This window comes from Telmatherina bonti, assembly GCF_933228915.1.
Source record: "Telmatherina bonti genome assembly, chromosome: 1".
NCBI lineage: Eukaryota > Metazoa > Chordata > Actinopteri > Atheriniformes > Telmatherinidae > Telmatherina > Telmatherina bonti.
Window position 1 is genome coordinate 25,642,338 of NC_136619.1, and position 72,089 is coordinate 25,714,426.

The 72,089-nt window shown below is 37.0% G+C and overlaps 2 protein-coding genes across 3 annotated transcripts; one reads left to right on the forward strand and one right to left on the reverse strand.

The window, feature by feature from the left end:
• Positions 1–1,074: 1,074 nt before the first annotated feature.
• rassf10b (Ras association domain family member 10b) lies at positions 1,075–2,367 on the forward strand (the record flags this gene model as incomplete). Its single annotated transcript, XM_079244924.1, has 1 exon — positions 1,075–2,367. One exon carries the CDS (start codon positions 1,075–1,077, stop codon positions 2,365–2,367), a length of 1,293 nt encoding a protein of 430 aa, XP_079101050.1.
• A 16,424-nt stretch (positions 2,368–18,791) lies between these two features.
• On the reverse strand, positions 18,792–26,033 carry btbd10b (BTB (POZ) domain containing 10b). 2 transcript variants are annotated; one of them, XM_079246282.1, is made up of 9 exons: positions 25,862–26,033; positions 25,229–25,376; positions 22,941–23,134; positions 22,234–22,549; positions 21,926–22,028; positions 21,425–21,545; positions 20,720–20,917; positions 20,498–20,608; positions 18,792–19,834 (listed from the first exon to the last, which is right to left on the reverse strand). In XM_079246282.1, the coding sequence occupies exons 2-9, from the start codon at positions 25,327–25,329 to the stop codon at positions 19,503–19,505; spliced, it is 1,476 nt and encodes a 491-aa protein (XP_079102408.1). In that variant the 5' UTR covers positions 25,330–25,376; positions 25,862–26,033; the 3' UTR covers positions 18,792–19,502. The 2 variants fall into 2 exon arrangements, with proteins under 2 accessions (XP_079102408.1, XP_079102407.1); XM_079246281.1 differs by lacking the exon at positions 25,862–26,033 and adding an exon at positions 25,743–25,855.
• Positions 26,034–72,089: the final 46,056 nt, after the last annotated feature.

Genomic DNA, 72,089 nt, shown 5'->3' on the forward strand with positions numbered 1-72,089 from the left:
AAACCTGTGCTGCTTTTGGATTTCAGGCAATATATATATATATATATATATATATATATATATATATATATATATATATATATATATATATATATATATATATATATATATATATATATATATATATATACATATATATATATATACTTATTTGAATCTTTTAGAATTTGAATGAGATTAAAAGCTTTTAAATAGGATAAAAACTGGAATATATATATATATATATATATATATATATATATATATATATATATATATATATATATATATATATATATATATATATATATATATATATATATTGCCTGAAATCCAAAAGCAGCACAGGTTTGCTGTTGCTTACATAAATATGTAAAAATGTAATTACTGTATTTCATAACTTTTATAGAATTAAGTAATTCAGTTATCAGTTTTTGTCAAGGTAATTAGGCCCAGAAATACCAAACCATTCCCAAAACAATGGGGATGCTCCCTCTTTTGGTGGGTTGTGCCTTAAATTTGTTCTTTAATTTCACAAAGGAAAAAGATGTGCAAAAAGAAGGGAAAACGTGCATGTCATAATGTGCAGATGCTGCCTTTAAAAACAACAAAAACATGTGCTTAAACAGTTACTGCATGCTCTATATATATATATATATATATATATATATATATATATATATATATATATATATATATATATATACTTATTTGAATCTTTTAGAATTTGAATGAGATTAAAAGCCTTTAAATAGGATAAAAACTGGAAACCAAAAGAAAAATCGTGTCTGCATTTGTTACATCATCAGCACAAATCGCACAGCCACCTAGAAATCACTTCTACTTCAGCTCTTGTAGGTCATGTGATCCCAGTGAAGGCCGTCAGGACGCAGCATAAACACACGTTTTTCTTTGGGCCTGGGAAGCGTTAACAGGACTTATGGAGGACCAATCCTCCATCTCTGTCGGACTTGTCAGATGCGCCGGAGGACACTGATGCTCTGTCTCTCCAACACTCGCGGATTTAATTCTATGTTAAAATGACTTTTTTCAACACTTGTTTTTGAGAAGAGTTTCAGCCTACCTAAGTGAACCATGGAGTCGGAAGTTAGTAAGATTGCGGTGTGGGTCTGTAGGGAGGAGAAGCTGGTGCTGGGGTTGTCCAAGCGCACAACCTGCGCTGATGTTGTTCAGGTTCTTCTGGAGGACCAGAACTCCCAACACGGCCTTTCCGCGGAGCAGTCTTATTGCATCGTGGAGAAATGGAGGGGGTTCGAGAGGATTCTTCCCAACAAGACAAAGATTTTAAGACTTTGGGTGGCGTGGGGAGAAGAGCAGAGGAATGTGAAGTTTGTGTTGGTCAAAAGCGAAGCGTCTTTGGCGAAACATGGAGCTCGGAGCGCAGAGGCGCGAGTGGTGCCAAGTAAGCAGAGCCCCTGTGTTACCAAGGCCACCGCACGGTCAACCATGGGCTGCATCTCACCCGAAAAACAGCGTCGGGTTGTCCGGAAAGCTTTCAGAAAGTTGGAAAAGATCAACAAAAAGAGGACGCGCGCAGCGCAGAGAGACGCGCACTGCGCGGAGAAAATGGAAACTTTGGTTCATCTTGTGGTTTCTCAGGACCACACAATCCGCCAGCAGATTCAGAGGATTACAGAACTGGATGGAGAAATTGAAATATGTGAGGCCAAAGTGCACTATGACAGAATTAAAAGGCATGGGATTAATTATGTGCAAAACACGTATATGGTGGATGCAGCTCCAGCCTCAAGCCAAGACGGACAGACTTCCAGGGAGACTTTTGCCAAGTATGAACAGTACGTCCAGCAGTGTGAGGAGGTGATTAGGTTGCAGGAGAAGCTGTGGGAACAGGAGGCTCTTGTTGATACCATCACAGCTGAGATCCAGGAGGAGTTGAACCACCGCTGGATGCAGCGGAGAAAAGACTCAGAACCAGGCAGAGGTTCACCATCTCTCCCCAGCACTGAGGCTGACACGTCAAAACACGAGCTGTTTATGGAAGAGGAGAGGATCAAAACGCAACTAGATGCGAGTTTGTACATTGGTCTGCGCCTCAACGCGGATTTAGAGGCTATTAGGAACGATTTAGAGCTGTCCCAGCAGATTTGCACGGCGAGGGAGAAGGAAATGAGGGATTTGCTGGAGAAAGTGAGCAGTTTGGACATGGAGGGGGGGGTGGGGAGTGAGGAGAGATGCAGCCACGGGACGAAGATGGTGATCACTTTGGAGAGGAAAAGTGGATGGGTGGAGCAAGCCAGGGGTCTGTCCAAAGCTCATAGCGTCAATGACGACGACTCAGACACTGGATTAAGTTCTCTGCACAGTCAGGATTCAGACAGCCTCCCAGTCTGGGAGTCACTGGTTTAGGATTTAACCAGGAAAATGACTTTTTGATCATTTTGATTAAAAAAAAAAAAAAAAAAAAAAAAGGTGTAAAATGTTATAGAAGAAGTCTCAGGGATGATTATGATTGCACTGATAAAACATTGTAACCACAGTAACCTTTGCATGGCATAATACCGATTCTTTATAGGAATTATAGTTGTATTATTTGTAAATCTCAGCAAGTTGTTTTGACATGAAAATAAAAACGGATTGACTTCAGCTGCATGTTGCCTCTCTTTGCAGTGACCCAAACAGACCAAAAGGAAACAGCATGTTATAAGTGATAACAAGAGAAGAAGTAAAATAAATCTGTCGTGTTTGCATTAGATTTTCACAACTTCTGCGACTGAGACAGCAAGTCATTGTAGCCAAAACACAAAGACAAGTGGGTGGAGGTTGTGTTCTTAGCTTTCTCTGAGACCCAGACACCAAAAGTCAAGAAACAAACAAAAAAAAAAAACAAAAAAAAAAACTTTTTTTCTGTGAATCATAAAGTTATAAAAACATCTGAAGTCAAAACAGAGTCACAAAAGCTCAAACAGGGGGTCTTCGCATTCTGACAACTCACTCAGCACAGATGAGCTTTTCCTTTACAGTGTGGACATTTTGCACTCAGGCAGGAAAAGTGTGAGGACTTTATCTTCCGAGACTGTTTGCATCTGTCGTTGCTGGACCTGAATTACATCACAACTGAGAGGATTCAAACCCATGGAAAAAAAAACTGATTGGGTTTTATCTAGTAGCTGTAGTAAAAAAGAACATCTATGCAGAAAATTAACATTATTAACCTAAAATGAAGACACACCAGAGTTTTCCACTGAAGGTCCAGAGGCTTTAAATCACTACATAAGCTGGCTGCTTGTTACTAAACACTCACACTGTCAATCTTTTTAAAAGGGGATAAGACTTATGTAAGATCAGTTTGTTTAGCAAGGCAAGGGGTTGGTTATAAGCAGTCAGATCACTTGATTAATACTCAAATTGAGAAATATAGTGTTTTACAATTTGATAACACATGCATTCTGTAAACAGTCATTTTGATAATAAGAAACAGATTTTATCAAATATTTTTTAATCAATTAATTCATTGTTTTGTATTTTGACAGTCAGAGTCAAGGGAATGGCCACAACACACAAACATTTGTGAAGTCATAAATATGTGTGTGTTCCAAATTGTACTTGTAAAGAACTGAAAATGGCTGTCATATATTTTGCATTTTGTATCACTTTAATAATTCTCATCCATCAAACTTGTATGTTCATGGACAGCTTATGCCTGTCTCAAAATCACTTCCACTGATTCTCAGCCTTGCCATCCACTTTTCCCTCACTCAAATCTTTTTAACTCCTGTGCCATCATATTTCCTCTTTATTTATTATAGAGGATTGGTATTAGGTCTCAGTTTGCTGTATCTAAGTTGTTGTCTGCAAGACAATATCAGTTCATGTCTGTAAGAGAAAAAAGATCAATATGGTATTGTGTACTGGTGGAATATAGGCCTCAACACAAGCTGTAGGAGAATTTCTTCAAGATCAAATTATCTTTATAAAGGGAACTTTTATAATAGGATGAAATTACACAGACATTTATTTATTGTAAGAAGAAGTAGCTGGCTCCAGCTCAGAGGATAAAAAACATGAGAGCTGTATTAGGTTTCCTCCCTTAATAAAGCCACCCATGTGCTGCTTTATGACTGAATACACAGTGATACATAAGACAGCACAAAAGTATACATTACTTCCTGCGTCCCCAGAGTGGTATACTTGGAGTACCTAACAGGTGTATTGAAAAACCCTAAACCACAGGGATAGTACAATATGCTTTCTCAGCATATACAGTGACTGAATCATAGAGGAAATAATGTTATGAAACTTTAAAATGTCTCAGTACTGGAGGAGCATCTGGTATGAAACCGTATGTTAGGATGCCAGCTCAGTACTGTATTACATGCAGCAGTATTTTTTCCAAGCAGTAGATGCTGAGAGGATTGGACTGCCGCACCACAGGAAAAACATAAAAGAAATCACAGTAAAAAGTTATTACATATATGCAAACATTTACAAAGTATTTGATGGTTCTGCACTGTTTGCACTGATTGTACCCTCTTGGGTTTTGTCTGTTTGTCTCTGGAGTTCTTGTTCTTCCAGAATCATTTGTGCAAAACGGGTTACAAAATTTAGTAGCAGGCATAATGAGACAAACTAAAGCATCAATTTTGGTGTGCGCCACACTTGTATTTCTCAAAGATGGCATTAGCTTTTACTTTCTATCACAGTTGCTTAAATGAAACAGGTAAAGTCCAAGGGCTGAACCACAAAACAACTCTACAGGAGAGAAAACAAAAAAATTAAGCTCTCTTTGCCTAAATATTATCAATGGAAAATGTTCCTTATAAAAGAAATAGAAGAAGATGACCACACAAGCCTATTTAAGTGTCTTTATTCTTTGAATTTAGGGCAACATCACCGTCAAACAAGGGAGGTGCTGTATTACAAGCTGGTTGAATGGCAGCCTTCCTGTCTTCCTGACAAACAGTAGCAGTTTTTTCTGAGTTCAGCTTTCTTTTCATTGACCACTTTGTTGCTCTGAAGCCATAAATTAGTCTGACCTGATAGGAAAAAAACTGTTATCTCACAATTGAGGGTGTGTTAGCACATGCAATCTACTGTACTCAGAAGATAAAAGATGAACACCTCTTTTCTTTTGTTTCAGGGGCTAAGTCTCTGCTGTGTCTCTGCCTGGCGGTATGAACGTGGAGATTCAACGAAGCTGAGTGTCCCCAGAGCACTGAAACTATTTCAGATTAAATTCGGGAAGCTGAAACCTTGAAGCTTTTCAGTAAATTGGCCAAAGTAGAGGGAGAAAAAAGACAGAGGAATGTCAGTCAGAAGTTGGAGTACTTTTAATTGTGCTACTCAAACAGAACCTGCTGTCTTCTGGTTCTGAGATCATTCAGTCATATCAGATATGTGATCTTATATGACTCTGGAACATGAACATAAACGTCTACGTGTCACAATCTTATGCACAAAAACTAACCATTTTAGACCTGCAGAAAGAGAATGCCACAGGTCACAGATCATATTATCAGAGGTTAAAGTCACTGAGGCTGTTCTGTCAACTAACTCTTTCCTCTGAGGGTCATGAAGACAAACAGTGGGGATACTGAAGCAAGCAAACTGACACACAGGCTTTTCATGGCTGGAGCAGAGGATTTCTGATAATGGGACACAGGCAACTGGGAAGGTCTCTGCACAACCAGTAAATCATTATTTCACTTTATGTTACCTACCATGACACTGAAATTTAAAACTCGATGGTACTTGATACTCAATAATATTTTTGATACCCTAGAGGAAGAAGAAAGCAACTTTTTTAAAACCAGGGCACAAAAGAAAAACACAACCCAAACCATACAATTACAAAAAGACATTTACGTTGTAAAATAAATGCATTATTTTAAATCTACATTAGCTTGTGCAAGAAAACAGTTTTCTCAGACTGTTTGCTTATTGTAGTGCAAATAACACAAAGCTAAAGGAATCTTGAGCGGCTAGGAAGTGTACTTATTGTATCTTTTTCTTCACAATACTTCAGAACAGCTCAAGTAAACAGAACAAACCCGACTGACGCCTTGTCACATTGGTGAACCAAATCCACCAAAAACACTCAACACACTACGTGTGGGTGCATACCTTGATCAAAAGGGAAAACTGATGATACCATAAACATTAGCCGACAGAAATCAAAGGAACAAATTGTGGTTGTTCCAGTTTAATGAGGTTCACTAGAAGAGCTAAGGTTATTTTTCTCCTCTTCCTCTGCTGATCAGCTACAGGCTGACTGCAGCTGTGAGCTGAACATGAACTTTAACTTTATCATAATTTCTCACACAAACATGTCTGCAAAATTGTAAAAAATCTCAGTATTTTCTAAATATTAATATGTAATACCATAGTTGTATTTTTGTCATTGCAAAGCAGTGTCTAAACTGATGTGATACTGTGCTCAAAACATGATTACAGGAATATTTGAAGGAAAAACTGAGTTATATATCGAGTATCACCATTCTGTCAAAAATGCAAAGGTATAAAATTTTAGGCCCCATCAACCAGATTTGATGGTCACCAATGTTACCATTGTGAGTTTCTATGAAGCAAACTGCATGTATGAAGACAGTGTTTCAGACCTAATTTCAATCCCCACACATAACAGATAAATGCATTTAGTTGTTTAACCAATAAGTGTTTTTGCTGGTAATGTAACTCTGACCAACACTGATACCTTCGTCCACTCGTCTCCAACTGATGGTCAGAATACAAAATTATTGCATTGTAAAAGTGAAAATGTGACACTGCGCAAACTACAAGCAAAGAAAAACACACATTTCTGCTGATTTTCTGTTAAGATTTTCCACTTGTCAGATTGCCACACATCTCAGGCACAGAAATGCGTCTGATATGGTGAAATGTCAACGCTACTTTAAACCGTGTTAAAGTGCAAAGAGGAAAAAGAAATCTCCCTGTCAAATTAATTACAGCGAAATGTTTTATTTTATTCTGTTAAAGCACATTCCTGGCATTCAAGGAAATAAATGAACTTTTAATGGCACAAACCTGCCAGCATTCTCTAATCCCTGGAATGTCACTTTGTGTTCCTGGCAGCCTTTGTTCAGTCTCACAGAGAGGGATCTGCCACTAAGTCACTAATGAAGGTACTGACTTGAGAGTTGGGACTTCAGTACAAGCGTTGAGGTAAAAGCCACTCTGAAAGCACTTGGCCTGGTGGTCGCAGGCTGGGGCAGCCAGTGTGTGCTCATTAGACCTCATTGTGCTGGTGGCAGGTGTGTTAATCCTGTAAGGCTGGGTGGTGACCCCTGGGACCTTGCCTGTGGGATACTGTACAGTCTCTTTTTGAGACACTCAATGCCTGTCACCTCCTGTAGGAGCAGATGTAGCCCAAATCTGTCACCAGCGGGTTCATTACCCCCAAATAACCTGGTAAATTGCAACTACTGCAGGGACTAAAGTAAAAGGCTATATCCTGTTGCTCTTTACTAACTCAGCTTCATAAAATAACAGACATGACTGAGGTCAAGGAGGTCTCAGAGATACATGAATAATTCAAAGTAATTAATAAAAAGATCTGTTGGGTCCGTTGATTCATCTTTATTAAAATCATGAAACAAAACAATAATAATCATATTTTCCACCCATGAAAGGATGCAAATTATGCATATATTTAATAATATTTCACCATTCAAATTTTGGATTTATATAGTGATAATAATATATTGATGATTTTGTCTGCAGCAAAGCGGCGGACTGACCTGCTGACCAACACTGAAACCGCAAGAATATCTTTAAACAAAGCAACCAGGAAAAAAAAGGAAGCCAGACAGCTGTTTGGAGCACATCTGTTTACACTTTCTCCTGGTCAAACTGTTTTTGCGAGACGTCTTTAAGTGGCGCTTGTATTTTTAATGCAACACTTCCACTTTTTTGACGTATTTGTCCAATGATCAGCGGCCTGTATGAAAACCACACCCGTGTGCAGGGAAAGGATAACTTTATGTATTTTACTTCGCGATATCATGAACATTTTCTTCAGCACACACAATATTCTTTTATCAAGCATTACAGAGGATGTAATGGGTGTGCTTGGTGTATCGGTTACAGAAAAAGTTGAAGATGTCTGGGTGTTTCTGAATTTCACTGAATTGTTTTCCACTCTATAAAGTGCACGGCTTCTGCTCTAGGGCAAAAATCACTAGATCTTTTCTCCAGAACAATTGATGCAACCCTCCCTCCTTCTTATCGTCTAATGGGAAAGTTTGCTTTCACATACAATAGGAATGGATTGTGTTGCAGAACTTTTGTGGGTCACGCCATTCCTCCTTGAAAACAAGGATGCAGTTTGGTGGAGAATAAAATAGTGAACTTACTTTAAAGTACAATGGTTTTATCAAAGCTACGTTCAGAGCCTGGCTGAAAAAGACACAAAACATTATATATATGCATATAAAGCTATAATTTTAAGGTCAAATATCTATTAAATTATATTTTCCCAAGGACATATGGTAAAAAAATCTATTTACTCAGTGTTTAAAAGAGTAGCTGAACATTTTTGCACAGGAGCTCCATGATTCAGGAGAGCTGTGGAAGCAATAACAACCAAATGTCAGTGATAAAGTACTTCATGACATTTTTGGATCAGCTTCGTGTCACCTGAAGTTCAAACACGGGTCATCTTGGAAAAAACAAAACAAAACAAAACAAAAAAAAAAAAAGCTTTTCTTTTGCAAAACAGCAAAGTGGATTCACAAAGAAATAAAACCCTTACCAGTGAACAATGTAAACAAGCATTTCAATAATTTGACAAAGTGTGTATCATTTGGCTACTATAGCTGAAGGTACACCTCAGTTATGAATAAAAACTCAGATATTACAGCTCATATTTATAAAAAAAAAAAAAAAAAAAAAAAAAAAAAAGTTTTGTTTTTTCACTTAGGCAAAACAAGCAGAAATCCTGATACTTATAATTGCATCAACATTACTCACATAAATTAAGGCATAGTTCCACGATGGGCTGCCAATTAGTAACTTGCATGCTAATTAACATTTTAGACAAGCTGAAAGGAGCCTGCTGCAGAGTTCAGTCATACAAAAACCTCCATTTCAGGATGAGAGCTTTGGAAGCTTTTCAGCTGCAGTTAGGGTCAGATCTACAATGCATGTCTGGCATGCCAGGGGCCTCTTGTGCTTTATTACTGAGTTTAATTAACACATGTGCAGCTTCTTATTCTTTCCTTAGCTCAGGTGCTCTTCGGAGGACTAGTGTAGAGGGGTATTTTCAGCTTAATAAGAAGGTCCAGTTTCTTTTTTAATTATAGTTACTTACTGATAAATTCATCCAGGCAAACCAAACCAACTTGAATAAAGTCTTATACCATTTTACACCAATATAGCATCCTTTAATATCATTTTATAAGTGTGTAGAACTGTTAAAACAGAAGTAGCAAATGCTTTTCTCCTGCAAGCAGTTACAGCCTTACCCTTACAGGAGGTCTGTACTCTGCTTATTAAACTGAAGTCACATCCCAAAACTGCTAGATATTCCAGTGAAAAGAATCCTTTATGCTGCTACAACATGAGAAGATACACAAAATATTACTAAAATTACTTTAAAAATGCTTATAAATGTGTCAGTCTGACCAAAATTATGCATGGTCAAGAGTTACATAACACACAGAAAATATGACTAGTGTAGCAACAAGTCCTACATGTAAACACTCAGGGTCCAATGGGCCTAGACGGCCTGTGGAAACTCTGAAGTTCTGTGTGTGTCTTTACATCTTTACGTAAAAACCACTGAAGCATGTGAACAAATCTACTGTTATTGATACAATGTTTAGCCTTTCTACTAATATAATGATCAAAAACTAATTGAGAAACAGCACTAAGAACCCTGTGTTGACTCAATCAGGTAAATCTTCATATTGTTGCTTTACCTGAATAAAATGTGTGTGTATTTTCTTTAAACCTTTACCATGTAAAAAAAAAACCAAAAACCTACATTCAAGTGACTTCAAGATTATGTCTGGACTTCAGTTATGCTTACATGTATGATAATCTCCAGCAAACTCCAGCCTTGAACAGTTAAATACATAGTACTTAGTTTTACATTGTCAAGCTGCCTCAGTGAATGACTCGGTTATTTTCTCATACCCAAGGACGACAGGCGAATTGTACGGCCAGGTCAGCATAGCTTAATTCAGCTATGTACAGTATATAACTACAACCAGTGTGAAGGCTGTATTCCCCCACGGCTTCAGATACCCACGACTTTCAGAGACAATAGTTTTATTTCTGTTTATGGGGTAGCAGAAGTCGGTCACACGCTGCAAAATAAAGAGTGAGACAAGAGAACCGTTCTTGTCATTATTGTTTCTGTCCATTTCAGATTAACCATGTCAGGCTTTAGAGTCTCTAAATATATTTTTCTGTACAGAATAATGGAGTACAGCATCATTAAAAAATTGTTGAAATTTCTGCAAAACTCTTATAGTTTTTGTTGTTACTAATTAAAAACGGTTTGTTGATTGATCCTATTTTATAGCAGAAAAATAATATTTAGATGTTTGGCTAAAAAGTGGAATCTGCAAATATAGATCTATACCATTCAAACAATTAGAAGTCATGTTTATTTGTAACCACAGTCTGAAAAACACTCAGAGTACTGGTGTCTGGAGGGAATTTATTGTAATGAATATGATCCTTGAACATCCTCAAACTGTTTAAAAGAAAATTATTTTGGTGAGGGATAAAAATACCTTGTATAAGCCTCTGTAGTTCAAAAATGTCAGATGGCTTCTTAAATTACATGTGGTTGTCAAGAGAGATGGAGCCTGTGTTATGGTAAAAATTCAAAGTGCAATTTCTTTCAAAGCCCTCTTCCTCTGTATCCCAGACACAACGCTCTCAGGCTGGCTTGATGCTTCCTGATGCCTCTGCAAGTAACTTCAAAGATACATAATCACATGTCCAGGCTTTGAAATGAAGAATGCCACCCTGGCCTCATTCAACAACCAAAAACCACAACCGAACGGCTGCAATCTCAGTTTTTAGCTTTTCTTAAAGGAATTTTTATTTCTATTTTCTGGTGTCAATAAATAAAATTACTACCAGATCTTGATGTGTGAGTGTGTGTGTGTTGGGGAAAGGGGGGGGGGGGGGGGGGGGGGGGGGTGCTGCTATGGTTGATTTTTTATTTTTATTTTTATCTATTTAATTGACTTTATCACTCAAATCAGCAAATATAGCAAAGAAAATTCCTCTGTTTATATTTACACAGATTTGCTAAATTTGTTTCATTTTTACCTCATAATTAATTAACAATCAAAGAAAACAAAAATAAAGCCAGGAAAGAATTTGTAGCAAAATAACAAAAAGCGAAAAGAGAATGACTGGAATAAAATAATGTATAATTAAATATTAAATAAATTAATACAAACTACATAAACATAATAAATATATAAATAAATAAATAAATAATCGTATTATAATAATTTTTTTTTTTTTTTTTTAAAGGACCGGAAATGGTTTATTACGTATTTACAACACCATGCATCATTAGATGGGATGGCAGATGAGGCTCCATCTACTCTGATTTGTAAAAAGCATCCAACGGACTATATGCTACAAACTGCATCATATATGAAATATTTCTTGTTTTTCTTTTTGATGTTGGTTTAAAAGAAAATATCAACCAGATGAAAAAACAGATCAATTTTGTGGTATCTTGCTCTAATCAGGTTTGGTCTGGGAGTGCTGTTTCATCCAATAAACCTAAAGAAATGCGTGAAGTCTGCTCCACAACTAGAAAAGAAAGAAAAATGTCTACTCAAATAAGGAATTTCTTCTAGATCAACACATGTAAGGTGGAGAGCACTCATCACTCTCAAGTACAAACCTCCTAGTATTTGTGGAGAGAAAGAGTGTTGTTATGGAAACCAGTCATCTGGGACCAGTTTGTGTGTGGGAACCCAGACGTTGCTTGGAGCCAGACTCAGAAGGTCCTCAATGATGGCAAACTTTAAGGAGAGAATTTACATTAATTTTACCTTTTTGTTTTCTTTCAGCTGGCATCCAAGAGCATCCACCAAGGAACTTCATTTTCCAGACACGCATTCATGTTATTAATTATATGCCACTGGAATGAAAACAAAAGGCTTTGCTCCCAACAGTGAAAGAGTGAAAAGACACTTAAATGTTTCTCAAATCATTCTGAAAGAAAAGCGCTACATTGAAAGGATGCTGTGGCCTATGTATCCATCTTTACAGGCTGAACACTATAATGATACATTGTTGTTTTTTTGTTTTTTGTTTTTTTATAAAGTTCAAATTAGGTGAAAATTAAGCACAGAAAACTAAAAAAAAAAAAAAAGCCCTGCAAGCTTTAAAGTCAATATTCAGCATGACCAACTTTATTCTTCAACACAGTCTAAACTCCTATGAGAAAAAACTTGTCATTTCTTTTAGTAATACCCAACAGTATTCCTTCAGGCTTCTTGGAGGAAATTTAATAGCTCTTCTTTGGATTTTTCAGCATTTTGTTGTGTTCTGACTTCTTGACAGCTACCGTGAACAGCAGATCGATCCGATCCAGCGGCAACTCTTTCTCAACCCTTTTTCATTTTTTTTTCATCTGCTGTGAAAACAGTCACAGTTATTTTTTGTCCTATATTGGTTCAGTTCCCTCAGTTTTTATGGAGACTCTGAGACATGGGAAGTTTTCCACTGATACAGTAGCAAAAACATTATCTTATGTCCATCAAAATATTTAATCTTTGACATTTTTCTATATGTAACAAAAGAAAAGGGAGCACGTTGCAAAGTAGCAAGTGTCTTAAATCATCATTTAAAATTGGATCTTTATTAGTTTGTCGTGTGTAAACACCACATTTATTCATCCCATGAGTTAGAAACCTCTTTCGCTTGTGATAGGTTTATTTGTTAGTGTTAAATGTCTCAAACAAATTAAAAAAAAACAAAACAAAACACTTATCTTTTAAAAATGGTCACACATCAATTGGACTTAAAGGAAATGAAAATGCAGCTGCTGTTCAGAACAAAAACACCTGAATGGACTTTAGTTGGTCTTTCAGTGTCCTGAGATGATCAATGTTCTGAATTGGTGCCATTTAACAAAATGAAATGAACTAAAACTGATTTTTTTCTGGCCTGATAATAAGATATTGTGAAAGTACCATATCTTTTTGAGAACTGAGATAATTACAAGGATTGGAATAAAACCAATGCTTTTAAACAGCACCAGCACAAAACAACTTTAGAGCAGGTATTTTGACAGAAAAAGTAAACCAAGCTTGTGGAATCCAGAAAAGAAAAATAGTAAGAGGTTGATAAGGATAAAACAGCTACATAAATGGTTTGGACAAGTTTTAGATCACATTTCAGCCTTTATTTGACAACATTTCATTTTCATCATCTGAACAAACTACAGAGCCCAAACTGCACCATTGTAACATGGCCATGGATTTAAAACAAATAAACAAAAAAAAAAACACACTTTTGCTTGTTCCTTTGACTCACTGTTCTATTCTACAATCATTTGGCTTTTATCCAAAGCAACATGTGAGAAGTGATCAGCTACTATTAACATATATGTCTTGTTGGTGGGTGGAAGCCAGAGCACCCAGAGAGAATCCACACACACACACACACACACACACACACACACACACACACACACATGCAAACTCCACACAGAAAAGTCTCTAGTCAACCCCTCCAATCTCATGTAATTCAGTTCATAAATCAGTTTTGTATGCCAAAATATTTATAATGACCAAGTCTGTATTTGAGTGGGTGTTGGGCTATGATGGAGTTAACAAAGCTGCCATTAGTATATTACAGCTCAAATTGCTTTTGTGTGACTTCGAGACTTGACCTTTTGTATTGTTTTCCTCCTCTCTGGTTTCACATTGTAACGCCACACTGTTTTTCACTTCGTCTGCTTCTTCACAGTAAAGACAGGACTTGTGATAATGTTTACAATACAGGAAGGGGAGGCAACGTTCACATCCTTATGAACTGCACAATAAAGCAAAATGTGATACAGCTGTTTTTTCATGTAAAGATGAAGCGATGTCTTGCTATATCCTACAAGTACATAAAGCTGGATGCAAAAAGATGAAGCATTTGGAGTCAAAAGTGGTAAAAATGTGGATGAACTCAACTGCAAATTCAGTCGCTTTTCATTTACAGAAACTTTTTTAGGTGTTTTCATCTACAGGGTTCTATATTTGAGTCATCAGAGTCGCTTTGTATCAGTATTAAACACTCCCCCCCCCCGAGTTTTGTTATTGAATTTCACATGCCATTATGGGGTGCACTGACACTTTCCCCTGCAGAAAGAGCAGATGGTTGGACTTAAACAAAGTGTCATGTTCCATGTTCACATCTTCCCGGCTGAATTATATTAAATTAGAAAGACATCTGAACCTATTCGCACCCAGCTGCTGGTATGTTGGATGCTGAACTAATGACATTTGTTTTGTGTCCATTTTCAAAGCTGCACATGCGATTCGAGGGGTTTCAGTAACCTGACTTGGCAAAAATGTAACACCTCTAATCCAAGGTTTTGCTGGAGCTAAGAGACATAAATAAATAATTAAATAAATAAGTAAATAAATAAAAGAAGCAGAAGAAAAAAGAAGTTTAAAGTTGGGCTTAAACATCAGTCCTCTAAACTGAGAAAGTTTTAAGTAATAAGTGTGATGTAGAGCTATGACATGAAACATCTAAGACAAACAAACTGAAGCGTAATGTACCACTTTGAGACTAGCATATGCTTAATTAGACCACACACTCAAGCAGAGTGGAAGAATGAGGTGATGAGCTAGTAAAACACTGAGTGGGTCTGAACTGAATGACTTGTGTAAATGACTGAAGTCTGGTTCTGAAACTCTGTTTAATTCTAAAGAATTTTTTACCTTTAAACAGAGAACACCAAACACAACAGCAAAAGGTATCTAATACACAGACTATCATACTATTTCATTTTATTTAAACCAGATCTCATAGATTCTTATTTATAATGTTAGTCTGGAAAGTACCATAAAACAAATAAATAAAAAGCATTTTAACAGTAAACAATATTAATCAAATGAAATCAGCACTTTTCATGCCACAAGCAACACAGAGTGCTTTACAGGAAAAGTTGATTTAAAAACAATTTTTAAAAAAAACAGACTCAAGTTTTCTTCCTCACACTCATATAACACCTACATTTCAGAATATCATCAGAAATATAAAAGTGATGACAGATTGTGGTCAAACTTTACCTTTAGGGGCCCAGCTCAAGTACCCCAACACAAGCCTCACAAAACAAAAATGAAAAAAAAAGTCTGAAATTTGTGCATTAGGTAAGGGAAATTCCTCCATCCATCCATTTTATTTACCATCTACTCAATCCAATTCAGGGTCACGGGAAGCTGGAGCCTATCCCTGCAATCACTGGGCAAGAGGCAGGGTGCAGCCTGGACAGGTTGCCAGTTTATTGCAGGGCAACCCAGAGAGACAAACAACCGTTTGCACTCACACTAATTCCTAGGGACAATTTAGAGCAACCAATTAACCTAACATGCATGTGTTTGGACGGTGGCAGGAAGCCGGAGAACCCATGCATACACAGGGAGAAGATGCAAACTCCACACAGAAAGGCCACCTGGAGCCTGTCTTTGGGCGAAAGGCGCGGTACACCTTGAACAGCTTGCCAGTCCATTGCAGGGGTCTGCAGGTTAGTGGACCAAAATAAAGATGGGCAGATGAAGCCTTGTAAAGCTTTTGATACATTGATGGATATTACTTGTGGCAGGCAATGTGGAAAAGAGGGTTTAGATGTAAAACGGGCCTGGGACACCAGCTTTATGGATTCACAAAAAGTCTAACATCCAAACAAAATCTGTGAGGACCCTCGAAACCCTCACAGTGAATGGTCAGATGGTCAGTTGAAGTTAGTTAATTTACCAATATTTAGTCATTATGCCTAAATAATGCTCAGGATCAGACACTTCAACTTCCTCTCAGTTGTTTAAAAAAAAGATTTGACGCTTCAAATCCTCAAAAACAGACCATACCACTGAAATCTAGCGGTGAGCTCCAGTTACAGCAGCCATAAACTTTCAAATGGTTCCTGCAATTTATTTGTCTTTCACTTCCAACACATGTGTCCAACAGACACATCGTTTTCTGAAAGTCATGATCATTATAAAAAATGTTACATTTTTAAATGTCAATTTACCAAAACTGATATGCCCCTTAGACCTAGTAGAGGTAGTGGGAGAGAGGCGAAAAAAGCATTCGCTGTCAGTACTGGAGAACAGCTCTCACCCACTCCAGAACACTTGGACAGAATTGCAGAGCTCCTTCAGTGACAGACTCCTTCACCCGAAATATGCGAAGGAGCGCTGTTGCAGATCATTCCTTCCTGCAGGATTTAGGCTGCATAACAAGCTCTGCCCCCAGTAGAAACACAATGCACAATAAAAAAAGAAAAAAAAGTTATTTTACACCTCATAAATAATTTTTAAAAATGAATTTCCTTCTTCTTTTCTGCTGTTGCATCTTATCTTATCTCATCATATCATTGTGCGGAACTTCATAATCTATTGAATCCATTTTATTTAAGTCAGGCATTGAAGCATGAAGATGCACTGAAACCTGCAGGATGCTGCCCTTGTGAAGCTGATTTGAACAGCTCTGTTTTAGTACAGTTCAAATGAACTCACTAACAGCTTCCAACGTTATTTGTGTTAAAACACAACATTTGAAAAAGCTTAAATTATTTTATTCAAGATAACTTGACATTTTAATAGAAGCCAAACTGGTTATTTCTACAAATAAAGAGACCAATACCTGGTGTTAATGGAGAATATTGATTTAGTTGCTTTTTCCATATTGTTGTGCTTTAGTGCCAGCATGTGGTGGGAAGAACTCATAACACCAGTTAAACCTTTATCATTCAAGATAACAACAGTTGCATGTGTATAAATTCCCATTTAATTTATTTCTATTCGAAGCTTTGCATCTTTTGTTAAGGATGCTGTTTCACTTCAGTTCGACATTATAAAACAAAAAATGTTATTAGGTTATTTGAAAAGAAAAAGCTGAAACAAGATCATAGGATTAAAAATAGGAAGCATGGTGTTTATAATATAATGATGTTTTATTGGAAACTACAAAATTATCCTCTTAATGGTAAAATAGGACATAAAACTGACTAATATACAGGTATGTCATAACTTTCACCCTCTATTCACCCTTTCTTAATGTTGCGTCATGGGTGACCATGTACTATTTTTCTATTTATTCATTCATGAGGAACTTGAACATATTACTAGATTTACAGCATCTTGTGCTCCAAGGAAGCAAACACTTTAGAAGTTTGTTACATGATTTGCAGATGTGAACATGGGATTTCAGCTACAAATCAGCAGCTTTATGTCAATTTATGGTTTAATCAGATCCAGTTTATTATCAAATGTGCATCAGATGCGTCATATGAAATTTGAATCATTGGTAACTTGTGTCTCCATTCAAACATATCATACCTTCTGATGTCACGCTTTTGAGCCAATAATCTAATATAAGATGACTAAATCAACATAAATCATCTCATCATGTCTCGATACGGCAGGTGAATGAGATTAGTGGGACCCCACCAGTTCCATGAAATCATCCATATCCGATGACGTTGATGATAATAGTTCAGTTCTTTGTCTCATGTTATTTGTTGTTTGCTTTATTTTTAAAAAGAAAAATTGTAATAATTTCTTTGAACATTTCATAAAATGTGACTGAAACTAATTACAGGATTCACTAGATAAGACATTATTTTGTCTTTTCAGAGCCACTGCCGTCGTGACTTATCTTCCTAGAGATGCTGGGGAGATCATTTTATAAATTTTGTTGTGAAAATGATATTGATCACTTGGCAGAGTGTCACAGGCACGGCATACATCTTTCTGACAGTTTGATATTGCACACCAGTATCTACAACATATGAGGACCGCATGGGGCCGTCAGACCTGTTCCTGCAGAGCGTCAGTACTTCGATTCGACTCCTACAGCGGAATGGAGGAAAGGGAGAAAGCAGTGCTGTAGCTAATTTTAACTGTTGACAGTTCATTTATTATCTGTCCCTGTCCCCCTTTGTTTCTGAAAGAAAAGATCAATACAAACGGCTACAAGTGGAAAATAAAGATGGCCCATTCATCACACTGACAAGCTGCTAGTTCAGTTTTCTGAATTCAACAGCCAGAGAGGTGGTGACGTTGGCGTCTGCAATACAGTAGTTACACTAACAAAAAGTTAAACTAACATCTCTCAGTTAATGATATAAATCCACTTGCATGGGATTTTTCACATAGTATATGTATATAGTTTTAAGTATCAAGACTCTTGATACTTAAAACTGCTGACAGACTGTTTTTAATAAGTAACCCACAGGCTATATTTGATGTGCATGCTTGCATCACCATGTTGTCATGCCAACAGTGAAAAGTTGGTTAAGCACATTTCCTTATAATTATTTGCAAACTAGAACCAACTCCAGGTCCAGCAGAGTTTAAGGATAATTTTACAGCACTTGAGTGAAAAATCCAAGTATAGTACTACAACAAAGAAATGTTTGCATGTCATGAAAATGTAAGAAATCAGTTGCTGTAGATTAAAATGTGCAGAAGATAAACATCTAGAGAAAATAACTTTCTGATTATATATTTCATTGGAAAAGTAAATAGTGGGGACTGCTTCAAAATAATACACCTGCAAGCAGTTTTAGGTCCATGACTCTTTTTGTAATGATACTACAATATACAAAATGCTTTTTAAAAATCTTTATTTCATGATTTCTCCTTTCAATATTAAACAACAATTTTCAGCTTTGCACAAAAAGACTGAAAACAACAGCCCGTGCTCTGCTTAATATCTGGCTGTGGGAGGAGCGTAACATCACATATCAGATCCAGCCAATGAGTATATGACCCACTACAAGATTTAGAGACATCTGTGAGGACTTCAACTGGAGATCATGACACAAAGTGGCAATAACCGATTTCCTCCATGACCAGAAAGTCAGATTTTTTCCTTCTGCGACTTCCATATAATCCCCTTCAAAGCGCATTTAGTGGGCCACCCAAGAGAATAAAAAAAATAACCAGTAAACTAAAACCCTTAGAGAAAACAGTGACATCACAACAGTGCCCAGCCAAACCCATCAAATGAAGGTACAACAACAATGTAAATAATAATGGTAATACTAACTGTTTTAAGGAATAGTTTCCAAACAAAAATAAATTCCTTTGGTCAAGTAAAAAAACAAAATGAAAAGAACAGCAAACTCTTCCTTGTTTCAGTCTTGATTTCCTCATGTATCTCTCTACAGTCATCCAGGTTCTTGAGGCTCTAAGGCTGCAAAGGAGGTGTCAAGGCAATATGGTTATGGTGCCCCTGGCGCTCCATGCTGCAGCATGCTGGGAAAAGGACTAGAAGAATAGGAAAGGGGCAGAGGCATTGATGGAGGACCAGGCTCCTCAGACAGCAGGTGAAGGTGCATCAGGATCAGGCTCATTACTGTAGTTGTTGCTGTAGTGATTTCCACTGGGTGGGTGATTAGGTAGGATGTCCAGTTCGTCTACCTGTGGGCCAGGGTGCATCACCACCAACTGGTCTTGGGGGATGTCTGCAGCAGCTGCAGCCAGGTTGGTAATGGACTTGGACTTAACGCACTGGAAGTCCACATGGCGACTCTTTCCCTCCTCCTTTTCCCAGGACATGCGGATAAAGGGCCTCTGGACATAATTGTAAATAACCTCTGGACGACCTCCCGGCCGTTTCTTTACTTTCTCTTTATACGTGGGGTAACCTGTCAACACAAAACAAAACCATTACAGTACAAACATTATGTTCTCCATCACTTTCTATAGTGAAATACGATGCTTCTTTCATGACTTTGCAGTTGTTTTCTATGCTGCAGTCTAAAGGTCCACTAATGCTGGATGCAGAAGACAGACATGTAGACAGATGGACATTTTCCTACGTCTCCTATGTTGGTTACATACACAGTTTTCAAGGGCTCAGCTATGCATCACTTTTTGCTGAGTTGTATAGCAGACACACAACCAGCTAAAGTACCACCAAATGTAGGCACCACAGGAAAGCGTTGAAGAGAAGACCATTAACTGTAGACATGATGGGACTATCTGTAGAGAGGATGTGTGAGTTTTCTTTACAGCTTAACGTTTTACATGTTACGGTTTATGTTTGTTTCACAGGAGGCTGGTACAAGCTGCACTTACATAATTTCAATTTCATTATCGTTCAACAGCTTTTATGTACATTTTTTTAATAAAGCATAAAATAACTTTTCTATCCTTTCTCATTTAATAAACAGTGATATCTGTGACATATTGAACTAAATATTGATTTAGTTCAATATGTGTATTAAACCCTTCCTGTAGTTTTTTTTTTTTAACAGATTGTCTGAAAATATCTTATAAAAACTTAATAATTTTAACGTTCAGCATACCTTCAATACCCAGTCTTATTTTCTTCAGTCCTCTCTCTTTTAAAACTGATTTGGCAACATCTCGATTTTCAATATACTTGAAAAATCTGTAGAGTTTTGTGCTGTAAATAACTGCAAGGAGAACAAAAACAACAATGCGGACCACAGTTTATAACACATTGCACATTTTATTTTTATACAGTATTTAAAGATGTATTTGTTTCTATGTTAGCAGGTACTCACTCTGTGAATACTCTTCTCCCATTTGTGGTGGATATTCTTCATCCCAATCCACCACATCATCATCAGTAAGGACTACAATATGACATTCCCTCTCGCCACTCTGAGCACTGGCCACCATCAAAGGCAGAACCATTTCTTCGAGGTAAAACTCAAACTGACGCCGAGCTCCATCGTTGGACAGCTCATGCATCAGGGCACCTGTTAACGAAACCAGTGAGAAAATGTGATCCCATTCATAGCAGCACTTTCAACTATCAAGCATGAAGCGTAAGAGGGAAAATACAGACAAAGGGGAACTAATTAAGTTCTCACACTTAAGCAGTAAGCTTTGGCAGGGTAATCAACAGATGTCTGTTGTAACCAAAGTTTCCTTTAGTTGAATAACTTAAATTGATGGTTTTAATGCCTAATATCTTTGACTAAGTCATTTAAACAAACATAAAAAAAAGACTCTTGAAAAGAAATAATTTCTCTTTCCAAGACTGCAGCAAAAGCACACAGCTCAGTCAATAATAGCTTTTTCTGTACCAACTGATAAAAAAAATATAATTCACTAACAACCTACATTCTCTATAAGCGAATGTTGTGCAAAAATGTACAATAACAGGGACAAGACAGTGTTGTTCTCTTGCTCACTTAGACACAAACTGTCATAACACTATTAATGAATAACAAAGACAGTTTAATCATGGACAAAATACTAACTGAGGTCTCTGCATTTAATGGTGCTATAGTCGAAAGAGATGCATAGATAGTCACACGCCTCCCGCAACTCAGGGATGGAGATTCCATCTGGACAACGGATTATCCCAGATTTGTAGTAATCCTGTCAATTAGATAGAAAACACATAGAAGGCAGCGATTTAAAACACTTTTCTTCCATTAAATTATAAAGTGCACATTAAAAATGAAAATAATTCAAAATCAGACTATTAAAGCTTTCGGAAAGCCTCTGCTTTTGGTTACGTACTTTGTCAGAGAAAATACAGAGAATCACAGGTTACAGAGTTAATTCATTACAGCATGTTAAAATGTGACTAGATGGGATCTTCGTTGGCAAATAGTAAATAAGAATCAATGGTTAACCTGTTAAAGAGGTGTTACTTCAGCTTTATGATCACTTTGGAGGCAACAGTTTGTGAGGTGTTATGTCTTACATTTAGTCTACAGTTGTTTAAATAAATGCAGAAACTGTGACACACTAACCAGAATGGCTCGGAAAACTGTTGAACTAATGCCTTCAGCCACTTCATACTCCCCTTTCTCATTGGGCCGTGTGAAATTATGCTCTCGTCCAGATCCAAACATTCTAAAATAATGAGGATGAAGAAAAAAAAGTTACTTTTTTCAGTCAAAGAAACACAAAAAATACTACATGTACAGAAATCTAATAAAAGTTACACAGAATCAAGTAATTGTGTTAAAAAAACCCCACAGTTTTTAAAATAAACTCTAATGAGGTGTAATAATAATAACAATGAAGACACAATAATGTTTAGCATAGTATACTCTACCTTCCCAACATGGTATTGGGTTGTGCAGTGAAGATGGAGGGATCTACTACGAAGCGCGTGTTGTCAACAATTAGAGTCACTCTCTCTGAGGTCCTAATGTTTCGGTTTCCAACAGTGGCACTTGCACCTCCTTCCTTAGGATTCTCGTAAACAAAAACCATTTCTCCAACTCCCAAGCTTTTGAAGGTTCCTTCAGTACTGGACAGGCTACTGTTGCGACTGCTCACCACCCCACTGCTGCTGGAACCACTCGGCGAGACTCTCTGAGGCCTTGGACTACTGGGCCTTGATGATGGGCCACCATCTCGCTCACGGTCTACACACACAAACACAAAGGGGGGGGATGATGAATCACTTAAGTAACTTCAGAAGGACAAGATTTATGGCTTTCTGTCTCTATTAAGAGGTTGTGTGTTAATAAGAAGTTCAGCATTTTATGAACGAACAAAAACAATAAGACCAAAAAGGAGCCCTACTTAGAAAATGTATCTCATACACAGAAAGTCAAATCGCTACCAGTCTTGGTTGAAATCCAAACAGGTGGTCACTATCACTGCCCTGCTTAATTCAAAGCCAAACAGATTAGCGAAATATAACCCATGTTACCAGTTATATGTTGCAGTCAGCTGTTTTAGCTGACAGGAGCTACAGAAGCCCAGCATGACTGTCAAGTAAGCCTGCTATTCTTTGCATGCATGTTCGCTCACCACTGTTGTGTTGGCGAGTAGGTGAAGTGACGTTCCGAATGCAGGGAGTCAGCTGGCCTTCTCTCTCATGTGAGGAGTCCCGAGAGCGATCGCTGGAACGACGGCGGTCACGTGAGCGGTCACAGCCCCCACTGGCACCATGCAGGCTCATCTTCCTCTGTTCTGCCTCCACTCGAGAAGCTCTGGCCTGACTGCTGCTTTCCAAAACAGAAACAAATGTTAAGTGCTCCTTTCTTTCTCAAAGCCAGATTGATATATTGTTATTTCACTGTTTTAAAAATGCAAAGATTATAAAACACAGTGAACATGATGGGGGTTTGAGGTATAAATAATTATATTTGTACTCCAACCAGTTTGTGCAAGAGACCATAAAAACACAATATAACAACCTGACTAACTGGATCAGCCACATTCTGGAGCTTCCAACATTCATGTGACACACAAGCTTTTGTGCAGCCAAGCATTGCAGCTGCTAGCACCAATTCCTAATATTCCACAAAATCTAAAACATGTCTTCTCACAGCTGAATTATCTAATTCATCAACTGCAGGGAACCCATAGAAAAAAATGCCCATCAATAGAAAGGAATGGGTAAGCATGTCCTTATATTAATTAAAAGGGAAAAAAATGTAATGCCACAGGGTGACAATCAATATGATATCATGAAAGAGGAGGAAAGAGACAACAAAATTAAAATAATGGGCTTCTGACTGAGACAGAACTGAATAAACACATTAAACATCTTTGTTTCACTATAATCACAATATACTGCAGGGTTTGGCCAGGATTTTTTTCAAACTGTGGGTAAATGACCGGACAGTTCGGACAAACACGTTGAAGTGCATTAATAACAAGCGGCTTAAAAAAAAAAGTGCAGTGGACAGAGGACACAGACACGGAAAGTGCGGCAGACATGTCCCACACGCACCCTGCATTAGTTTTGCCTGTGCTCCCTCAAATTCTTTTCTCTTCCTTTAAAATTACCGACATCGTTCTGGTTTTCTAAACGTAACTTATGCTGGTTAAATGGAAAGTTTTATTGAACCGCTGACTGAGGTAGAGAGAAAGTATGAAAATACATAACATGTGGTAAATAAAGACATGGACACTACTGCATGCACAAACCCACCCTGCCACGTTGAAAGTTTCACATTAAATATGAAATAACCAGGTCATTTGTTTGTTGGACATGAAGACACAGACAATCATTTACATGTAACGGAAAACATCTAAAATTCTGATTAATACATTCAGGAAATACAGGTCAAATTACTCATACATGTATATTAGAAATTAGAACTAAATGAGACTAGGAGACAATGTCAAGTAAAAAGCAGGTACAAACAAGAAGTTGGTAGACCACATATAATGACGACAATGAACGTCATTTTGGAGAAAAAAAAGAAAGAAAAAAGTAAAGCGTACTTTAAGAAAAAAGGGTACAGGGGTTTAAAACCATCCATTAAGTCATTCAGCATGGCAGATCCAATTTTCTTTTAACTAAATTGCTTGTCAATCGTTTCAAAATGTCTCCTACTACATCCACCCAGTAATAAGCTGAAAGGGCCACAATGCTCTCTATCATACCAAAGCTAGACATACTTCGGTCAATCAATGTACTTCATGCCTTCCTAATCCACATCATTTACATTACTAGACTACATTACTGTTGCTCTAGTTAATATTCCCTGATACTGAACAGATTGTATTGAAGTAGTCAACAACACATTGCTATCTCTAAATTTGTAGAACAACTGCATTGCTCTAATAGAAAAACCTATAGAAGCAGGGCAAAGGAACCTGAGAGACAGACGGCAGACAGTCTCACCAGGTAAAATAACTAATATCTGTATCTGTTACTGTAATATAGAATCACAACATTATCAATCCAATGTGACCATGTAGCGTAACCATCAGGTTAACTATACATGGTCTCACATTAAACATAGTTATAAATATTGTTAACTATACTGGTCTCACATTAAACACTACAAAGTTAAAGTGGACATATTCGGTGCTGTGCATTAGCATCTATTAGTTGCTTTCATTCAGACCCAAAGAAAACCATGAGTAATTAATATGATACATTTAACAGATTTAACAAATACAATAATGTTGACCATTTTATACAATTGAGCTCACAATTAAAAATTATCATTATTTCACAGTTCAAGTGACAAATACACGAATAACAAGACCTAGATAAACCCAGAACTTTTCAGGAAGCGTGACAAACATTTCTGGCATCTTTCTCTTCAGTAAATTTCCCAGGTTTCCATCTCGCTTACCTCGAATGCTTGCAGAGTTTGCGAGGTCGGCTTGTTGCTTTTCGCTCCCAGTTTTCGGTGTCACTGGAGTTACTATCATATGACTGCAAACGTGCTGCCATCACCCGTACAGGGGGGAGTCCGGTCTAGATCTTTCACCGTTCATAATCTGGGGAGCAGGAAAGGACACGATCAACATGTTGGTTCGAGCCCCTGGGCAGCCCCCAGTGAACCATACAAACTAATGTCTCACCATGTACGCATGTTTTGCTTATATTTATGTAAATGAAGTAAATCAGTCACGGTTGTAATACAACTAAACAGCTCCCAAGGCTTAAATCATCTTAAAACAAAATTTAGTCAACGTTGCTGACAGATTGAGTCAGCCTACGATTAGGCTAAATACTTTGCTATGTTAGCACGCTTCGCTGGCTAATGCTAGCTTTCGTTACGTGCGGCACATTACAGCTTTATTAATATCTAGTTCATCGATAACTGGGTGGACAATTCATTTCATAAAACAGAATTTACATACCTGATTTGATTTTCTAGGTTGATATGACAAAAAATATAAAAATTGCTACCTAGCTTGCTACGTTTTCCGTTGTAATCTCAACAGTGAGCTAACCAGCCATATCCTTTCAAAACACTCACCCTGATGACGTTAAACGTGAGAACCGTTGACGTACTGACGCCCTCGAAGATACAAAGCTATCGCTACTGGTATCTACTGGTTGCTGCACTGGCTGATTTCAGATGTTAGCTCAGAAGTGGAAAAATACTTTAGATAAAAGTTGGTTTTAAACAGCTGATGCAGTTATCTTTGCTTTTTCCTAAAAAGGAATTATAGAGATGACTCAGTCCTACAGATCTCGCGATAGTTGCGTTTATTTTTTTTCTCAATAGTCAGAAATGGTAATAGCCCATCTTAGATAAAATAAATAACATTTTAGATTCATTTAGAAAGTTAAAAATAAACAAATAAATAAATAAACATTAGAGGAAAATTCTATTTGTTACTCACACTATTTGCCGATTTACAAAACACTGTAAGGCATACAGTTGTGCTCATATGTATTCATACCCTTTCATTAAAGAAAAGGCTGAACTTAGAACAGTCACTCAAATACTTGGAGACTTAAAAAAGGAACAATAACTAAAAATTTGCAAAAATATAATTTAGTAATATAAGACACTGTTTTTTTTTCCATTTAATTGAGTTGAAGAAAACAAAAAAACAACAAAAAACACAAAAAAACAAAAAATGGTCCTGGACAAATTAGAGCACTTTTCTGTTGAACAGTGGGACAAAATACCTGTCAACAGGTGCAGAAGTCTGACTAAGAGGGACAGGAAACACCTGACTGTAGCGGAAACATTAAAGGATTGTTCAACAAAATATTAGTTTATGAGTGATGTAATATGTAATAAATTATCTTATTTGTTTGCTTTTAAAACATATTTCTATTGAACCAGAATTAGAAAATAATGTAATGATTTTCATAAAATTTTTATTTATTATTACTTTAGTCAATCTCAACTTATTTTACAGGCAGCTGTTTTTTTTCCTTCTTTAATGAAAGGTTATGAATAAATATGAGCACAACTGTATACAAATAGTTATAGTTTTAAATGGCTGGTTTTCAATCAAGGTTCTTTTAGTAAAAGTATAAAAATAAAAATATTGCCAAGTTTGTTTATAGTGTGTACAATTTAGCCCAAAACCTCAAATGAGATGATAATATAGTCATGTTTATGCAGACTGAAAATAAGAGACATCTTGCAGCTGGAATATCAAATGACCAGTGAACCAGTAAATGGGTTACATGGTCATGAGATGGTCGATGGATCATGCTAACCCTTTAGTACCCCCTAAAAAGACAGAGCAGCAAAGACCAAGCGATGTTGGAAGAAGGACCGACATAATTTTACTGCCATATTTCCATTGAAGTAAAAAGTAGTTGTCATAACCGAGTCACAGCACAAACTTAACTAAGAGAAAGGTTGGGACCAAAGCAAACATACTACACTCACTACAGTGAGAATTTGTTTCAGAGAGGAGATAGTGAGGCATGTTAAAACTGTTCTTCCACAGAACTTTGGTTCCTCAGTTCATGTGGCCTTTATGTTTAGATTTGGGAAGAAATACTTTGTCAGTCATTTATGTTTCAAGATTCTACATGTATGTGATTTGAGCTGCTTGAACATCATGGACCTGACAAAAACAGCACCAGTAATATGAAACACAACACATATTTCAGTGTAGATACAGTTATAAAAAAATATAAGCTTCAAGAAGTAGAGGGATACATAAACATATAAGCTTTCAAAACAAACAAAAAAGGCTGATTGTAGTTATAGGAATGGAACTTTTTTTTGTTTTTCTGCATTTGTAGCTGTGAGTTTTTAAATTAACAAGCACTGCCACCAAACCATACCCATGTATTGTGAAGTTTATTACAGAAATATTTTGTGTTTAATACAAGCCATCCACCCAGAGACCATAAAGTCAATTAAATATTACAGCTGAGCTTTTGTAGATCAGAGATATGTCCATGTTAGAAGATGCTTTATATGATTATTTAAAAGTATGATGACGGAGGTCAAACAAAAGTTTTTATGTAATGTTTTTAAAGCAGGTATAGTGATCTTTTTGTATAAAATCCACAACAATCCACAGCTCCGAAAAAGTGAGAAAAAATACCTATATAAATACCTATTTTTCCTATTCCTGTCATTCTTGAGCGCTTTTACATGAAAGGATTCTTTGAATATGTTCTTAAAATAGATTAAAAAAACAAAAAAACTGGTAAGACTTATAGCTTTGTTGGTCCTTATTTGCACTGTAGAAAAAAAACAAAATTTATTGCGCGCAAAGTTGTTTTGAAATGCATCATGAATGAGAGTATAAGTTGAAATTCAAAATCTCTATTTAGCCTGAGATTATGATTTTAATAGTTGTAATTTTATTGGTGGACAAAGTAGGAGAATAAAAAACAAACCAATAAAAAAAGTAAATAAATAAAATTAAAATAATAAAAATGTTTTGCAATTAAAAAAAATGGAAAAATAATGATAGAATAATAAATAAACAATAGAATAAATAAATTAATAAATATACATGTAATATTAAACACAATGCATTGATGGCTAGAAATAACTGTAGCATGGGATTCTGTTTGGTAAGATTTATGGGACAACAAACAACTTAATATTTCTAAGTGTTTAGTCCTAAAACATCTTTTTGAATAAGATTTCCTGGTTTTCCATGTTGTGGTTTAGATCCAGAGACAATAATTTTCTTTAGCTTTTCCTGAAGCCAGTCCTGTCTTTCTCCAACTTGTTTGTGTTCTCGAACGTTGTGCATAAGCTGGACCTCACTGATGGATCTTTTTCTGCAGAAATGGAAAAAGTTATTGACAAAATTCTATAAGCAATAATTTATTTTTATTGTAAAGTATTAATCTCTTCTTCGCACTTAAAATACAAAGGAAAGTTGCAATATGAAGACCTAGGAAATTTACCTAAGTGGCAGTGAGTTTGCCTCTCTGAAGATACCGACAAGGAACATGATGAGAAGCAGGGTTTCCAAAAACCTTATTGACATGTTGAGTAACTGAAACAAATCCAATAAATTTATGGTTAGACAAGATATTTGCCTGTCTTCCAGTGTAATGCATGAGGTTTCTTAATAATTCCCTGTTGTACGATGATACATTCAAATTATTATCCACTTCCATGCCATCTCTTACCAGATTTTCGGTCCTTTTATCCAGGAGAAAAGTGTGGCGGGTTTAATTTGTGATGGGACTTTATCAGTCTGCGTACAAACTTGTTGATCAGTCTTTTGCGTGAAGAACTCTGTCTCTCTTATATACAGCGTAGCCCTCCCCTGGTCATCAATAAGCAAATTTCATGGTTGATGTTGATGTCACTTTTCCAATGCATCAATGGGAGCAGGCATCTGCATGACACCACCTCCACCACAATTCACCACTAACTCATCTTTCAACACCTCTGGAAAGGCCCCCATTTGTCACACTGTTTTTGAACTTGCTCCATCTTCACCCATCATGCTGAATAATGAGACTTTTGTCATGACACTTGAGTGTACGACAAGAGTCTCATCTCGCTTGATGAGACGAATGTTGCTGGTTATTGTATCTTTAATTGGGTATGGCTCATGCAGTGGGACTGCAGTGAAAACATATACTCTTTGAAATGGCATTGCCTGTCAAGTTGAATTTATTAGCAATGCAATTTATTTTATGGTTCATCTCATGCAAGCATGTAAGGGTCACAGAGAAGTGCAACTGGACCACCCCCAAGGAATGAAGCAAAGACCCTCACCCAACAGTTACATTTTATAAGAGATGAACACTATAGCTTTGCACTAATACTCACAGAGGCAAGTGGCTATACTACCTTTTAGACCAAATCTCATCATGGTAAGTTCCTCTAAATCTTCAGAATTTGCTGTTGCCGAAGCATGCTAGTTTGTCTTGGATCTGTTATAGTTTGGTCTAAATGTAAAGCAAAGCTAACAAAAAAAAAAACTTAATTTAATAAATGATACATATTAATAATCTTTCTCTATATTCAGCTGTATGTGGCACATCTGGCAGCATGAAACATCTCCAGATTTGGAATTTAAACCGATTTCATCTTGTAAGAGGAATCAGTAGTTCCAGATTGTATCTGGACTTTATTTTTGCATTAGTCCCATCTGCAGTTTTACTCGCGATGTCGATCTTTGAAAAAACATACAGTTAACCTCCTTTGAAATGTGGAGCATCACATTTGTGTGATGCATGAGTTGTGAATAACCTTGTCACAGTGTCACAAGGTGCATTAGATAACCATGAAAGATGTTGTCTAAATATGGCAAAGGAATGGCCATGCCATGACTGAAGGAATAGGTGCCACAGAAGGACCTATATCTCTCTGTCTTTTATGTCTCCAACATGATGCCATCTAGCTACAGTCTCACACGTAATTACGCTACATGACATACGTTTCTGCAGGACTTGATGTAATTTTATAATCATATTTTATGATTTAAGACCTAAATCATCAATAGTTTTTTTAAATAGGACTGTAATAAGCTCATGTGGAAATTTGCCTATATAAAACTGCTTGAAGACCTTATTTCAGAATAAATGACTTATTAAAACTTTTTAACGACCTAGTTAAGCATACTATCAAACAGTTTTGGAAACTTCGAAACATCACCCATCTAATACAGAAATTCATTAAAGTGAGTACTATCACAGACCAATGTACTGAATCAGCTTAATCTCTTTCTGAGAGGAACAGATTGGCTGTACATGTAGGGCCATATTGATGAGCTGTGTCTTTATCAAGCCTCTCCATTGTGAACATAAACAGCACTCAGCACCACCTGTGCTTTCATCTAGGCTAGATTTTTTGCACACGTGTAGTATACTCTACCAAGTTGCTCTCATTACCTCATGCGCTCACAATGTGAGCCATCTAAGTTATGATGAGCTGCTAGTGTGCAGGAGGACTTGTCAGGGATTGATGGGAAGAATTGCATGTAAATCATTAACTTGGGTCACCCCCATGTCACAAAGAAAGTAACACACATAAAATGACTCATCTCTCTGAACTATATTTAAGTTTGTTGGCTGTAAATAGGCTGCCAGTATACATATTTGGACCCTCCAAGAATTTAACATCTTTATCTGTTTTGTGACGGTTTTTTTTTTTTTTTTTTTTTTTTTTTTGTATTTTAATGTGAAATAACTTTAAACCTGTGTGCATGGCATGGTTTCTGGTTGTGTGCATGATCCACTATGAGACAGCTGCATTTCTCTGGCCTCTGCATTGTGCATTTGAAGGTATGGAAGGACACTGGAGCTATATAACGCTTTCCCTGAAATCTATAAATGGAGTTACTTTTTTCATGAAATGAGGTCACCTCACTTGAAGATATCATGTAACGAAACACTATTTACTTAGATGGTTGACATCATCACACCCCCATTTGTCAAAGCAAACAAATACATGTTAAACATCTCAACCATAGCAGCTGCATATTAATTTATTACATTACAAAGGAGTAAGAATGCATGACAGCTGTTAGTCTTCAAGTCGGAGGATCTATTTAGACCTTTTTGAAACTGTTTAACAGTTTATTTGCATAACCAAATCTTTTATTCCTCCATGAAACAGGTTTGCAGGGACATGCCACTCTTGTCAGTACCACTTTGTGCAGACGCCCGGTCTAACATACTTCTATCACATATTTTTGCAGAGCACATCTGACTAGCCGGCACAGGTGGTAGGGGTGTCAGGTTTGTATTCAGTCTATCCCCACTGTCTTCACATACAGCTTTGACTATTCAGAGCACAAAGACAGAGCTCTCTGGAACAAACTAGTAGCGTCTCCTTCTTTTTGACCATAAACACCACTATTTTTCCACATAAAAAAAAAAAAAAAAAAAAAAAAAAAAATCAATTTCCATTTAGAAAGTAACACTGATTGTGATTGAATTTAACCTGTTGTTGAATAAATGGAAGAGACATCAAGTGGAAATGAGATAACCCCTTTAAAAGGAATGGCCCTGCAGGCGGTGGCCACAGATCATTTCCCTGTCTTCATTCTGTCTGGCTGATTTTTGGTCATGCTTGCATTTTGCCAAGGCTGTTACCCCTAGAGGTAACATAGGTAGTGTCTTCAACTAAACGAAAGTTGCACAGGTAGTGCAGCTCATCCATCAATATGTGCTGTGTCAAAAATGTTTGCTGTCTCCCAACAGTGTCAAGAGAATGAAGGGGTGATACCAGCAGACATTTCAGGGTTGAATGGAGGACAACAACCAGGCAGTGGAATCACTATCTGCTCCTTTGTGCAAGAAGGAGCACTGCCACAGCTCTACAAAATGACCTCCAGCACGCCACTAATGTGCACTTTTTTGCTCAAACTGCCTGAAGCAGACTCCAGGAGGCTGGTATGAGTGCCAGATGTCTTCTAGTGGGGCCTGTACTCACAGCCAAACACTGTGTACTCTGACTGGCATTTACCAGAAAACACCAGGAATGGCAGAGTAAGTCTTGGTGCCCTGTGCTCATCGTGCATGAGATCAGGTTCACGCTGAGCACATATGACAGATGTGAGTCTTTCAGATGCCATGGATATTGTTTTGTTCCCTGTAATACTCTTATGCATAACTGGCTTGTTGGTGTTACAAAATAGATAGTTAAATGTCAGTATATCAGTTTTAAAAAGTTGTAGCTTTAAACTACAAAAATAAACAAACAAACAAACAAACAAAAAAAACAACCCACTTTTAAAAAAAAAAAAAAAAAACTTGTTTTGGATGTTTTGTTCTAAGAGTTTTACAAAAAGAGTTCTTGTCATCAGCTGCTCATTGACTGCAAGTTTGATCCACTAGAGGTCACTGTGCTCCAACACTGAAATGGGCTGGAAACATGGTTCATGAAGTGGTTGGCTCTGGTCAGGCTTCTGAATGACACTGTGCTGTTCGCATTTACTTATTTCCATTTTAAAAGATGACAACGTAAAATTTCCACAAAAGTACAAATGAAAGAACATGCTTATGGATTAGTTTTGTGGATTTACATTTGTAGCTTGTACATTTCACATGAAACACTTTCAAATAATTTGAACAGACTATATAAAACTCCTTTTTTCAAGTTGTTACAGTAATGCCACAAAATGTTGCGCTGGCATGAAAGAAACTTTCACCTGAAACAAGACTTCAAAAGCAACTAGGGGTCGAAATATAAATGTATGTTCATGTATACCTACATGATGAAATTAAATTTAGTTTAGTGGCATATGTCATAAGACTGGACTGGATCTTTTCCATCTCATTTATTAGCATTTGTATGGGTGCTGTATCCTCCCTGAGATCAGCAGTAATTTTTTGTTTTGTTTTACTTTTTGATTCCTTTACAAACTAAAGTCAGTGTATTAGAGCAGTCACCCTCAAAATACAAGTTAATTTGTGACAGGTAATTCAGCTTTTTTTTTAATTAATTAATTTATTTTTTTTAAATTTAGCTGTAAATCAGAGGTACCCAAGTCCAGTTCCTGAGCTCTGCCATCCTGCAACTTCAAGATGCAACCCTTCTACAACACACCGGAATCACCTGAATGGCTTGTTAGCAGTCCTGGATGAGCTGGATGACGTGCAGATGTGGGAATGCAGCTATTTGATTCAGCAAAGTGTATTTCTATCTCTATTCCTACAGGAATGAGAAATGCAATTTGATGAATAACTTTTTTTTTTTCATAAATGAAAGTTGAATTGTGATAATTTATTTAGGATAGGAGGAAATACAAATATAACTCTGGAAATACTCCAAGCTGTCAGCTTTTCTATATAGCAGGCAAATGACTGTTCATGTTGATTTGAACAAATATTTACTTGACATAAGTTTAGTTTGATGTCTGCCACTTTTCCAGATAGCTGATTCATATTTTTCTTTTTGGATCTATTCCACATTAATATTAGACTGACAAGGACAATGTATACTGGCTCAACTTGCTGTGCCAGCAAAATGCTAGCGCTGGCTCACACACTTTTTTGCTTGAGTCGGGTGCTTTTCCACTTGATGGAAACTGTAGAAATTGCAGTTACATAATGTTTTATGTTTTAAATTTGATTAATCTGTTCTTTTTTATTTTGTTTCTCCACCTATTAACCCTTTATCAGGCACGCAACCATTTTGGATCACTTTGTTTTCTTTCATTTTCAGCATAAAACAAGTGGAATGGAAGTCCTGGTACATAGCAGAAGGAAGATCTTTGGTCAAAATGTTTAATTTCAAGGTATTTCATTGAGTGCCCTATAAAAGGTTAATGCCTAACTGTTACTGAAAAGATTTTAACAATGTTTTTATTCTGTGGTGGCTGGAATGGCCTGTCAGTGTTGGACCAGCAGTAGTTGGCAGATTGTCAGAGTGCCGGTTTGACACATAGTGGAAAACAAGAAACAAATAAACTTCGACAGCAGTGTTGTTTGTGGTGTCACTGAAGAAGACACAGAAGTATTTAACCAGCGAGTGATTATTTAACCAGACTTTTCATTGATGAGACAGTGATTGAGAGAACTGTCAAAATGCACAGAAAATGCACAGAATCCTATTTTATAAACTCTTAACTGTTATGTCTGTATCAGTATCACAGTAACACTGTCTACCTGTGTGAGGCCCAGAAATAATTATGAAAGTAGCTGTGTTAGAGATAAAAACAGCTCAATTCTGTACTGGTGTTCTGTTAAAAATATTGATTTTCTGGTAAATAGAAAGACTGGTGCAGTGTTCACACACAAAAATTAAATCCGCTTAAGTTAGTTTCAGACAGTAATTACATCTAATTAGCATGTGTAAACTTGGAAAACAGTTTTAATTTCAAATTGATTTTCTATCCTCTTGTGCATAGTAACTTTCCTGAGTTTTTCTTTTTCTAACCTTTAAAAAAAACAAAAGAAAAATCATGAGAACAGCTTTAAGTTCAAACACAGAATCAGTCACTTTGGCTGTTTTCAATTACTATTTAGAACATCACTCTAAAAATGTAAGATTTACTTTTGTATCTGTCCATCTCATAATGTTCAAAACAAAGCTGCAGATTACTACGCAAAACTGCCCATCAGCCCAAATATTTAGTACAACACAGATACCCATGACACCCTGGATTGGTTTCATTGCAGAAAAACAGTAACGAGGAAAAGGTGCAAAATAACATGTATTTTGAGGATTGACTTTAATGCCCATGTATGGGAAACTTCCCAGAATGACCCATGGGTAATGTGAATTTTGTTTTTTTACCCTTTCATGCAGTTTCTAACTTTATTTGTTGTGAATTTCTCTGAAGAAGAAATCTCTGAAAAAGAGGTTTAAATTAAGATTTGCAAAAGGAACACATGAAGCATTGAACAAACTTAGTCCAATATTTTCTTTTTTCCAATAAAAATAAAATTATTCAAAGAACATTTTTCAAAAAATGAAGCTCATTTAGTAATTATAGATCATTTTATAGCTTACATATCTTTCCATCTAAACAGCGACTTATTCTTTTGAAAATATTAAACTGAAACTAATTTATGTCTGTGACATAAAGAGGCCTCAAAAGCCTCTGTGTGGATTTGATAACTGCCCTCGTTTCGATTTAAGAAGATTTTTGTCACACTGGTTCAGAGTCTGTGCTGCTCAAATGATTTCTCCGCATACTTTTGAGTTTTGCAAGACTTGCTATGATGAGTTTCCATGGCAACGGGAGTTTATTTACAAACGCCGACCATAGCAATCAAATCAACAGAAAGCTAAAAGGAGGTGGAATAGCTGCTCCTTATTTAGTTATTTGTTTATGATTTTTTGCTACAGTTGGTGCCATTCTGGACATGTAGAGGAGAAGATCATGTCCACATTTATTTACTATGAGAGTTTACCTGTGTTGTTCTGATAATGGTTTATCATACCTGGTACCACCTCCAACACTATTTATCATCAGCTCTATCGTTGCTAGGCAACAAACACAACTTCCTAACACATTCATTGTGATCTCTGGACATCTCTCTCATTCCCACAATTTGTCGCCTTTTCCACCAGGAAAAATAAGATGTTGGATTTATGCAAACAATAAAAAAGCATACAGATCTTACGCTCTGCCTCCTTTTGGAAGGTCAGACCATAATCTGGTTTTTCTCAGGTCTATCTGTAAGCCCATTGTTCAACAGCCATCAAACAGATGATTCATCAGACAAACCAAGTCTCATTAAGATGATCTGAGAAGGTGCTTTGAGGCCATACACTGGAATGTGCTCTGTGGAGCAACATGGAGATGACAACAATGTCTTGACTCTGTGTGTGACAGATTATATCAACTACTGTGTGGACAGCTTCTGGCCAACAAGAACAGTGAGATGCTCCTCCAGTAACAAACCCTGGATCAGCAGTAACCTGAAGAAACTTCTAAACATCATAAAGAATCAATATAATCATGAAGAAAACATCTAGAGACATGGAGTTATTAAAGACAATACAAAAATAACTTAACAAAGAGAAATAAGTGCTTTGAGAAGGTTAGAAAGCGAGCTCCAGTAGAACTGTGTGAGGGATGGTGTCAGCCCCAGGGGTCTGAAACCTGCTTAGAACTACCTTGGAGTCTTCAGCATTTTTCAACACCACCTTGAGACAGAAAAGAGTTCCTGTGCTGTGGAAAACATCCTGCCTTGTTCCAGTACCTAAAAAATCCCAACCATCTGAATCAGATGACCACAGACCCATTGCTCTAACATCTCACATCATGAAAGTGCTTGAGAGACTGTTGTTGGCTCATGTCAATATACAAGTGAACACCATTTGGGATCCATTACAGTTTGCCTAACATAAAGGGGTTGGGATTAAGACAAGTGTTTATTACAATTTAGCCTGCTTTGTTATGTAAGAAGATCCATAAACTCCTGGTGGATACCTCCACAACCACCTGGATATATGACTACCTACAAACAGACCACAGTTTGTGAGAATAGAAAGTTGAGTGTCTGAGATGGTGGTCAGCTAAAATGTAGCAACACAAGGAATTGTACTCTCACCATTCCTCTTCACACTGTACAGCTCAGACTTCCAACGCAACTATGAGTTCTGTCATCTGCAGAATTCCAACAATGACTCTGCTGTTGTGGGGTAAATCCGTGATGGACAACAGAGAACAAGTCACTTTATATGTGAGATGGTGCAGAAACAATCATTAACATGATCAAATCATAAGAGATGATGGTAGACATAAGGAGCAACAAAGGTAAACAAAGCAGTTTACACCTTTGGGGAAGCGGTTGAGGTGGTGCAATACAAGTAACTAGTAGTTCAGCTGTACAGCAGATTAGACTGGAAATGCAACACAGAAGCTATACAGGAAAGGATTGAGCAGACTCTTTAGATGTCTTTAGGATGCTACTGCATTGTCTCCATCAGCATGCTGTATAACTTCCACAAGTGCAATCAGCTTTCTAGCCATCTGCTGGGGGCAGCAGCATCCGAACCAGAGAGACTGAACAAACTGATCAAATAAGCTGCTTGGGGAAAACTCTGGAGCGGCTAGAACTGGTGGTTATCCAGTAAAAAAATACTGGACAAGATGCTGATAACATCCTCTACAGTGAGGAAACAACAAACAATAATGCTCTCTTTCTTACTTTCACATTACCTTCCTTTTATTCCATTTTGTTATCATTGCAATGAGGTATGTGAATTTTAGACAAGTTTTTTTTTCACTTGACACCATTTGGTTTTCTTCTGATAGCTGGTTGTATTGCACAAGGATCGCCACTTGGGGACAGTGCTGTGGTTCCAGCTGGAATCTGAAGCCAAAGAATTCTGGGAGGGTTTATACTTATACATGAGTTTAGGATTAATAGAGCTATTTATCATCAATCTTACTTGAACAATTAAAATCAGTTTAGCTGCATATTTAAAGTGCAAACTCAGCTATATAGAAATGATGATGATGGGCACAAAGACAACAGGCTATACTACACAGTATAATAATATGGGAATAAAAAAATCACAACCAAGTTTAAATATAAATTGACATGTGGTGTTAATATCTTCATCCCAGTACTGGCAAATAAAGTTAAGTGGAGATCTGTTTATTGATTATTGTGCGTAGTAACGATATTAACAAGAAAATGAAGCAAGTTTATTTTTTGATAACTTTCTACTAAGGTGTTAAATAATTTCCCTCGGTGGAAATTGTTTTAATTTGCCAAACACATTTAAGTGCACTTTGGATTTAAATACAATATGTGCAAGTACATCCATATCTTGGGTATCAAACCAATTGAGAAATGTGAGCCGGATATGTAACAACCTGCTGCATTAAAAATAGCTTCACAATCCTCAGAGACTCTTAGCTTTTCTGATCATCAACATAAGTGTTTTCATTTATTCTGGTTGATCTTGTGTTTAGCTCTGGAGGACAGAAAGACTTGTCCACAAAGGAAAGAATGATTTGCAAGCAGTGCTGGTGCCATTGTTTCTGAAAATTTTGTCCAGATTGTTTTGCTAATCAGTGATGAGCGAAAGAAGTGACACCATTACTGCAAAACAAATGTTTTCTTAATAAAAATCATGCCACTATTATCACAAGAAAAGTTAGTTATCTCCACTAACAGTAACTAAATAACCATCTCGCCGTCTCAATTTTTAAAATTAAACATGCAAGCACATCCAGTCTGAACACAAGTTTATGTTTTCTGTGACGTTTCTGTCACTCATAAAGTTATCCTAACAGCTTTTTGCAGACTTTATATGACATAAGTTTCAGATAATGTCAGTGCACGACCGAGCAAAACTACATACAAGCTTAAATTGTTTAAAACAAACAATGCAATGTTGCTTATCTACAGTATTTGCACAATGTAATATAAAAAGGACCATTCTGCCTTTGTGAAGCATTTTTTTATGGCTGTCAGAGCTGTGTATTTTTAAGTTTTATACCGTTGTCATTGTTGGCTTGTCTTGTTTTATATTCCAGAGGTGGTCATAGCTGTCCTCCACCTGATTGAATCCTACCTAAATAAATGTGATGCCACAGCTAAAACTAATGTGGAAAAATCACAGCTTGCTACAAATCATCGCTTGAATAATGACCTTGATGTTTTTCCCTTTTTACCTGAAGCTGATGAGTGGAACACAAACACAAACACAGAGATGGCAGAAACACACATGCTTTCATCTTTCTATGTGCCACATCTTTCAATCTAAAAAGAGGTAGCTGGGTGTTAGAATAAAGCCTCTAAGGCTGGCATCACACCAGGAACGTGGTGTTTGTGTGTATCGTTGTGGAACTGGTGCATCATGGCTACACGTTTGTATTCACACCAACAACCTTTCAGTCACAGAGCTGCTGCAGTGTAGTAATGCCTGCACAATCATTTTAAAACAAAGCAAGCCTCCACTAAGGACAATAAATAAACAGACTTTTATGTAACCCAAGGTTGATGTGACTTAAAAGTGATGACACAAAGGTTACACTGCTCTGGCCTTTGTGTATTTTTCTGAGAATCACTTCTATGCTGCTTTCATCATGCAGTTGAGTTGTATCCAAAGTAGCTGGTGTTAATGTGATAATCATCATCATTCACACATGAGAGAAATCCCCCATGCTCCCCGAGTAAAGCCAGTGTGAAGTTAAATAAAGGTAAAGTTAAAATGCCAGTTTATGAGAAAACAGATTTTTCTTAATTAATTTCTCATATTTCATGAAAACCCCACAGCTCATCTCTTTTCTCAGAAGGATGGGATATAAGCTTAAAAAAGATCTTTATTTTCTTTGGGCCATATTAAAATGTTAGATCAAAGTATCAGCTCAGACTAAAGTTAACCAGTCTCCACATTTTGTTTCCACCCACTGCTTGATGTTTATCCTTCGAGGTTTATTCCCCAGCTGTTACATTAACCCCACAGAATTACGTGATGTGAGATCCCAGTGGACAGATATCTGTTTTGAGTCCAGTGTTCAAGAAAAGTTAGATAAAATCAGCTAGTATCAGCAAGCCACTTTTGTTGCTCTCCTATTCAAAATCTTTGGTTACAACATTTTGCCATAAGGTGGAATGAGTACCACTGTCCCTGACTTAACTGCACTGGGTCATCTTATCCTTTGGCTGTTTAGTACTAGCTAATATTAACTGAAAAGTACAGAATAAAGTATTAATATAATATTCCATGTTTATTTAGTTAACAAGAGCCATCATTTTCTTTACATTGTTAAATAAAGGTTTGGAAGTCAAATATTTGTCTTCTGTTATGAAAACTATTTTTTCAGCTGATATCATTCAGGCCTCCTTCAAAGTGCACTGCAGTAATTTCTCTAATTACATGCCAACTAAGATGTGAAAACAAAATAAGTACTATGTACAAAGAATAAACAAATCAAGCAAGGGAAATAGCTATGCTAAGGCCGATAAAACCACTTAGTTAATGTAAATAATGCCCTCATTGCAGGAAAACACAACCTAGAAATAATATATTCTTCATTCTGTAGTAACTCTGATGTGTTTTATGTACAACTCTCATTATGATCTTTTTTTTTCAACACCCACCCATTTTTCCTCATTTATAAGGCGGTGCTGGTAAAACTGGCTGCGGGGCCTAAGCTTCAGTTTGATTCTGTAAACTTGTCATAAATGTTAACTGTCTGTATGTCAAACCTTGGACAATCTGGCTTGAACCTTGAATTTCCCCTCGGGGATGAATAAAGTATCTTTGATTTGATTTGATTTGATTTTTGCTCCTATTCCATTGCTATTAGTAGAAGCGGTCAACAAAAGCATAACTCTTTTAAAGTTTTTAAGGCATAACTGAGATAAACTGTTAAATAGTAATCCGTTTGCAATTATAGTAAGCTCTAATTTCCTATTGTGACAGATGATGTGGCAGATGTTGCAACCTATTTCCATTGGAGCAGAAGTCATACATGAAAAAGACGTTTATTATAATTATTCTCATCAAGCAGAAACATTTCAGTTCTTTTTATTAAGGGTTAATTCTGCATGGTTTATTGTTGTGCACACAGGAGTGTGGGACAGTTATAAGCAACACATGTCCCCTGCTTCTGTAGACAGCGCCTGCATGTATCTGTGTGTATGTGGCATTTGAATAACATGTACTGGTGCTTTATATAGGTATATAAGCATAGTGGGACTGGGAGAATCACAGTGTCATCCTTTTTTTTCATATTTTGATGACAACACTATGCTTCCACAACTAAATAATTGGTTAAAAAAAAAACAAAAAAAAAAACATTTTTATGTGAGAAAAAATGTTTTGACAAAGAATTGGAAATGAAAACAATAATCCTATTATTTTCCAAATTTTTCAAATTTTGAATAAAAGAATATAAGCAGTCGTCCATTGTTGTGCTCATCTTAAACTTAACTTTCTGGAGAAGAATCAATCAGTTGTATTAAACTGTGAGCCTATAAGAATATGGATATTAAAACAATGACCATGTTAAAAGCATTAAAACATACGGATGAATACAAGAAGCAGCTAATTGGCATTGCGCAACATAAACGTTGTGAAAGACACCACAGTCATCTCATATAAATTATGCCTCTGGTTGAAGATGCTGCATTCAAACAAGTATTATGGAAATTGACAAACCACAAAACCAACAATGCATTATGGGCGTAAGGGTCTATGAAATATAAACATGGCATCGTGTGCTAGTTTATTTTTGTTGTTTTGATACCACAGAATTTTTTGATTGGAAAAAAATGATGCACAAGGCAAAGGAGAACATTGCAGGCCATTTAAAGAAAAACTTGATGAAAAATCTATGAAAAGGTACGGGGAAAACATGAAAGAAGAGAACGGAATAGACTAGAGATGCCCAATATTATCTGCATACTGATATTGTCGCCGGCATTGAAATGCAATTTTGGAAATGACACAATATGCACATATTATATATCAAACTCATTGGCTCCATCTCCTTGAACTCAAAATGACAAACTATAAGAGATGTCATGGGTACTGTTCCACATATGTATGTTTGTTTGGCACAATTCTCTCAAAAAAATATAGGTATTGGCTAATATCGGTGTTAGATATTAAGAGTTGGTCAAAATAGATTTATCAGATGTAGACAAAAAAAAAAAGCCAATGTCAAACATCCCTAGACTCATCTCATACCATCAATCAGAATGTACAGAAGATGTTAACATACTGCCCGGCTTTCAACTCCCCCACATTTATAATTATCTTAAACATAAGTATATATCTCCCACCATCCAAAGACATGCATGATAGGTTAATTGGTCACTCTAAAATTGCCCCTAGGAGTGAGTGTGAGCGTGAGTGTGGTTGTTCGTCTCTCTGTGTGTGGCCCTACGATGGACTGGCGAGCTGTCCAGGGTGTACCCTGCCTGTCGCCCAAAGCCGGCTGGGATAGGCTCCAGCTTCCCCGCGACCCTGAATTGGAATAAGCGGTTCGGAAAATGAATGAATGAATGAATGAATAAGTATATATATGCTTAAAGTTTTTAGCAACTTTAGATCCCTGCAGCTGGCCCAGGTCCAGTTCACAGATTGATGGTACAGGACCTTGAAATACGAAATATACCAATGTGTGATGCAGCTCTATACAGAACAGCAATTATGTAAACCAGATAAATAACATCCGACTATTATTTATTTATTTATTTATTTTTTCCCATTTTATTGGATTATGAACATACAAAAAAACCCACAATTGCTCAGGTGAGGCTAATGAGAGAATATGTATACAAAGTATGTGCAAATAAATGTAAAAACAAAAAGAAGAGATGTCAGCATATATACAGCTGAAGAAACAAACAAAAGACATACATAGTTAACGAGAGGGAAATCCTTTCAGCACATGGGATGCTAAGTTTGGACCAATAAATCTCAGATATGGGTCCCAGGTGGAGTAGAAAGTGTCCGTAGAGGTGTGAAGCATACACGTGATGTACTCATTAGGGATACATTCCATTGTGATATTATGCCATGATTTTTTTGTCAGAGCGGAGTCGTTAATCCAGAAATGCAAAATGTTCTTTCTGGCAGTGAAAGTTAACAAATTAAACAGTCGTTTGTGCTTGGGTTGGATACGTGGGTCCAGGAGGCCAAGAAGAAGATATCTGGGATCCAAGGGTATGGTAATATTAAAGATAAAATACAAATCCTTGACCACACTAGACCAGTAATGTTGTATTTTTACACATGACCACATACAATGTAAATAGTCACCAACTTCAGCTTTGCATTTCCAACACAACGGAGAAAACTTTGGATCCATCTTATTTTTGAGAGTAGGTGTTATATGTATCCGATGTAATATCCTAAACTGAGCTGCCATGGTCCGGTTACAAACGGAAATTCTTGCAGCCTTTTCCCATACTTCTTGCCACACCTCAGGCTCTATCAAAATGCCCAAATAATTTTCCCATGCTAATTTCACAGACACAGAGGCAGGGGGAATATTAGAAACTATAGCTTTATGAAATATAGAAATGGAAGGTTTACCCTGAGAGCAAATTGTATTTTCTACCGCAGTTAAATCAGTGTTTGTTAATGTTGTATCTTGAATAATAAAATGCCTAAGTTGTAGATATCTGAAAAAATCCGTTTTCTGTAACCCAAATTTTTGTTGTGCCTGTATAAAAGACATCAGCGTGTGATTTTCAAATAAGTCTCCTAATTTTTTAATACCTTTCCCTGACCAAAGTTTAAAGCCCTGGTCCTTGCAGCCCGGCAAAAAGTCTGGATTATTAACAATTGGAGTGAGAGGAGAAGTACGGTTATGACATGCCTCCAGTTTACGTACCATTTTCCAAGCCTTAATGGTATTTAAAGAGATAGGATTTCTGCAAATTTCTTTGACAGAACTATTAACAAAAAGGAGGTTCCAAAGAGGGCAACTACACTGGTTGGTTTCAATGTCAAACCACGTCGACGTATTATCATTCTAGAACCACTGAGTTATTACACGCAGGTGCACCGCTAACTGATAATGTCTGAAGTTGGGCATATCAAGACCCCCATCAGATCGAGGTCTTTGAAGTTTAGACATTTTCAATCTAGGTTTTCTTTTACTCCATATAAAAGAACTCAGCCACCCTTCAAGCAGCTTGATCACTTTATTTGTTAATAAAACCGGTATTATCTGGATAGGGTAAAGCAACCTGGGTAAGATGCACATTTTGACAAGAGCAACTCTACCTAGCCAAGACATAGGCAGAGGAGTCCACCGATCTAAATCTGACTTTATGGCACCCAGGAGGGGTGGATAGTTAGCTTTATATAAAGAATCAAAACAGGGTGTTATAAATATGCCCAAGTAAACAAATCCAGATGGTGACCAATGAAACAGAAATGGTATAGGCAGCTCAGGAATTGACACCAAGGACCCAAGCGGCATGGCCTCGGATTTTGAGAAATTAATTCTATAGCCAGAGAACTTACTAAATAGAGCAATAGTACGGACCAAATTCAAAACAGAGGATTGAGGATTAGACATAAAAATTAGTACATCATCCGCATACAATGAAATCTTATGTTCTCTGTCATTCCCCAAAATTCCTGATATTAATTTATTCTGTCTGATTGCTTGAGCTAATGGCTCAATGGCAAGATTGAAGAGCAGAGGACTTAAAGGGTCACCCTGCCGGTTCCCTCGGAAAAGAGGGAAATTATCAGATCTAAATCCGTTAGTAATGACAGAGGCGGTTGGTGAACTATAGAGAATCTGAATCCACTTCAGAAAGGTGTCACCAAAGCCAAATCTAGCCAGAACATAGAATAAATATGACCACTCTACGCGGTCAAACGCTTTTTCAGCATCAAGAGAAACCACTAAACCTAGGCCCCTGGAGTCATGAAGTAACTGAATAATATTTGGTCTCATATTGTCACTAGAGTGCCAACCCTTTATAAAACCGGTCTGATCATTGCAAATGACATCGGGGAGTATTTTTTCTAATCTTAAAGCCAGTATTTTAGAAAGTAGTTTTTGGTCCGAATTAAGCAAAGCATTTCCGATCCATTCATTCATGAATTCATGAATGAATGGATCGGAATTCATGAATTCATGAATGAATGAATGAATGAATAAGCAAAGCAATTGGTCTATAGGATGCACATTTTTCGGGGTCTTTTCCCTTTTTTTAGAATAAGAGAGATATTTGCTTCCCTTAAAGAGGGAGGGAGGACACCTAAGGTAAATGAATGATCCAGCATGGCAAGCATGGGGTCTATAATAGTGTCACAAAACACTTTGTAAAATTCATACCCAAACCCGTCCGGCCCTGGGGCCTTCCCAGATGGCATAGACTTCAATGCTAGGAGAGCCTCCTCCCTGGTGATTGGAGCATTAAGACTCCGTTTCTGGGTTTGTGTAATCTCTGGAAGTGTAATGTCTGAAAAAAAAGAATGCATGGGATCTATGGCATTAGGTGGCTGCTCCGACTTATACAAATCTGAATAAAATTATGCAAACTCAGCATTAATAGATTTCATATCTAAATACCTGGAACCATCTAAACCCACAATAGAAACTATAGTATGAGCAGCCGATCACTTCTTCACAAGATTTGAAAGGTATTTACCAGATTTATCTCCGGATTCGTAAAGTTTTTGTTTAGCAAATTTAAGTGAGTATTCTGCTTTTTGAATTAGAAGAGTATTCAAAGCTGCTCTGGCAGCTGAAATTTCTGTAAGTAATTCAGGATTGGGTGTAGATATATGTTTCTGTTCAAGGTCAGCTAAGCTAGATTGAAGATGCTTAATATGTTCTGTTCTATGTTTTTTCTTAGATGCCATATAGGAAATAACCAGCCCCCTGCAATAGGACTTACAAGTTTCCCAAAGAATAGAAGGATTTTTAGCAGAAACAGAATTAATGCATAGAAAAATCTTCAATTCAGAATTTAAGTAAGAAATAAAAGCGTCATCTTTAAGAAGAAAGGGGGGAAATCTCCAAAATTTGGACAGGGAAGCATTATTGGTAAAATTGTAAACCATAAATACAGGGGCATGATCAGAGAGTATAATGTTGCCGATAGAGCAAGAGAGAACGTGGGCTATATTAGTGGAAGGAACAAAAAAGTAATCAAGTCTGGAGTAACTTTTATGTGGAGGAGAGAAGAATGTAAACTCCTGGTTTGTTGGGTGTAAGCATCTCCAAACATCAGAAAACCCTGTATCTTGGCATAAAGAGGAGAGCATTTTGGCCTGTTTGGACATACATAAGCCATGGGCTGGACGTTTATCAATAGAGGGGTCGAGAATACAATTAAAATCACCCCCGACAAACAAGTGATCAGAGGCCAAATTTGCAAACTGTGAAAACACTTTCAACAAAAAATCGGGCGAATATCCGGGTGGATGGTATATATTTAAGAGTGAAACAGTCTGATCAAAGAGTGTACCTGAGACCCTGACAAAGCATCCTGAAGGATCTACAATAGATTCTGTAGCAGTGAAAGGGACTTTTTTGTGAATCAAGATTGCCACCCCTCTGGCATATGAAGAATAAGAGGTTGCAAAAACGTGACCGGCCCAGCTCTTATGGAGTTTAGTCAAATCTTTGTTTTCATAATGGGTTTCCTGAAGAAATGCAACAGAAATCTCCTCTCTCTTTAGAAAAGAATAAATTGCAGCCCTCTTAGCAGATTTTTGTAAGCCTCTCACATTCCAAGAACAAAATTTAATATTTACATTGGACCTTATAATGACAGAAAAAGAAAAGAAAATTGTACAAATGTAGATGCTGACGTTGTGTAAAAGAGATAGAAATTTACATGCAGAGAATAATCAGCTGTAAGGCCTTGACAAATACTCTCGACCTGAGCAACGAACAAAGAAAAAGAACTACAACAGTTAAACAGAACAGAAATACAAAGCCAAAATAAAATAATGGGGTCTTTCCCTAAAAACAAAGGGACAACTCTCTCATATTCTACTATTCTCAACCAGAGCATAGACACACCGTCAAATAAGCAGCAATTGCGCCACTTGGCGTTACAAGGAAAAGAAATTATTGACAGTCGTGATCAGCAACCAATACCTCAGACAATACAGATCACGTATTAGTACTTGCGTCAGTCAGAAGTGAGTGAGTGTAGAAAGGCGAGGACCTCATCAGGAGATGTGTACTTCTTCTTGGCACCATTGTAAGAAACCTGCAGAGTGGCTGGATAAAATAACCCGTAGGATATTCCCTGGTCCCGTAGCTGGCGTTTAACTGGGTCAAAGGCCTTACGCTTCTTCACGACGGAGGCAGAGAAGTCATTATAGAAGAAAAGTAGGGACCCGTTGTAAGCGAGAGCGTCACCTTGGCTGGCCCTGCGTGCCGCCTCCATCACCCGCTGCTTGTCTTGAAATGCATGGCAGTGTAGCAGCAACGGCCGAGGTTTGTTACCAGCGGCGGACAGCTGTGACCCAGGTACCCGGTGTGCGCGCTCCAGCCGAATATGCCCCGTGTCAGTGGGTATCTTAAGAAACTGAGGTAACCACAACTCCAAAAAATGAACCGCCTGATTCGTCTCCAAGCCCTCAGCCATACCCAAAAGTCGGATATTGAGACGTCTGCTGTAGTTTTCTGCCATGTCAGCCTTTTCAAATAATAAACGGACTTCCTTCTCCAGTTGTCCGATTCTGGATTCATAGGCTGCAATCATGTCTTCGAAGGCTAGTATCCTAGCTTCAGCCTCATCAAGTCGCGTATTTGCGGCTTTAATATCTTCAGTGTGCTGACGTACCGTTGTAGATAATGGGCCCAGCTTATCATCGATCACTTTTATTATGTTAGCCGTCATAGCCTCAAAGGCCTTAGCCATGGCTGGGTCCAGATCAACGGTAGCTTCGTTAACATCAGGGCTAGACGGCCCTGCGCCATCTTGGTGCTAGTCGTTGTTCCCCGAGGACGCATCATTTTTGTCTTTTGGTTTCCTTGGTTTTCCCATGCTATCAAAAGATTGAGGCCAGAATGATTCTAGGGACATAGCCCGTAGTATCTGCTAAAAATTCGGGTGGTTGCCGAGCAGACTGTCAGGATATTAAGAAAAATGTAACTAAGTGGTACGGAGCCTCCGCTAAAACGCTGTTCTCAGCTCGCCGCCATCACGTGACCCCCCCGACTATTATTTTTAATAAAACAACTCACTATAAACCTCCTCTAGACGAAAATTAAGCTGTAATTCCTTCCATTGTGACTTGGTGCTTGTAACACCAAATCAGAACATGAGCTTGTACGACAGATGGGAAACACTGCTTTTTCTGAAGATTAGTCGGCCTATATTTGGGTTGGTACGGTAATATCAGAATAATTTACCTGATAAGCCTCTGGAGCACTTATTTTAATACACATGCCATGCTCTTGATGAGCTGAAAACGTTATTAATTAACCCCCTCCAAAAAAGCACGCAACTCCTACTACCTATGCTCTGCAGTAGTGACGTCACACTTTCCAACCCTATACACTGGGGATCTGAAAGCCTTTGAAGATGCTGCAGCAAAGCTATTTAGATGACTGAATGAAGAAGTTAAAACAATGCTTGTTCATGCATACTGGAGGTAAAGCCCCAGGGAACACAACAGAGCCATCATCAGAGCAGTGGCAGCAAAGCAGTAATTAGACCATCCCCTGTGAGCATTTGCATTAATTGGATTTATTCAAGGATGTCACCGGAGGTCAAATATAATGTAGAAGAAAGCCAATTAAGAGAAGTAAATGACAAATGTGAAAAGAAAAGTTTGTGGAAAACTAAATCAGTCATCAAAAGAAATCATGATAATAAAACTTTTAAACTAAAACCTCACTCCAATCCTTCAAGATGACAGATAATATTTATTTATACATCAGCCAGCAGCTACTGCCCTGTGGAAGAATGCCTGGACTGTCAACAGAGTATTGTAACACATTTGCCCATTTACTATTTACTTATATTATTCCAGGCAAAGTAAAGCAAGAACCTGAAAAAAAAGCTGTGTAGACCCTAAAAAATCACTAAAACTTTTTATTTTTCCATGCCCGGCTATTTGATGGATAATTATCTGAAATTTTTAAATGGATGCACTAAGGTGCCCTTGCAACTGGGGTCTTGGGCCTCTGAGCCACTGTATAAATGCCATTGATTCACACACTAATAATTTCAGATAACATATGTGTGCTCTGAGCAGGTTCAAATGGCCTCATTGCTCATTCTTAGTCTTAAACCAGACCACACTGCCTTACATCACCTCCACAGTATAAAACCTATTCGGAGACTCATTTATCCAGAAAGAATATGACTGTCCTTACTGGACCATAAGTGCTGTGTGTGCACATACCACACACTCATATATAATACCTATCAAACTACTCGTTATTACAGCAAAGCAATTTCCATCCTTCCTTCTTTGTTGTTATGCTTGTAGAAGACCACACGCTTTGCTTGGATCATGGTGCTAAAAATGGTGAACTAATGTAGTTTGGACAAAAAATGTGAGTCAAAAAATGTGAGTCAACTTTGTATCTATCTATCTATCTATCTATCTATCTATCTATCTATCTATCTATCTATCTATCTATCTATCTATCTATCTATCTATCTATCTATCTATCTATCTATCTATCTATCTATCTATCTATTTGGTAGGCGTCTCATATTGTCACTAGAGTGCCAACCCTTTATAAAACCGGTCTGATCATTGCAAATGACATCGGGGAGTATTTTTTCTAATCTTAAAGCCAGTATTTTAGAAAGTAGTTTTTGGTCCAAATTAAGCAAAGCAATTGGTCTATAGGATGCACATTTTTCGGGGTCTTTTCCCTTTTTTAGAATAAGAGAGATATTTGCTTCCCTTAAAGAGGGAGGGAGGACACCTAAGGTAAATGAATGATCCAGCATGGCAAGCATGGGGTCTATAATAGTGTCACAAAACACTTTGTAAAATTCATACCCAAACCCGTCCGGCCCTGGGGCCTTCCCAGATGGCATAGACTTCAATGCTAGGAGAGCCTCCTCCCTGGTGATTGGAGCATTAAGACTCCGTTTCTGGGTTTGTGTAATCTCTGGAAGTGTAATGTCTGAAAAAAAAGAATGCATGGGATCTATGGCATTAGGTGGCTGCTCCGACTTATACAAATCTGAATAAAATTTTGCAAACTCAGCATTAATAGATTTAATATCTAAATACCTGGAACCATCTAAACCCACAATAGAAACTATAGTATGAGCAGCCGATCGCTTCTTCACAAGATTTGAAAGGTATTTACCAGATTTATCTCCGGATTCGTAAAGTTTTTGTTTAGCAAATTTAAGTGAGTATTCTGCTTTTTGAATTAGAAGAGTATTCAAAGCTGCTCTGGTTCTTGCTTTACTTTGCCTGGAATAATATAAGTAAATAGTAAATGGGCAAATGTGTTACAATACTCTGTTGACAGTCCAGGCATTCTTCCACAGGGCAGTAGCTGCTGGCTGATGTATGAATAAATATTATCTGTCATCTTGAAGGATTGGAGTGAGGTTTTAGTTTAAAAGTTTTATTATCATGATTTCTTTTGATGACTGATTTAGTTTTCCACAAACTTTTCTTTTCACATTTGTCATTTACTTCTCTTAATTGGCTTTCTTCTACATTATATTTGACCTCCGGTGACATCCTTGAATAAATCCAATTAATGCAAATGCTCACAGGGGATGGTCTAATGACTGTCATTACTGGACCATAAGTGCTGTGTGTGCACATACACCACACACTCATATATAATACCTATCAAACTACTCGTTATTACAGCAAAGCAATTTCCATCCTTCCTTCTTTGTTGTTATGCTTGTAGAAGACCACATGCTTTGCTTGGATCATGGTGCTAAAAATGGTGAACTAATGTAGTTTGGACAAAAAATGTGAGTCAAAAAATGTGAGTCAACTTTGTATCTATCTATCTATCTATCTATCTATCTATCTATCTATCTATCTATCTATCTATCTATCTATCTATCTATCTATCTATCTATCTATATTTTGTTATTTAAGACATTAAAGGTCATGCTGAGTATAAAGGGAAAGTAGAGCTGGAGAGTTAGAGTTAGAGACAAGATGATCTATTTATTTATCTATCAATAAATAAATACATACAATACATACATGCATACATATATTCGTACATACTGTATTTGTAAGAATAAAGCAACATATAGAATATGAAAAATGAAAGTCTTTTTTGTTTATGCCACAAACACATAAATGAACTGAAATGAACTGAAATGAAAAATACTTTATTATTTATTTTTTAAAATAAAAAATAAACAGTTGCAGAGAAAGCCTGTGACAAAATGCATTTGTGAGCTCCTGAGTCCTAAATCTTGGCTCCTGATGGCAGTGGATGTTTTACTTATAAAACAGGCAGGTGGAAGAAAACAGGGTTAGAAAAAAGAGGAATATAAATGTAATAATTATTTTCATGTGCAACTCTGTGCGCTTTGATCTTTATCTGGCTATGCTATCAGGCTAAATGGACTTACCTGGCATAAAAATTGCATAAAATTGTTTTCTCCTTTTCTTCACTGCATCTGCCTTGTGATTGGAAATGAATATGTAAACATGTAAATTTGCTGTAAGCACTGGTACACTTACAATGTATGCTGTATGTAATTGTATTTTCTTCTTTGACAGAACAGATATGATTACTGCTACTTAGCTTCTGTTGAATTTGCTCATTGTGGTTGCAGGGGGCAGAGCAAGGTAACTTTAAGGTCATAGTTTATAGACCATTGTGTGAAATGATAGGTGGACTGATCCTCTTTTTTTCCAGTGTTCTTTGTATGCACTATATAATTTTGTATCATCAGGCATTATTTCTGATTGAGGTGGTAAACATTCATTTATCCGTTTTCTATACCGCTTAGTACAATTAAAGATCCCGGGGAGACTGGAGCCTATTGCTCCTACCTCTCTGGACAGGTCACTGTTCATCACAATGTGAGATGACAAACAGAAGAATCATTTAAAGTATAACTCACTATATCTATATCTAGATTTAGGCAATTTGTCTATTGAATAATTTGTTCCATACCTAAAGATAAGAACTGACTGATCACCTGCCATATTTGCATTACAGCTTTTATCTTAAAGGCAACATGTGAAGGTTAAAAAAGAGATCATAGAGTTTCAAAATGATAAAAGCAGGAAATATGAAGAGGAGGGGATTATATATTAGAAATCTTACCTCTTATTTAAATATGTAAACCATGTGAATTTACTTTAATTCCAACCATTTAGTAACATCTACTAAATTTTCACAGCTAACATCATTTTAACTTTTTTCTCCTTAGCCACATTCATTACTCATTTTCTGACACAGGCACACTGCTTGATAAGATCAGGAAGGTAGGCCAGGCAGTTTTGGCCAAAGCCACCTGCTCTATAGTCTGAGGAATCTTCAGGCATGCCCAGACCAGATGGAATGTATACACCCTGCAGCATGTTGCTGCATCTGTCTCCATAGAGGTGCATCATCCTTATCAGATCTTTCACACCCAGCAGAGTCTAGTTTTCACCTCTAGATATTCAGCTATACACTGTATGTTTAAATCACTTAGTGGCTAGATGCTTTACCTTAATAAGCTCAGTTCAGCATAAGTTCTGTACCACTAAAAATACTTGTGTATGCAATTTAGATGAGATTTACAGTACAGGTGTTGAAAGGCAAACACATACAGGCAGATGAACACATACTGCTACATTAGGCAAGTCCCACACACTCAGAGGAGTCTTATGTAAGTCTGTGGGACTTGATTGTCACACAGCAGACAGGCAGCGACACTAATGATGCAGCCCCAGTCTGGCTTCCCAACAGTTGGCGGCTTCATATAATAATGTTGTGTGTAGAAGAAAAGAGACTGTGAGAAGAGGAGGCATACCAAAACAGTACAAGACAATGAATTACACTGCCTTCAGTCATGGTTTGAAGATATGCCTTTTTGAAGAATAAGCTGTAGTTGGATCTATTCTTAATAAGCTTAGCAGGATCATTTATAGTGTTCTTATTCTTTTAAAGAAGAAATAAAATCCTAAGATAGAAATAAACATAAAAGTCCTCAGAGCTGGATTCTGAGCCCTTGAAGTGATTGATACACTAAAGTAAAATCTGGTTTTATTGTGTACAATGTAGAAATCAGAAGGGAATTTTTCTGAACTAATTGTTATTCACAGAATGAACATTTAGCTTACAGTGGACCATCTTGCCGATGGCCATATACTTCATTTTCAATTAAAAGCTTGAGGGACACTAAAAGCATCAGAGACAATCATGATGCTGCTTGCAAGAGCAATTTACCGGATGAGTAGTTTGAATTGGTCAAGCTTTACATAGTCAAAGTCAACTGAACAGTTTGGACCAGACTTTACAGTCTATATTTTTACAGTTGTTTCGTCTTCGAGGGTGTGATCTTATTAGACATTTTTTAAAATAATCTGTTGATCACTCCAGGTCAACATGTGTGTGTTGTTTCTGAGGTTTGAACAAAGGTCCAGCCATCACCAATTTTTAAAGCGAGGGCTACATTAATTCTCCTAATATATTTTATATATAGAAAGTACTGCATGGTACTTTAAGAGTAATTAATATCATACAAAAGGACATTTTTCCCCCAACACATTTATGCAGTTTCTTCACTTTGAATAAACATTTGAGTTATTATTGGCATTTTATCATTATCTTTTCGAAAGAAATAGAATAGTTTCATTTTGATTTTTTCCTCAGTCATTCAGTAAAATCACCACACTAAACAGGTCACTCTCAGCCAACTGCATCAAGGTTATCTAGAGGTTTCACTTAGAAAATACTAATACAAAGTGGTAAAATCCTCTATTAGAAGCAGGCTATACTGTAAGTGTAATTGATAAACTGTATATATTGTACTAAAACTACCACTAAAAATATACTTGTATGACTCTCATCCAACTTTTTTATCCCTGCACATTTAAAAAAAAAAAAAAAAAAGATAAACAAAGTGTCAGTCATCAGGCTTTGATTAACTGTTTACACTAAATTCTCTGTTAGATGTTTCTTTCTGAACATTCAGTAAACTATTTCTGCACTTTGTCCTAAACTCAAAATTGAACAATTTTTAGTAAAGAAACACATTTGAAGAGCTTTGTGTGGAATTCTGTGAAAATAGGAGTAATTTTTAATATCTTTGAATGAATCATTTATGTATGAAGATGGAGTGGGCTTCCCTTCTCACTCCTCTCATGGTGCATTTTTATGTTATATCAACAATAATGTCATAATCAATGTTAGTTTACTGACTTAAAATCAATCTGAAATGTCACAATGAGGCACTTTGTTTTTCTAAATAATAAATTAAATGAATTTGCGACTCGACAGGATAAAGAAGGTAATAATACAAATGTATTTGATTTGGTAGCACTTTTTTCTCAGGGCTCTCAAAGTGTTTTTACATTGAATCCATTATTCATTCCCTCCACATTCCCACTGGTGTCAGTACGTCAGATGTGTAGCCGCAGCTACCCTGGGCCAGACTGACATAAATGTAGAAGCCAGTCTGCACCCACAGACGCTTCATCCACCAAACCTTCATTCACATTCATACACCGGTGTTGCTGACACTGGAGGCTTGATACAACTGTTTTACCTCCTGAGCCACAGTAACCCATAAGGTACGAAAAATATATGTATTTAATAAATTAACTGATGTTATTTCTTTCAAATTGTGCAACCAGAAGTCAAGTAAAAGCCTTTTTATGAGCACAAAAAGTGAAACGATAAAGTACATGAAAGATGACTTTAATAATGTCATCTCCACAAAAAGATGATGTACATTAAACTATTCTAAGACTATGTTTTAAAACATATCCTTTAAAACACGCTGCAATGCCTTTTTTGTCTTCAGAATGAGATCAGAAAAAATGCATGAAATAAAATACAAGAAGCTGTAGAACGGAAACTTGCTGAATATCTTATACGTAGATGGATTGAATCAATGTACAGGCTTTACCGTAAACAGCCCAGTGAATTGAAACAGCAAAGGATGAATGGATACAGTGAAATAGGAAGAGCGTCACTACAATGGATTCAACTAATGTATACATGTCATACACTGGATTCTAAACTGAGATAGATACAGTAATTTAATAGAACAAGTTATTTTCTCTGATAGCAGAATGTTAACATTTCTGGATACAGTAAAAGTGTGATACGCAGAGTCCTTTGTTTATGTAAAGAAGACCAGATAAAAATGAGTATGACACAATTTCAGAGGCAAAACATTGTGACTGCTGCCAAATTACAGAAATAAAGCTAGAAAACATCTGCATGTGTAAGTAAATAGAGTAATTGTTGCTAGGTCATTGGGGATTTTTTTTCCATTAATACAGTAAACGTTTTCACACTGAGGCGGCGGAGGATTATCATTTCACAAAGTTTGCTTTGCTGTGTGTCCCCCGAGGCTGCGCTAATATGAATATGATGGCAATTTATTCCTTCAAAATATGCAATTGAAAGGTTTATTGTGTAATGGGAAGACTTCTTTCAAAAACCTGAAATAACTTAATATTTGTGACTATTGATCATCACATTCCTTCTTTTATCCCATTTATTTTAAGTTTACATCATTTTAGGTTTGGTTCACACATGCTGAGGATGTTGGCTTTGTGCTGCGTGAGACAGAAAAGCCACAGCTAAGCCCAACTGTAGCATGGTAACCCATTTATCCTGCTTTGTGAGAAAGGCCCTTGAAAGCAAAATCTTGATGTCACATCTAATCCTGGAAGTCTCCATCATCCAAAGTTTTTCTCAGTTTATCCATGTTCCCATTTACAAGGCAAATTTGAAACTGAAAATGGAAAAAAAGCTTTTTGTTTTTTTACTCTTACATATACTATTTTTTATGCATTTCTTACAAAGTGCGGTCACACTAATATTTCACATCTTGCACTTATAGAAAAAACCTGCTCTACATAGCAGAACACCTGGTAAGGACTCAGAGCAATTTAAGTAGTCAGCATTTCAGTAGTTTGACAACATCCCTCAGGGCTAAGTTTAAATAAAATAACAGATTAGAAAAATTAAATATAGTTGAATAATTGACTTTCTAAAAATAAATAAATAAACAAAAAAAAAAAAAAAAAATCACAATTTAAGGGTTAGATTCATTTACCCTTGAAGTGATATTTGATAGTTTTTTTTTGTGTTTTTTTTAATTATTTGATTCAAATTCTTTGTATGTTAAATGTTAAATTCGATTAAGTTTTAAAAATAATCACACTTGGTACTCAAGATGAAACTGCATTAGATTTAATATAATTTTCTACAGTGATGGGGAAACATCCTGCTCAGCTGTCACAATAAACAATGCCTCCTTGAGGAACCAACCCACTAACCTCAAACTCAACTTTTTCTGCACACAATGTCCTCTATGTTCCTTTATCAGTACACAGACTCAAACCGGTCCTTATTAACATACCACATTGCTTGAGACACGTGAGATGCACCTGCTCCCCTGTAATCTCTCTGAGAGCAGGTGTATGGTGTTGTAACAAGGTGCAGATCTGACTGGTCTTATGACTATGTAATGTGTGATCTGATTAGAAACTGGTGCCTCATTCTTATTGATGGAATAGAGATGGAAGAAATTGCCATTGTTGGTAGGGAAAAAAATATTTCTAAAGCTGTAATACCCTGAAATAATTTTCCTCCTGATTTTCTTTCAGTCATTCTCATATTACAACAAGAGCTCATTTTTTTCAGAACATGAAATGGAAAAGTTCAGTTTCATTTTGGACATTAACAAAAATGCCAAATTACTCCTAAATTTAATAAATAAATTATTAGAAATATACTAATTAACTTCCTCTGCACTGTACATTTTGCACTAATGACCAAATGTTGGCATTCTAGATGTAAAGCCAAACTGTGTGAAACAAACAACAGCCCTTTGATAAGTTAAGCATTTCAGAGGTGTGTGTGTGTGTGTGTGTGTGTGTGTGTGTGTGTGACTTGTCTGCTAGGTTTTCTTACATTATGTATTTAAAAACTCCAAACTACAATTAATTAATTTCTGTGCACATACACAACAGTTTTCTTACTTTTTATTTCTTTCTCTCTCATTCCCATTGTTTGTTGATCGGCAGGCTCGCTGTTTTGCAAAACAGTTACAGTAGTGTTGTCAGGTCTTTTGACAGAAACAAGAAACTTAATAAGCCCAAAACAAGAATTGGCATTTTGGAAACAAAACAAAGTAAAACAAACAAAAAAAGTATTAAGTCACTATTAATAAGTGGATCTAGAAAGTCTGAAGCCTCGAGGATCATTTGTGTTTAACAAAGTCTTAAAAGATGCAATAAACACTTCGGCAGGCATTATTGTGCAATTAAGATGAATACACGTCTACACAATGTGACAAAGTGCTTCAAGCTTAAACTGAACTGAGCAGAAATGAATGGCATTAAATAAAATTGAACTTAAATTAATTAAATTCTTTCCACTAAACATTTCCCAACTAAATATGGGGAAGCAACCGTTAGCTTTTATGCAGCAAACAAGTGGAACAAACTTGCAGTGGAGATTAAACTTTCATAAAATGACATTTTTAAATCTGGGTCTAAGACATTTAGTTTTTAATGCCCTATGCATAAAATCTGCACCATACTTTTAAACTTGTATAGACTGCTTGTTATGATTTTATTTTAGTAATTTTATGTGCTTTTTTGTGAGTTTTGCACACCCTTTTGATTATTTATTGTCATTTTGTCTTTACATTCTTTTAAGTGCTTTTTAATGTGCCTTCTGCACCCCGCTATAATGCTTTGAGTGTTTTATGTGAAGCACTTGTAGTCTTGAACGTGAAATGTGCTAAACAAATCAACCTACCTTTCCTTACATTTATTTGTGTTTGATAAATTTGCCTGATGTGTAATTGGATTCTCCACTCCTGCAGCATTATTCATTACCAGCTTCTTTGGAGCCTGGACTCTAGCTGCTCATGCTTGATAAAAATAAATAAATAAATAAATTTAAAAAAAAATTAATCATTACTGCCCTGTTGCCCCCACCTACCCTCAGTCCAGTACAAGCATCAGCATGATGATGTAACTTCACCATATTATGTCAACTTCAAGTAAACAACTGAACCTCTGCCAAGGTGTTTTTGAACCCTAGAAGGGCACAGATGTGTTCTGCATCTCTGGTTGCAGCATCTGGACTACTCAGACAACTTTACCAGACTGCTCTTTTTGGACTTCTACTTTGCTTTCAACACTTTCCAAAGCAACTGGATTATTCAGAAGCCAGACAATCTCAATACTCTACCCCATCTGATCCATCTCCTGCGCAATTCCTAAGTGACAGATGGCAAATTGTTCTGTTGGCACAATAACACTGATTGCCTTCACTCCAATCTCACAGGTGCACTGCAGGGTTGCATATTGAGACCATTTCTCAACACGATGCACTCCAGTGACAGCAAAAAACCCTCACCAACCTCCGCTGACTTCAAACAACACTGCCATTATTTCTCTTCTCACAACTGTATTCTTCATGAAGTTGCAGGCATGTTCACCTAAAGAGAGCATAACCAAATTTGCTTGTATAAACATATGTGTGTATGTCAGGATGTTCAGAGAATAAATGAACTTGTTAAATTAAATACATTTAAATTTTACACATCAAAACAAGTTAATGTTTTTCATGTCTTTCCATCCTCATGACTGGTGGGAATTTTCCTATTCAATAGGCACATCAGTGAGGGCTTTTCCACAAAGCCTTTTTGCTCTTATCTCCACCCTGTGCTCGGGATAAAGAAGAACCTGACTTGCTGTGTTAAGATGGCCCTATTTAGGCAGTTTGGCTCCTTGCCTATATCCTATGCTGACCTGAAAATGAAAAGAATTGAATGAAGGCTCTGGAGAAATGACAGAGCTGTGTCCCCATCTTCCTGACAGAGCTGATCTCTAATGCTGCTTTGCTTCTCCTCAGCTGTCAATCTGCTCTCCTTCGATCCGATAACTGGCTGCTTTTTCCTTCTCCTAATTGTGTCTCTTAAGCTTAGGTTTGTCATAACATATTGGTGCATGGCATCGAAGCAGTTATGAGCATGGACAGCCCTGACCGCTCTGACAGCTTGGTGCTTGTCAAGCTTTTGCCTCAGATGCCCAGTGCTTAGATTTTTTTTTTCCTTTTTCCTGGATCCATGTCCATATTTCCGCAACATGTTTTGTTATGCAATGGAGAGAAGAGTCAATTCACCTCCTCCATCATCCTGCGGTGTCACAGCAGTCTGTCTTTGTTTGAAGAGCAATACTGCACTTTGCTGTGATCACTGGCATTTAGCAATCAATATTCCCTGGGACACTGTCATTTTAGAGAGGCTTAATCAAACACAAAACAAGGGAAAATGGGTGTCATTAGGACAAAGATAGAAGCTGGCAATGACTTCCTTATTATATATTCATGGTAAGGTTTGCAATATGGAAACTTAAGCAGCAGCAGTATGCACAGCTCATAAGCTCTTCATTTTACCATGAAAAGGCATGTGATTAAATATGCATCTTTCAACCTGCAAACCCAAAGTAAACAAATTAATCAGGAGAGGCAGAAGCTTTCTGTCTGATGACATGATCTGCTAAATGAAAAATAGCTGAAATATGAAAAAGACTGAAAAAGCAGAACTAAGAATTTTTCAAACTATCAAAAATGATTGGAAACTGAGAAAAATGTAATAACAAAATGAGATCAACAAATACATTTCAATCTTTAAAATTTTTTAAATTAATCGTCATGATATGTAAATGAGAGGCAGTGGTTTGGGCAGTAGAGCCGCTTGTCATATGGCCTGATGGTCGGTGGTTCGAGTCCTGCTCCCTGCTCTACTGTAGTCCTGAGGTTGGAACCAGAATCCCCACAGGTCAAGTAATGAACTGTAAAACCCCGAAAAGTACACGTTGTAGGCCAGAGGAGGGTTTTGTATGATGCTAGTTAAAGCACATTATTAGTGCCAGGCCACTTCATAATATTCATCCTGATAAACTTTCTTTGAGTTAAAAACATATGTCCAGCAGATTGCCACCCCCCTTTCCTACCAGCGATGCCTTGGGATCCTGCTGTGTACAGACTGGATTCAGTGTGCTGTCATATGAAAAAGGAGAGAATATCAACACATAATAAATATACTGACACAACATGCTGACAACAATCAACCTGACAAGTTCCAGGAAAAACTGCAGTCGACATGAGGAGAGAGGCAGGGTACACCTGGACAGGTTGTCATAGAGGTAACTTTTGCACCACATTTTATTTATAGTATTTGCTTTCTTAATGCATAGAGAAAAAGAAATACATTTTTTCATCTCCAGTTCTGTACCCTGGAATTTGAGTTCAAGGGGGGCAGGTTTTATGTCTCGCTTTAAAGATAGGTCTGTGCTGTTAATGCAGAACAGTGACTAACACAGCTGCTATCACTGAAGGGTTTCATGATCTGGCAGACAAATAGCTTCTCAAAACCAGGCGTCTCACAGCATCCAACATAAGTTTTCTTTTTTGTTTTTTGCTTGTTTAACTGTCTTTTTTTTCTTGAGCCAAAGAAATCCCCAATGTTCCTATTATTTCCAAAAGTTACTTTTATTTCAGGTTCTTCCTGTGTGATAACAACACAGTGTGCAAAACTCAAAGCTCAGTTCTTTGTTGTTGGGAACAGTTATGTGATTTAGCGCCATTACATGTTTGCTCATGGTCAATTTTAATTACTTTGACTGGTTGGTAGCCTCTTTGTTTATTAAGACCAGTGGTTCTACAACTAGGGTAGGGATCCCCATGGGGGGTTGCAAGATAATTTCAGGAGGTCACCACATAATTGTAAAAAATGTGTAGCTTGCATTATCACATACATTTGGGGTTTTCATCAGGGCTTTATAAATTTTCCCATGAATGCATAGATATATTTTATTTCTCACCATGTTGATTTTTAACGCATTAACACATAAATAAATAAGTACACATTTCTTCTTTAAAATCTGAATTTTGCATCGTGTCGGTGAGAGAAGCTGATTTTAGGCAAGGCAAGCACTTTTCATGTACAAGACAATTCAAAGTGCTCTATATAGAATGTATGCTATTTGACAATGATGAACGGAATCAACCAAAAACACTTTATCCCCCTTCTTTATTAAGTTTTTGACAGTTTCCCAGCCTTACATTTAGAGGACGGATCAAGATGACCCATTTGAAAGATAATCACTCAGTTGTCGGGTGGCCATTAGGCGGTCCAGCATGTTGGCTGGAGTGGGGATGGGGAACCTGTGCATGTGACTGGAAGGTATGGCTCAACATATTTGACGATTGCTGATTTAGATCAGAAATGTCAAATGCAAGTCCTTTAGGGCCACAGTCACTCAGTCATTCAAACAATCTTTCATAGAGAACATCTTTATAGAGAGAAATGCAGCTTAAAGTGCTTTATGTTAAAAACTTAATGAGCAACCCACTCTTTATATGTAAAGCTAAGAAGTAGGAAAATAAAATACTTGTTTTTAGAGAAATTTTGAGATATTTCTTTTTCAACACATCTGATTCAACTCAAATACTTCAACACCTTAAGTTCAAATACATTAATGTGATTCAGGGATTAAAGCAGGGAGCCATCTAAAACATGCAGTAGTCCTCCAGGGCCAGAGTCTGACATACCTGATTTACATATTTTTGGTTGCATTTAGTTGATTGTTGTTGTGACTGTATCTGTTTTAACTTTTCCTGAGAAGCTACTCAAGGAAATATGTCAAGAAAAAGTACACAAATGTTAGTAAAACCCGAATAAAGGTGTTTTCGTGAATTTTTATTATCTTTCCTGGAATATAAATCTCTTTCAGTTTAAACTGAAGAACCATATTCAAGTCGCAGAAATGAACAAATTTATGCACACTTTCAAGCAGGGATCACTTTTATTAATAAAAATGTGCATATTTATATATCTAGTTATGACACAGAAAAATGGAATCTGCAGTGCCTTTCCCCCCTTCTTTGGAACAGTATTTTATCATCTGTGTTCCCACGAATTCAACAACCTCCATGAGGTACCGTGATATTTACTGAGGCCATGATTTATAAAACTACCACCTGTTGAAGTTTCATTTTCATTATATGCTTCTTAACAGTACACAAAACCAGCAAAATGAGAGAATTTTAATAACAGCAAATATCTAAAATTTTGATGACGCTTCTGTTTGCAGTCAGCTGTATATTCAGTGTTTGTCCTACACTGACTGCCACTGCTAAACTGTTAGTTTCACACCCTCAAAGTGCCAAGAATTAAACTGTTTGACATGGACAATGTCAAAATTTCTTAACTAAACTTGCATTGCTGCCTCCAGAATCGCAGCTTTAGGAGGTTACTATGCTGTCAGACATCTGCTCTGCATGTGAGCACAGCAAGCAGAGTGCAGCCATGGGGGAGAGAGGTGGAGCTAATTGAACTTCATTAGTTAAGCTCATTTAGAGGTAAACCACAAGAACATCTTAGAATCTGAAAAGATACTGAAGATTTTACATGCTGAAAAGAAATTCTAAGCTAAATATGTTGATGAGCAGCAAATGCAATGTTGTGTAATTGGTGCTCGCCTAATGCTACCATAGGCTAATATAGTTAACACTGGTTAGTTTAAACAGTGCACTGTAATGGATTAAAAAGGAGTTGCACTTTCAGAAGAGGCTCTGTAAATATATTTTTTGAAAAGCAAAAGGCAACTAAGGAAGAGTCAGTTATAGTTAAAAGTGTATTATTCCACTTATTATTACTGGTTAACTTTAATGTTGCAGATTGCTTTACCTAAGTCCAAGCAGGTGCACTCAACCAATCCTAAAGAAGAATAAACTATGTTGGAGCATGGGGTAAAAATAATTTTAGTACATTTTTGGCCATTTAAAAAAAGTCACCCTTCCTTGTCTTTGGTGTTACACAAGCAACAAAAGCTATTCGCAACTCCAGTTGAATCAATACATCAATAATCAATGTAACAGCATTACTTTTCATGACACAGAAGATATTATCCTCAGACACATCACCCAGGCCAGCTTTACTTTTGTATTTTAAATTCTAATCAACTTTCACTCACAATTGCAGTATCAGTTCTCTTGAATAATCCAGAAACATATGGAGCAGATGGCCCTGCAATGGACTGGCGACCTGTCCAGAGTGTTCCCCACCTCTGGCCCAAAGACTGCTGGGACAGGCTCCAGCTCTCCCATGACCCTTAATCGGACTTAAGCGGTACGGATAATGAAGAAATGAATAAATATGGAGCAAATGCCAATATCTGGATAACTGACATTATGTGTTTGTGCTGGAAAAGTAACTCTTATGATTCTTACCAGAACCATCGATTTAAGTCCTGCATGACAGTCTGTTCAGTAAAACCAACTCTTCCTCCTGAATGATGAACACACGGTCAGAAATGGTGGAATTCCTTTGATGATGCTGTCAGATTGACGTTTTAAGACCCCTAAACTGACAATTTTTTCCACTTTCTTTTCTTCGTTTGAAATTTTATTTTCATCAGGATTGAGACTTGAGCCAGAATCTTGACAAACCCAGCAGCAGCCATTTGGTCAGCTCTTGCAAATTGTTGAATTGTTTGATTGTAGCTGTCTTTGTATAGGCTGCTGTTATTAGACCAGAGCAATGAAGGTGGTGCAAAGGGGCTGCTGAAATGCAAGCATTTATTCTTATGCTTATAATTTTCTGTCAGAAAAGACCAATTTTTTTTTTTTTTTGGGGGGGTGAGTTTAGTAGGATTTATTATCCTACTAAACTCACCAGATTTTGAGTAGAAAACAAGTTAATGATGGTTTCTGGTAAAAATCTGTTGCTGTATGCTGCAAGGCATGTTCATGGTGGTATGGCAAACTTTAACATGATGTCATGACACCATAAAACAAATAAATCTCTCCATACGACGCCATCTAACTTACAGTGACAGTCAGGGTCTCACTAGGATGACTATTTGTGTGTATTTGAGCATTATTCTGCCTGCATGAAGTCCATGAATTCTTCCTGCATCACAGCTTCAATAGAGTATCTTCCAGAAACAGGCAACATGTTTGGAAGCTGATATTCAGCTCATCCTAAACTGAAAGACAGTCCAAGGGGCTCATGCTTAATGATGGCAACCCAGACAAGTGTCCTACAGCCTGCTCGAGGCTGGCTTGAAGTTTTTCTATAGTACTTGAGTATGCAGCCGTCCATGCCCTGTCAAGTGCTGCTCTCACTTTATCTAAATGAAAAACCTTTTTAAAAGCATGTCTTCAGGTATTTATTTGGGTAGCCTTGATGTTGCACCCTGTGAATGTTATTTAGTGTTTATCATGTACCCTTATTTACCTTGGTTATATCTCTGAGCTCTTAACACCTTATACTTGTAGACACCTAAGCCTGGTTGGAGTCTTTACATGCTGTGGTTTCATGTTGTGATAAAGAGTTACTGGAACTACAGTTTTGTGTTCATTCTTCTTTTGCAATTAATTTGCATATTTTAACCCTTTTGTGTTTTACATCAGAACATTTCGTCATCAACTGCTCTGCCTTAATGCCTACATCATTTCAGGAGTTTTGCAGTAGTCTGGAAGATTTGACAAGGGAGGATCAAGAGGTCTCAGGGTGGCACTGGGCATGCTCTGTCCAGTATTTAAAAATCTGCTGTTTGTAAATGTGATGGAAAGGAGAGCCACAAGAACACTTTAAGCCAGGGGTCCCCACATTCGGTCCTCAAGAGCTGCTGTCCTGCAGGTTTTCCATGTCTCCCTGTTCCAACACACATGGTTTCCATTAAATGGATCCAGCAGTCAATGAAGTCAAAATGACTGATTTATTTGAGTCATGTGTGTTGGAGTGTGGATACATGGAAAACTGGCAGGATTGTGGCCCTCGAGGACCAGAGCTTGACAGCTCTGCTTTAAGCTTTTTAGGCTACTCTATCAGCATCCTTTCTTAGAAAATAAAGACAATATTTAGGCTAAAATTTAAAATTAGTATAGAAAAAGAACTAAAATCAAAGTACAGGACGGACACCGTCTGGCCATCTCTTTCCACACTTTTTCTTATTACTAGGGACAAGGTTTCTCAGATGATGCAACTTGGTTTTGGATATGTCTGAAAATAACATATATTAACAACAGAATGATATATTACTGCTTCACAGTGTGTTTCTTTGCTATGAAATTTATATCATATTTAGTTTGATCATAACTACTAATCAAATGAATTAAATTCATGAGTAAAACTTTAACCTAATAGCACATCTTTAGGTTTTTTCTAAAAACATGGTGCTTGATCATGTAACATCTAATGTTACTGCACTGTTATTTAAACAGAGAATAGAAACATCCCATGGAGTCCATCTGGAGTATAGAGTGGGTCTTCTGACATCATTTTCTCCGTCATCTGATTCTTCCTCACTCTGCCTCTGTCAATTGGAAATCTTCTCTTTGTTGGGTTTGAACCCCAAACATGTAAAGAAGCGAGACGGACACAGTTTGACTCTTTGTTCTTTGCAAAGGGAAGAGGTGTTTTAAAAACCAGCCACTTATGACTGGTTTAAAGTGACATACATGAAGGAATAAAAAAAAATCAACAACTATTCTCCAGGCATTTTCATTTCTAAATGCTTCATAAACTGCTCTTGTGTTTTTGCCAATTAAAATGAACCAACTTGGAAAATAGGGAGTGCACAGTTCTAATCTAGGGGGACATTCCCCCGTTGTCCCCCCTTGCACCTCATGTAGAGCTGACTCTGAATAGTGTCTCATATTTGCTGCACTCTCCCATAACGGTCATATTCATTAAATACCATTAATGATGCTGTTTAAAAGTCAAAATGCTCTTTACTTTTTTTTCATTGTTCAAATCAAATTCCTGGCAAACATTAAAATGATTTTTTCAGTCTTGATGGCTCCCAGTGCTGCCTCTGGTGGTCACACATTTTCTTTTTGAGACTAAATTCATTACCTTTAATTCATGTAAATTGGGCAGCCACAGTTAAAGTGTAGCATCTGTGAAGAAGCCATGGGTGAATAAAAGTGGTTTATTCCAGAAAACTAGCAGATAAAGCCTGAACAATAGAACACCTGAATGCAATTAAGCGTCAGAATTATAAGTCTCTGCAGTGAAAAAGAAATGTCCTGCCTCAGTAGATCCTTTCATTCATGCCAAATGAAAGACTTTTAGAGCATACACAAAGTACAGCCTTGTATTTCCCTGTTCTTTGAACTACTTGTGCCCAAGGAGGAGAATTTCAGATGCTCAGTAATATAAACAACACCTTCACTGACTGTTGCTATATTTTCTTTTCAATGCAGGAAACTGCAGGTGCTCCCGTGTAAATAATAGCAAATATATTGTGCATATGCATGAACTCAACCAGCTATTCTTGTAACACGTAGACAACTAAAAGTGTTTTTGTGCTACGTTACACATTCACCATTTCCTATTCGTACAGCACTTCTACTGTGATTATACAGCATTATTATAAGTTTGTTTTTTAATTAGGGTCCAGCGTCTCGCCCAAGGGTACTTCAGCCTTTAGGCCGGGGAGGCTGGAGAAGTCACAAACTTTCCAATTAGTAGATAGCTGCTCTTCTGCTTGAACTACATCCCATTAGAGATTCTTGCACGTTACTGCACCTCTTGGTAAAAATATGATCCCTGGAGAATTATGAATTATTATCAAGTGAGAATTGAGTTATGTTTTTTTCAAGGGAGGAGGATATTACATTGGAATATTTCCCTACTCTATCTCGGCAGTCCAAAAATAATGTTTGCAATGTAGAAACAAGAAAATGAACATATTGTGCAACATATTAAATTCATGAACTGTTATTGTAACTTTAGGCACTTGGGGAAAAAAGGAGAGTAAAAGGTTTAAGAATTAAAATAATTTCCTGCATTTGTTCATTTGAGCCAACAGTGCTGAAAAACATAAGAAATTCAGCCAAGTTAAAAGGTTTGACGAAGATGTGGTTTAATTTCTCTTACTTTCATGTAACAGAAATGATTTATGGTGCCATTCTCCTTAATTTAATGAGTACAAAATAACAACAAATGAGTAGAGGAAAATAAAGCACATTTAAACTGTTTATTCAGGATTGCTGTGTGTGCTTTTTCTTATTGCTCCAATCCATATACACACTGTAGGTCCATGTGAAGCATATATTCTCCTCTCCATATGAAGTGCCTCTTATGAAAGTGACTTTTGATGATAGAAAGGAGGAATAGCAGTTTACTGAGATAGTGCGTATGTGGCTATGCATTTGCATAATTATCCATTTATTTTAGCTGATGTGAGATAAACATGAACATGTTCAACACTTCCGATGCTGTAATAACCTCAAAAATCATTCAAACCTGCTAGCTACATTACATATGAGGTGTTTGGAGAAGAAACATTTTAAAACCATTAAGCTTCCAAACATAGAGCAAACAACAGGGGTAAAATAATGGGCTAAAGGATGAAAATGCTTTAAATAGGGTGATAAACTCACACAGCAATCAAGCTCTGCTCCTTGCAGAATGCTGCAAACTTCTGACAACTGGATAGTTACACAAAATATAGATAATCCAAAGTCTGTCAAACCTTTTATGTGATGTGAATTGTATTTTTTCAATAACTGTAAAATGAATTTGTTTAATACTTTTTGCAGACTGCGATGGACAGGTGACCGGTCCAGGTTGTACCCTGCCTCTTGCCCAATGAATGCTGGGATAGGCTCCAGTTTCCCCATGACCCTTAATTGGACTGAGCGGTAAAGAAAAAGTATTGATGGACTTCTTGCAGAAATGATAAATTGCTTCGCATTGAGATATTAGTCAGACAAAGTGACACAAAATAATGTTCAGTTGGAGGATGATGAAGAACATTTATTCAAACAACAGTATTTCATTTCTTAAACTATGTAAAGAAAAATTGTAGAAAAAAATTATTGTAGAAAAACGTATTCTTGAAGAAAATATGGGACAAGTCTCATCAGATTTTCATCTAAAGATGTCACAGTTATACATCATTGCTAATTCATCTTACTGTCTTTGTCATTTAGCATTTTTCATACAGAGAAGCAGATGTAGACTGTGATTGATTTGATGTGCAGAGCAGAGATTTGCCATACGTGGAACATTACATCAGGCACAGTTAGTCAGCTGGTATAAAGCAGATGCTGGCAGGAAACTAGAAGACACTATAACTCCTAAATGATTTCCTCTGGTTTCTGTTCCTGATGGTAATTTAGAAATAATGTGGTTGTCATTTATAAAGTTTGCATCTTTCTGACTCTGAAACTACCTTTAAATGAATTCTTGGAGTTGCATGAGTCCTGTTTCAGGTTTTAAAGATTTACAGGTACAAACTAAGACATGGTTTTAACATTTAATAGATCATAACCTCAAAACCCAGCCTCTTCAATGTATTCGAATCTGACATAAGGTCGTCCATTGCTAACTCTACAATAAATATCAGCTAATTTGGTTTGGTATTCTTGAGCTCCAGTGTTAGACCATAGTTGTGTGCAGTGTGGAAAGAACATATTGTCAACATGCAGACAAAGATTTTCAGAAAAACCCTGGTTGCTTCTTTGTCACTGCTTTATGGCAGTCAGTCATGGCTAAAAGTGTCTCCTTGGTAACCACAAAAATTTGGGAGAAGTGGTTCTAGCCATGTCTGTCTTTTCAGAACTGAACTTGTATGATATGTCTGACTGCTATCATCAGTGCAATCACACAATGCCACATTTGGATACCCCACAGAATATTGGGTGTCAATGAGAGGGAAGCGCCCTCTAAGGGGTTGGGCACGCTCCTCTAAACAGTTACTTTTCTAAGTAAAAAGACAAAAACCTATGATGTTTCATAAAACAAAATACATTATGCAGACTGACGGACAACTTGACATTATGAGGCATGCAATAAGGAGACAACACCAGTAATTATGAATAATTTTTCTATCTAAAAAGAAAAGCAGAAAAGCATTTTATTACTGCTTCTTGATACTCCTACTACACAAACAAAGTTAGAAGCTATGGCAAATACTTAACATGCAACCAAATGGATTTTTGCTTCTTCTATGTCCATATTATATATATATTTTTTTAGACTTTGTAAAGGTATGCAACTTTTAAAACCCCAGCATTTTAAAAGTCACATGCTGAACACATTCATTCAGTTCAGGGCTTAAAGGACACCCTTTGTTAGTGTGCTGAGCTTTAATACCCTGCACTTAGAGCATGTGTGGATTGATGTGGAGTCAGCTAAGTGAGACTGTTGCTTCAGAGAGGTCCACACCTGAACAAAACCCTATCAGTCAGATACAGGTTACTGGGGTGGTGACACAACAAGACCAGCCCTGTATCAGTTCACTGCTACATTAGTAACAAAAGACCCAGTAAGACTCTGCTTGATGAAGTCAGCCAAATTCAAGGACTTATTTTCACTTTAGCTTGCTGTTATTAAACCATAGTCGATTTCAACATAAAGAAGGATACAGCATAATGGCAAATATCACCCTATTCTAATATTTTTTGGGTGTGTTTTTGCCATCAAATTCAAAATCAATGCATCATTTGCATTAACTGGGGACATGTCAGCCTCATCATTGAGCATTGATATTTGATTCTATTGGGAATGAAATATGTAAAAATGTTAAAATGTTTTGCAAATAATGTTCCGTTTTATATTAACAATTAGGCAGCATTTTTTTTAGGTCCTTTTTACACAAATTTAATACAGTAAAAATAATGTTACATTTGTAAAGCATTAAGAACCTGTTGTTTTGTATTAATTCATTCATTCATCTGTTTGCAACAATGCTACATAGGAGGTTTGTTCAGTTTCTCCTTGTTGCATTTCATTATTCTGTGAAAAAATTCTCCAGAAACACTTTAATCATATCTGTGTAGATTAAGATTCTTTAATGAAGATTGTGAGATTGAGATAAAAGCTGTAATACCATGCTTGTTGGTGTATGAATGAAAATTTAAGTAATCGAACCAGACAACAGTTTTTACATCTACTTTTCGACTGAATCACTGAATTTAGTTTAAAGTTCAAACTGGTTGTTGTTGTTGTTGTTCCTGTCAACTTTTCCCTCTGAAGAAGTCGCCACAGCAAATCATCGCTCGGGTGAATTGGCACATGTTTTACGCCGGATGTCCTTACTGACACAACTTTCTGCACTTATCCGGCTCTCAGAGAACCAAGTTCTAACTGGTACTGTATTTAATATATTGTTTGCAACATACATCAAATAATAGACTAATTTTACTAATAAATTTAGTCGTGATAAAGCAGAAATTAGACCTTCATGTATATCACTGAACAGTGAACTATTTTTGTTTGTCGCAACTCAGTTAAAACTTAATTACCTGGTTAACAAACCCATTTTAGATATAAACTAACAGTTTTGGCAATTTACTGATTAGTTATTTTGAAATGATCATTGAAATGATCTTCTCATTCTTTTAAAATGGCCAGTAAATACACCTCAAACAGCTTTCTGAGGGATTTGGAGCCAGAAGATCATGCACTCCGGGGTTGGATCAATGACATCCCTCCTCAACATGTATCATGTTAGACGCTGGTAAAAGGAAAGACGCTGCAAAACAGAAGCTGCCAGTGTGTGAACTATGAAATATATTTATGTGAAAAAAGTGCAGGTAGGTGGAGGCAATATTGATTTTTTTGTGATATGGTGAAAAACACTGACTAGTTCTTATCAGTTAGTTCTTAAATCAGTGTGCAGTCACCTCTCAGCAAATTATATTGCTGAAAGCTGCTTAAAATCCTGCTTATCAGGCTTTCGTGTCTTCTCATCCTCAGCAACATAATAGTGTTTCTATCAGCAGTAATACATGAACATAATAGACTGTCTAATGTCTTTTGCATCTGTTGCCAGTTGGAGAGTGACATGTTGATTTATGGTGACTTGGAGGAGCTGTAATGAATTAATTAGTTTGATAAGATGTCCTCGTCAAGGTCACAGTCCAGTGGTTCGCATACATCAATCCACTGACTGTAAATCTCATTATTGCATGATGAGTGAGAAATAACAACCTCCTGACAACTATCAGCATATTGGATCATCTTCTTGTTTATTTCATCTTCATTTAGTCTTTAAAAAACTCTTGGCTGTTATTTAGTTTGAAGACTTGCTTGACTTAAAGCTGGGGTGGGAAATGTTGGGGAGCTAGCAAGATGTGAAAGTGACACCCTGTCTTGGCTCCTCCCCCTCGGGTTTTGCTCCTTGCGTGATTCAAGGCTTTTTCTTACCTCCGCCAAGGAGGTTATGTTTTTACCGGCGTTTATCTGTTTGTGTTCAAGTACATAACAAAAAGTTATATGCAGCTTTTAATTGAAGTTTCGCGAGTTGTTGGAATTATGAAAAGGAAGAACAGGTTTAATTTTGGTGGTGATCCGGATCACTGTTTTGATCCAGGAATTTAAATGCCTTGGCGGAGGTTTGCGCTCTCCGACTGCTTTTATAGTTTGCAGCATTTTCCATCAACGATTTTCTGTTTCTCGACTGTTCAGCGGGAGGAGACAAATAAACTGAGCCGGATCAGAGAAACCCTTCCAGCATATTCCCAGCCCTGAAAAAGTTTACAAAATATAAGAAATGAACAACTTTATTTCGGCCCGAACTTTTTGATTAGTCAGAGTATTTACAGATTTACAGTAAACTGAGGGGTCTGACTATATGTCTTATTGTTCATGATTACAAAATGTACAGACTACTATCAGGACCAGGAACCACTTCACTCTGTCACGGTGGCTGTAGGGATGTGGACCCAAATGCAGGAGTCGGGAAGCCGGTATGCAGAAATCAGACATCATTTTAATCCATGGCACAGTGAAGGCCAAAACCAACAAATGAACCAGCAACACAAGACAAAAACTAAGGGGTATAAATACACAGAACACAATGAGACAGGTGAAGTAATTAACAAAATGAAACCAGGTGAACTCAATAACAGGAAATCAATGAAGCTAAACAAGAACCGAGGGAACTAAACAGGAAAACTACAAAATAAAACAGGAACCCTGAAAACAAAGCAAAGGGAGAAACCCAAATCATGACACACTCAGAGAAAAAATAAATCTTTGAGCATGATTACCGACCCCAGCTTTAAGGAGTTGCAGTGAAAGAAAGAATTTTTGTCTTAACAAGTTGCAAAGTTTTTTTTCTTTCAAAACGTGATTTTTCCCACTTTTTTTTTTTTTTTTTACAATGAGAAGATATGTTTCACTAAGCTTTGTTTTATAGGATGACTGACCTTTTATTGCCAGTAGGACAGACAAAAAGATGCATTCATAGAATTATATTTTAACAC

Excerpts from the sequence above, each read along its gene's own strand:
- btbd10b (XM_079246282.1), bottom strand. The coding sequence starts at position 25,329 with ATGGCAGCACGTTTGCAGTCATATGATAGTAACTCCAGTGACACCGAA. Across the intron at positions 22,029-22,233 it reads CCCAATACCATGTTGGGAAG|AATGTTTGGATCTGGACGAG; the intron begins GTAGAGTATACT and ends TCATTATTTTAG. Across the intron at positions 21,546-21,925 it reads CAGTTTTCCGAGCCATTCTG|GATTACTACAAATCTGGGAT; the intron begins GTTAGTGTGTCA and ends TCTAATTGACAG.